Source organism: Passer montanus, unplaced genomic scaffold, assembly GCF_014805655.1.
Source record: "Passer montanus isolate IOZ18808 unplaced genomic scaffold, ASM1480565v1 scaffold83, whole genome shotgun sequence".
NCBI classification, from domain to species: domain Eukaryota; kingdom Metazoa; phylum Chordata; class Aves; order Passeriformes; family Passeridae; genus Passer; species Passer montanus.
Window position 1 is genome coordinate 2371300 of NW_024373590.1, and position 72089 is coordinate 2443388.

The window sequence follows — 72089 nt, forward strand, 5'->3', positions numbered from 1 at the left end:
ATCTCCAGCCTGTGGTGCTGGTGAGCAGGCTTGCGAGTGCGGCTGATGGGTATTTTGCCATCTGGCGGCAATTCACAGGGGAAAGATCCCTGTCACCAACACTCACTGTCCCGGAGGAGCACAAGCGGAGTGTGCTTGTAGAAACTGCAAAATGGTTTCCAGAAGATTCACAGCAGCACAGAACCAACCCAACCCCTGCAGAGACCATTATCTGCTCACCTGCATCACTTGCATGTTTTTTGCATGCCTGTGATGGCACCCGAAATGAAAACACAGAAGCTCACCACATGTATTTCTAGAATGCTGTAGCTACTGTGGGATTTTGTGGGGGAAAAAAAAAAAATTAAGGAAGAAGGAGAGAAGGAAAGGGAAAGGGAAAGAAGACCCCCATCCCCAAAGCCCAAACTTAAAGTATTGACCCTTCTGTTGCCTTCCTTCCTCAGAGGTGCTGTCAATGCCATGTGTGAAAGGGCCTCCTCCCCAGTCTATGGCCTCCTGCTCCCAGCATGTGCCCAGGTTCCCCTCTGTAAGGCATTCTGTACTGCTGCGGCTGGCCTTGTCATGGGGAGGGATGGGGTAAGATTCAGCACTCGCATCTCCACAGGGATCTGAGATTTGCTGTGGTGGGATGCTGTTGGGGTTTTATTACCAATATTACCAATGGGACTGCCTTGGTCTGTCTGGCCTCGGCTGCTGACCAAATAGTGGCACCTGTGGTCGTTTCTTCCCGGAGATGCTATTCAGTACCTGTGGTCGCAGCTGGGCACGTCTGGAGACAAGTCCAGGCATGCCCCGAGCTCCAGAGCTTGCGGGCTGGAGCTTGCTGTTGAGGAGGTCACTCTTCAGGCCTTCCTGAGCTGGAGAAACCCTTAAGGCAAGGTGAAGAAAGGAGCGGGTCCTGATGGAGAGTTTTTAATTCAGAGTTTTTACTTTGGTGGCACAGCCTCTGAATCTTGCAACAATCCACTGATCTCTCCCACCAGAACTCTCCACCAGACCCCCAACCTATTGGCTGCTTGCCCTTTTACCTGGGGAGAGGGGCAGGGGAGGGAACACAGGGACCACCAACCAGGCACAGGGGGAGGGCGTCTCAGGTAAGAGGGACACCTGGGTGGGCCAATGGCCCCCCAGGGGGTGGAGAGCATCCTTTGAACCTGACAACTGCTCAATGCTTTCCTTGGAATTTCTGGGTTGATAGACAGTGCCCAGCAGGGGTCAAAAGTGGGGAAAAGGAGAGGTGATTGACAACCCACCTGGGGAAGGAAATTTCAGGGAGAAACCAAGGGAACTAAGGCAAGCCATGGCATCACACCACAACAGATGTCTCTCTCAGAGAAGGGACATCAGGTACAAGGTTTCACTGGAAATGGTCCTGGTGTTCCCCTGCTGTGTAATACATGTTTGTGTCATGGAGCAGCAGGGAGGAGTGATGTCACGTCTGGTACCAGAGTGAGCCAGGGAGAAGGATGGGGTGGCTTCCTGTAAGAACTACAGGTCCCAGTGCCAACAGCTCGGGCACTGCCAGTGCTGTGGCTGCTGCTCAGCGGGGTACAAGAGCAAAGATCCTCTGTGCTCTCCCCACAGAAAGCTGCCATTGGGCAAAAACGCTTTGTAGTGAGGAATTCCAAATAACATCATGGCTCAGGGGAAGCAGATACCTGCTTCCAAAGGGGAAGGCTCTTCCCCAGCTCAAGGAATTTTTTTGGGTGGGATGAGGTGGGACTGGTCTGTGTGGATTGTGGGAGAGGAGTCCTAGGGCTTCTTCCTTTCCCAGCTCTGTGGAGAAAGAAATCCCAGAAAGATCTCTTTAGCTTCCAGACTTTCTTCTTTTCAACTTCAAGAAGGGAAAATCATCATGTGTAGGAGCTTTGTAGTCTACTTTTGATGGCCCAGATCACTGGTGATGAACATTGGTGAGCATACACTTGCCAGCTCTAGCACAGATTCAGTTGGTTTGTATGGAATACCTCTCAAGTGATATCAGCAGATGATATCACAGATATCTGTACAAGTCTGTACTGCCTTTGAAAACCCCGGCTCCCTTTTGTTGACCCTTTGACCTGTCTCCCGCTTCCAGGTCTACTTGTGTGCTTAGTAAATGTCTTCAATAAACCAAAGGCTCCCTTTTGTTGACCCTTTGACCTTTGTCTCCCGCTTCCAGGTCTACTTGTGTGCTTAGTAAATGTCTTCAATAAACCAAAGATGTTCTTTCAGCACTGATGCCTACTTGTGAGAGCACATACACCAATGAGTGACTGGAGGTAAAGAGCTCTTTACATAGTGGTCCCACTCCTGGGACACAGCCAAGGATTCTGTGGAGGTCTGGGCCATGGAGTCCTCATGAAGAACTGGTTAATTTGCTCTTCCCTCTTCTGGAGGCACTGGTTGTACATGAGCTTCCTCCTGGCTCATGCTCGAGTGTCTGTGCTCTGAACCTGAACCACATGGACATGGGGTATGAGACCCAAATCATGAAAGCTCTAGTGAGTGAAAACCAACAGCAAATTAACATGAAAATATGTCCCTATGTAAATCAGAGGGAACTGAGGCCAAGGGCCTCACACATGTGCAACTGAAAGCAAGTGCAATGAGAGGCAGGGCTACATCCTCCTATGTATCTCACAGAATGACAGCATGGGTTAGATTGGAAGAGACCATGGTAGGCTAGCAGCTCCAGCCTCCCTGCTCAAACAGGGTCATCCTCAAGCACACTGTAAAGGATTAAGTCCAGATGGATCTTGATTCTCTCTTGGGGGAAGACTCAGTGTTCGCTTCCTGAGCAATATTATCCCAACTACAAGCCGAAAATAGAAGGAACACATCCTTCAGTTATAGAAAATTTGAAATTTCCTTGGTTTTTATTCTTATTTTTATCTTAAACACAGCTCTGAAATATTTTATGGACATATTCCTCATACTATGAGACTACTGAATGGCTTTCATAATGGGAATTTAAAAATATCCTTCTGAGAACCCTTAAAAGTTATATATCACTAATTCTCTATCTTCTTAATTTTTCAGAAATGTTCAGTGTAAAATATGATACATATTCCTGTTGGAATCAAACCAACAGGATCTGTTAGCAAGCATCTTTGGCAGTGTTATTTCAAATGGTGGTCTCTCTGAATGCTCAAGGAAGGATGACCTGGAGGAAGGCAGCTGACTGGAGGACACTGTTCGTGCTCCTTGGTCAAGGATTTGTGTCAACATGATCTTGTTGGCAGACGAATGTTCTTAAGGTTGAAACTGCTACTATCCAGAAAGAATATGAGGAATGTTTCCTCCATGGGAGAACCTTCATTATCTGAAAAGGTAATATGTGTTTTCTTATGCAAAAGTGAGATATTGAACATGCCAGACACAGAAGATTTACATGTAGAAGAATATTCCTCACTGGGTAGTCAGAAAGCTGTTTGCAGCCTTCTAGAGTATGAATGATCTGTGTGCATGGTCTGTGAACACATGAGGTCAAAGCAAGATATGTGAGCATACAGAGATTTGATAATCAACTGCTATGTGCCTTGCTTAAATTTCTTTATCAAAGAGGATCCTGAATGACATGGATTTCTCTTCTTGAAACTAGAGCTGAAGAAGACTTGTCAAGAAAAGCAGACTTCATATTTGCTATAAAGAATTACTGCTATTCACAGGATCCAGTTTCTTTCAGTCTTTCTGACAAAAGATACATTTACGCGTACTGCAGATTGAAGCCTACAGAGAAGCAATTGAGGTCTTGGAAGTCTGATCAAATATTGTGCTAGGGACTGCGAAAGAAAAATCATTCTTCTATAGAAACTTGCTTTTGTGGATAGAGAAGGGACAGGTAGCTGGTAGATGCTCACAATAATGTATAGGAAAGAATGATGTTTCTTGGTAACAGGCACATCACCCAAAACAGTTCTCCTCACCCACACTGAGTCAATAAACCATGGAAAAGAGAGGAAATCTGATTTCCTAGATGCAATTAATTCTTTCTCCAATGTGTAAAAAGATGCAAATGTTTTCTTTTTCTTTGGCACAAGACACTTTCATTTCTCTGAATGAGTTTGCTTTGATACTTTGCTCTTCCTGACGTAAGCTTCCATTTTCTCTCCTGGAGGCTGGTTATGTTGCCAAGAGAGGGCAGCAAACAAGCACAGAAACTGCATGACTGGCCCTATATTAGGTCACATAGGAATATAAGGAATCATTAGAGTAGGAGATCTCTGCCTTACTATAATTACTGTCTGCTGCACTTAACTTGCTGTTAGTTTGTTCTTACTGTGAAAGCAAACCTCTGAATTGCACGTTTTTCTTTCTGTTTTCTTTCAAATAAAATAAAGAAGCCCAAACTTTGGTGAAACATTTGAAAATAAGTCCTGTGCCATGGAGAGCATGAGCACACACTGCTCAGGGGATGTTGTGTAGAAGGCATGAATCCCACACCTGCCTTTTCATAGTTTTGCAGAGGATTAAATGTGTGTAACAAAATGTACAGCTACACTATATCATTGTTTCCGTGTGTAATACATATAATTTTTCATGCTGTCAGCTCCCTACTGCAGGCCTCATTACACATGACACATGCTCTGGTCTCCAATGGGCAGCACTTGAATCATTCAAGTTCATAATTCTTTTAATATCCAGAGCCAACTTCTTCATGTGTACTGCTACACAAACAGATCACCACATAGCCTTAAGGACATGCTTTTAATGGTATTTATTGAACTGATCTGGGCTGAACCTGCTTTATTAAAAAACAAAGTAACCTGATTGGTTTCAGTACAGGTAATTATTTTTACCCCAAAAGGGCCTGCAGTGTTTTGGCCCCTGTCTCTGGAGGCAGTTAGTTCTACTGCCCATATTTTTGAGATTACATTAAAATGTAACATTCACAGCAGATTTTCACTTAATGAGAAAAATGTAAAGTCCTACACATAAAATTGAGGTAGAAAGGGAAGGTCATGTGGGCTTTGTGTTAATGCAGGACAAGCTGCTGTTGCTCTCTGAGGTTCTGCTCTTCTAAGGTCAAACATCATTGCTGGCTCTTTACCCATTAATTGGAAAACACCTGAAGCTCTACTGATAAAATGAAACTAATATGTAAGGACTGGAGCACACTGTTCTAGCACAAGGCTAGAGCTGTGGGAAAACACAAAGCAGTCAATGAATCCTGCCACCTGTTCTGTACTTAGATTTGAACACATTAATACCAGCTTAACCTTGTGTACAAAAAAAGAAAAGCCTTGGGTCAGACCAAGATCTAGTTGTGGAAGACCTTGGCAGGCTTCTCAGAGCAAGAGGTGCTGAGAGAGCATCAACCCCACAGGAAGGTATCCAGACAATTCCAGATACAGAAGGCCTCCTGTCAGAAACTTCTCTGGCTGGTGAAGGGGAAAAACAGTGATCCCACCAGTGACCCTGCTGATTTCTCCTCAGCCAGGATATTGTGCATGAACCTGCATTTTAAGGGGAAAGAGATTGAAAGAGAAGGGGGAAAGGACTGGGAATGGGAGTGGTGGTGTTACGGCAGGCGAACACTCTTCCTTTTGTAGGTACCACCACTCATACGTACATGACCTGATACTGCCTTGCTTGTCCTCTGTAACCTGTGCAAGAGCACTGGAGTCCCGATGAATTTAAAGGCCAATTCAGTCATACGAATTCCCTGGAGGGTGTGAGCCTTGGCTACACTTGTAATGCCACATCTAAATTGGTTTGGCAGCTGCTGAAAGTGGCAGCTATAACTTCTTCTGCTTCACTGTCCTCTATGGGATTTGCTCAGGTCTGCGAGCAACCTTAGTAGAATTAAAAACCACAGCTCCTCCAATGTCTTTGCACAAAGGGAGAAGACTCTTGTAATGCAAACAATAATTAATGAAATAAACAGGAATGATATAGTGATAGAAAGGCTGACAATTTGGTTTCTGCAGGTGGTGCACCTTTTATCAACACCCTCTGAGCTGAGCATGGGCTTAATAGTGTTGTGATCACTGTCTGAATGTCTCTGATTTCATTCAAGTGAGTCCACAGATCATATTGGGGATGGATAAGCTTACACCCTGCTATCTCTATGCCAACATCTTCAACACAATACCTCCCTTTACATCACACAAACTACAAGAACAGCTCTGCTTCCCTGGATGGACTTTCCTACTGGTGGTGGCTGATGGGTCTTTTTGGTAAGTGCTTGTCCCTCTTGCAGGCCAGAGAGCTCAGCATTGAGTTCACCAGTGGAACAGTCTGGGAAATATAAATATCAATTTTTCTTTCAGCATTTTTGCTTTCTTTCATTTCTGCATGTCTTTCATCCAGTCAAACAAACTGGCTATTTAAAGAAATGCAAATTCCTGTTTCCACAAAAACATTTTTATCACAGAATTACAGAATAACAGAATAAGCTGATTTGGAAGGGACCCACAAGAATCATCAAATCCAACTCCTGGCCCTGCATAGCACCATTCCCAAGTACTACACCATGTGCCTGAGAGTGTTGTCCAACACCTCTTGAGGTCCGTCAGGCTGGTGCTGTGACCACTTCCCTGGGGAGCCTGTTCCAGTGACCAACCACCCTCTGGGTGAAAAACTTTTCCTAATATACAACCTAAACCTACCCTGATACAAATTCAGACCATTCCCTTGGGTCCTGTCACTGTCACCACAGAGCAGAGATCAGTGCCTGCCCCTCCTCTTCCTCTCATGAGGAAGTTGTGAGGCAGTGAGGTCTCCCCTCAGTCTCCTCTTCTCCAGGCTGAACAGACCAAGGGACCTCAGCCACTCCTCACATGGCTTCACCCCAAGGCCCTGCACCTTCCTTGTTACCCTCCTCTGGACACTCTCTAACAGCTCAATGTCTTTTATTGCAGTGACCAAAACCATACACACTATGCAAGGTGAGGTTGCCCCAGTGAAGGGCAGAGTGGGATTATGTGTGTGTCCTTCCTGTAATAGTAGTAACTCCAGAGATACTGCTCTCAGCAGAGAGCTAATGTCTTCAGTATGGGTCTGGGAGACTCCAAGCCAATTAAAAAACTATGGGGCTTCTCTGCTGCGTTTCAGAAATTTGCAACAATAATGAGACTATGGGTGCTTGCTCTAAGTTTGTGATTCTACATGCTGACGATGATGCAGATGGAGCCATCAACATTCAGAATCTGCTGCAGAGTAAATTTTGTGCCAAATCTGGAATAATCTTTGCAGTGACACCTTGTAATGAAGCTGTCTTGGAAAACTCAGGTAATATTGTGAATGGCTCAGCATGGACTATTATGCTATCAACAAAATTTTATGAATTAATCCTGTTAGGTGTTTAAGTCCTTCACCTCCCTTGTCAATGCTTTTAACCATATAAATTAGAACTCTTTTGAGGCCATTAAGCAGCCTGCTTACCCAGAAATATTTTTGTTTTGCAGGCTGTTAATGTACTGTAAGAGGATAGCCCTGACCTTGCGAAACAAGGGGAGAAAATTTTCCATGACTACATACAGGCAACAGTGAGAGATACAGGGGAGGAAAGGATGAAACAGAAACTATAGCATTTGTCATGGTGGAAAACTGTTAAAGCAGACCATGTTTAGAATAAAGCAGAAGTGATATTCATTGCTATTCATTTATGAAGGAAGGCAAACCCTTCACTTGAGAAAACTAATGGTAAAATTCTCTGTTAAATCTTATTAATTAAGTACTGCTGAATGCTTGCCATTTACAAAGGCATGCCTGTCACTGTGTCTGCTAAGAGGCACAAGTTGCTGCCAAACTGAAACCTTAGCTATGTTTGGCTTTATCTTGTGGGCTCTGGCTGACATGTATTGTTTTCCATTAACAAAGTACAGCTTTTCACATCTTGTAGCTGATACTGAAAAACATTAATATAAGAGGAACTCTTGTCATCAAAATAAAATAAATGCATTATAAAAGGCATTCTATGAAATATCTTCTGCTTTGAGAAACAGGCCTTTGAAGGATATTTTGGTTTTGTTACGTTTGAAGGTTTTTTTATATAAAAAAGCATTTGCTGATGTGTTTTCTTATATCAAGAAACGTTTTCTGGGATCATTCTGACTAAACATTTTCTGGGATCATTCTTTGGCACATTTTTTACAGGAAAATATTAGACAACAATTATGTTGTAGACAATAGTGAGAGAGACTGTATTCATCTGCAATGCAAGTGTTTTGATCTGAGCTGCAAAAGAGAAACAATATCCATTTGAAAGACTTTTTTTTTTTTGCATTTCATGTATTATAGTTCTCAAGCATATTTCAACAGATTTAAGACAGTTCTTCAGTGTTTTTTTTCTCCTTGTGTACTTGATAGGACTGCGAGCAGTGAGTCAGTAAGCCAGCTTGCATTAGGTATCACCATAGTTTTGTATTGGTTATATGAAATGTAATTACTAAAACAGCACTAGAAACCTTTGCTTTTTCTGGTAGCAATTAAATTAAACATAATTATTTATTATTTTCTGAATACTGAAAATTGGTTGTTCCAAATTTAAGGACAGCTAGCTCTGAGCAACAATTAGTTCCTTGCTGAGAAGGCAGTAAGAGGGGCCTTAGTGTCTGGATCAGCATCTATAATATTGCTTATGTTGTTCAGCACCATGCTGGTAGGAGGTAGCTGGTGTGCTATCTGTGACAGTTCTTGCATGTGGTGTGATTTTCCATACAATGCTTTGTGCTCTGACTGTTCCTTTTTTTACAAATGAGGAGAGTAACTGCTGTGTATCTCTCTCTCAAGAATTTAGGCCAAGGATCATTTATGTACACACCATGTGCTTTAGCTACAAGCAGGCTGTACCCTTGTGCTGCAGAAAAATAAGTTTGAGGAGTCAAGGGACTGCTGGGTGTCCACAGTCCTTGCAAAGTACCCTCAGTGCAGCCACTCTTGGTGCCTGGGATGGCAGAAAGACCAGAGCAGAGTGAGAGGGTTTCTCAGTTAACTCACCCCCATTGTCCCCAGGGCTGTGAGTGTGGTATCTGTCAACAACAGGCAGCTGCCTGCAGCAGTGCAGGGCCACTGTAAGCAGGGTGGGGCTGGGCCTCTGCTCTTCTCTGCTCCCTTTGCCACTGGGGTGGCCAGAGCCACCTAAGCTCCTTGAGGAGAGCTACAAGCACTGTGAGCAAGGGTGAAGTTTCAGCTGTGGGAGGCTTTTGGCATTCCTCTGCCAGTGCTGATTCATTGAAGTGCTGTCTACAGTATTTATAACATTTTTTATTTTTTCCCCACAGTGTAAACGTACTTTTTTTCCTGTGATATTTAAAATGGTGGATAAAAGAAAACATGTCTATAGCATACAGTCTATAAATTACACTAATAGAGGGATTATGTGAAGAAAACAAGGAAAAGAAAATGGGAATATATCTAAGAGAAATAGGGGTAGATGCAGCCTGTCCTGAAATCTTATGCAGACAAATGTTTACAAAAGGAAAAACAGGCTTGGACCAAACCTCAGCAACCCAGAGACTCCTGTTCTTGGGCTCCTGATCTGTTGCATTGTTGTTGCTAGATATTTCTTCCACGTTTATAAAATCATTCCTTCTATGTGATCCCAGAAGGTACCAGTTGCTTTTCTGGTGAGAGGTTCATACTTGCAGGAGGTATCCTACTGTATAGCTCTCAGCCAACCTTTTACAGTTAAAGTTCTCAGGTCATTTACACTTCAATGTTATTCCCTTTCAATAGCTAGTTCAGAAAAAAGTGTTCCCACAAGTGTTACTGTCTACTCATACCGCTGCATAGTGCCTTCAGAAGCCACACAGGCAGCTATATTGAACACTAAGAGCCTGCAAATAAAAATTACCATCCCATTTCAATGCTGAGGTGTGTTCCTTGTCACTACTTACCACTGCCCATCTGCCTACCACACTTACCAGGATGCTTAGTGTGCTGACCTGCTGGCTGACTACCGCTGCAACTCCAGCCAAATGAAGTTCCTGTTAATTCTCTGAGGCTGTACTCACTGCAGACTGCAGCTCTGCTGTATCTCTCCCAGGCAGCTGCCTTCATGCTACGTGCAGATTTTCCTGAGCACTGCAGCAGAATGCAGCACTCAAAAGGGTATGCAGGGATACTCTGAGAGAAGTCTAAGAAATGAGCATTTCATCCAGCTGTGACCTGATCTTGCTCTTGCAGTCATTGATGCCAGTGCTGTAAAAGCAAGATGAGCAACCCTCCCCTGTGTTTGGAATGGTAAAAGAAAAAAGAGTTCCAGAGTTTTGACTACAAATCAAATATATGGAATTGCGTCTAAAGCTGAATTACTGCTCTGCAGGAAAAGCTGAAGAAAACCGTTGCCATGACTATTGCATTTGCAAAGGAGATTCTGCAAATGCATCTCAGAGTACTCTGCAACCAGCAGTCTCTGCATTGTTTCCTCTTTCTGGAGGTTCCAAATTCGACCTTGATAACACCTGTCCCCTTTGTATCCCGGTGGGAGTGAAAAAAGGGTCAGAGATGGGGAGAGACCTTGGGGATGCTGAGCATCATGTGGACTTGAGTGAAAGGATACTGGCCTGGGTGGCACAGGCAAGGCATGATGGTCACCTGGTGTAACAGCAGTGTTTGAAGCAGGTGCTTAATTAATGCCTGTAAATCCAAAGTGCCCAAACAGATGAGGAAAGGTATTGGTGAGGCCAAAAGGGCTGGGCAAACAAGGTAACACACTGGAAAAATGCTCTCTGCATCAGCCTCAGCCCCCTCTCCCCAAAGCAACTTAGGTGTTCAGAGATGTTTCCATGCTTTGCTATGCTCAGCTTTTAAATTAAGAAATGATGTTTATGTTACAGAAGGCTACATGTATTTTATTTAAAAGTCTTGTAGGCATTGTACAACAGAAAGCAGAGCTAACACACTCCCTATGTGTAACAGTTTATTCGGCTTTCTTTGCAGCTGAATATTTGTGATTTTAAATTTTTCTTCATTCTGCCTGAAGGCCTATAAGGATTTCTGCATAAATTCTGAGACATATCAACTTGAATAAACCTTTTTCTGGGGTTTTTTTCTCTTAAAAGTAGAATCCTATTGCAAAATTTCTGGCTTTCGTTTTACATGTTTCTCTATCAACTTCACATGTGGATAACATGAAGTCTTGCAGCTGCCACCTCACCCCGCACTGTATTTATCCCTTAGAGAAAGGGCAAACTAAAAGCAGCCTCTCTTCCATCTCAGAAAACCATTAATCTCATCTGGTGTAACCATTAAATGGGAGGGAAAAAAGCAAAACCCAAAGCAGGGATAAGGCAGCTTCTCCTCTGATTTCGGTGCTGGGGACGGTCTGCCTGCACTCCCTGGCTGATAATCAGAGTTCAGGGGTACCCAGCGTACCAAGGACAGTACCTGTGTACCCAAGGTACCAGTGGCATATATTCAAGAGATTTATTATTCTTAAATAAGCTAAGGCAATCTGTGGAGAACAATTTTAATGAGGTCAGCACAGTTAGCATTAAAAGCTAAGCAAACTTCGCTACTCTGCTCTGACTGAATCTTCTGAGGCATGCTTGCAAGAAGCCCCAGTAAAATGCATCCAGCTTGCAGAAGAAAATGGAACAGATGCTTATACCCTGCAGCAGTGGAACTGGCAGTCTAGATAAGGAAGAAATTGGCTACGTGAGTGTCTCTTGTAGACGAATGCTGAAATATGAAAACCTATTGTCAAATACAAGTGCTAAGAGCTTCTGGACTTCCCTCAAGCAGGCTGGTTGTCTGGACAGGAGAATGTGGGACAATGCCAAGGGGATGGCCAGGATCAACAACAGCTCTGCAAAGAGAAGAACTACTGCTGAAATGAGACTAGTCTTATCAGAAAATCACCAGACAGGCAGAGACTCTGCACAAGGGAACTGAAACCCAGTAGCTGAACCCTATGACATGTAAAAAAAACACCTCTCCCTCCTAATGTAGACTTAAGCCAGATTTGGAAATAGTTTTTGTATTAGTCCATGCCTTGTCTTTCTTCAGGGTCAAGCTAGAGCCAGCAGTCAGAGATAGACAAATTAAAGAGTCCCTAGTCATTATTTAGTAGGAAGCTACCTCCAGAGAATTCTTCACTAAAAGGCCACACGCTTGACTCTGACCAGCTGCTTATGGAAATGGTTAGAAGGCAGAAAATGAGAGTAGAACTTTCCAAAGCATGTAAGCATGTGACAGCGTGCATGCATACTCACACACACACCCACGTGGCCAGAAACCACTGGGAATGGGATTCTTTCTGACAGACAGAATTGTTTCAGGACATATGGCAGTGTAAAAGGTCATGGCTAGTCTGAAGAGCTCAATATCTCTGCGGACTTCCAGTGACAGTTACAGCTGCAGCTGACTGGAATGTAGGGATGCTTACAGCCCTTGCATCTGAAGCCAAGGACTGAAATACTACCCGCCTGCTCCCAGCCACTCAGCAGCTTCTGTGAGATCTGCAGCGTGTGGCGTGCTGCAATCCAGACTGTTGCCTAGCACTCATACTCTGTTTTGTTTGCTCTCTCTGATTGTTCTGGCTGGGGCTTAAGATAAATGGAGTATTCATACAATTACCCCTGGGCACCCCTTTCTACTTCCATCTATTTGAGAAAAAGTAGCTTTACCACATGGATGTTTACTTCCAATTTTTTTGAACTCCCTGAACTCTTTAGAACTTTCTGTTCACCCAGAGTGCTTGCTAGCTGATCAGCTCTGTTGTTTTGCTCTGCAATTAATTAGCAGAGAGGTCTGTGCAAATGCCTGGGAATTGAATACACATACTTCTAAGTATCATGATTAGCCTAGTAGGTTTCATTGTAAGTGAAATATTTGTTCTATACTTGGAAAGCAGAGGATGTAATGTATTTTTTATTCCACCCACTGTGGAAATCTTGCAAATTCAATAGCTAAAATTCTGTTTATCAACACTGTTGGGCCCATCTTTTCTTTGGCCTGGGAGCTAAGAAAGGAAAATAACAGTGGAATAATTCATGTAGCTTCAAAAAAGGGCAGCAAGGGAGACTGTGAGCAGTCTGTTCTGGAAGTTTCACATATATAATATACCAGAATGGGTACCGACTGAGGGACGCTGGAGGCTTCTAGTGTCAGAATGTTATAACCTGAAGTTTAACAGAGCATAAGGATTAGTCAAACCAATCAACTGTAAACAAAATCAAAGTACATTCCCAATATGATAGATCACACCATGGTAGAGCACTGGTCAATCCCAGCATGACTAGCAAAATGAACACAACTGGCTTTACCAAATAATGGCACAGTTAAATACCATGAGCTAAGCCAGCTAATTTGTAAAGCTAAGCTATTTTTTGTGCCTTTTTAAAAAAATCTCTATCTTAGAAAGTTGTCAGCTTTAAACAACTGTTCTCATGAATCTGAGACTATCTTATATTTTGCAAATGTTGCTTTGGTAGTGAAATTTACTCTGGTAGTTGATTTTGCTGCATTTAAATCTTACCTGGAAAATCCACAAGTCTTGCAGCTCAAGACCTGCTATGGAGCCTAGCTGAGTTTCTACCAGAATACCATACTGAAGAGGCAATATATGGTCATGCACTGGCTAGCAGGAATGTCTTAGGTTATATGAATTCATATGTGCAGGGAATGCATGCCAGGGATTGCCAGGACAGGGAGAAAATTTTGTCATCTGGAAGAGAAATTCAGTTTTCACAGGCTTTGCAAATACTGCCTTAAAAGCTAGGTGCACCATTGCTGCTGATTTTAAAAATATGAATGTTGAATATCTGAAAATTGCAATCTCTGTCAATGTACTTTCAACATCTTGAAATAACACCAGGGCAATGGACAGAGGAAAGGAAATTTGCAGCTTGCACATCAAACACCAAAATAATGTGGAAAGCTATAGCTTAGTTAGAATGTATAAAACCTCTGAATTCCTTTAAAATCGCCTTACTTAGAATCCTTGTATCATGTGGAATAGCATCTGTGTCCTGTAGCATATTTCCATTACTAAACTACTGTGTGTATTTCAGGGAAGTTAATCTATAAATTATTTATATTATATGAAAAAATATACATAGAGGCATACAGCTATACAAATGTATAATTTAATAGCTATAAAATTAATATTATCTGTAAAACTTTGTACATATTGTAAACAAACTTAGATCATTATCTTCTTATTTCCCTGTTTTCATAATACAGAAGAAATTAGAGAGCCAAATACTATTATGGATGGTTGGGACAAAACCTTGACCCCCCTGGAAACAAAATGTCATCCTTACATACCAGGGTGAATAGGCAGAAATGCTTATTTCCTCATAAGAAAAGAGGTACCTCCTGAGACCAGACCTCTCTGTCTCAGCCTGTGTCCACAGGCAGATTGCAGACAGTTTTTGCTGTCAGCTGTGAGTTAAATGCTGAGGGACAAGGAAAGCTCACAGCTTGCAGGGGGTCAGCAAACATGCCAGAACTTTTCAGATCCTGCTGACTCACATCTCTGGCCATCTCATAATTTCTTACGATTTTAACACCAATCTGCACAAGTCTGTTTGCTTATATAACAACTAATAATTCAGCTCCCAGAATTTTATGGTAAGGGTAGTAGAAAGAAGAGTTTCCAGTTAAAGGAAGAAACTTTGTCATCTAGCTTGTCCAGAGAGCACTTCTATGTGAAGGGTTGGGGTTTTAGACCAGAAGCTGAACATCTAGATTATTGATGTCACCTAATGTTGAGCAAAAACAGTTTAGGACACTAAGCCTACATATGCAACCGCCTCACGTGTACAATCTCCCCTATCTGAGAGTGTGTCTAAGGCACATGGTGCTTGCCTTCCTGAGGGAGAGAGGGGTATTTTGTCATGCAGCACACATAGACACTGCTCAGCCTTAGCCAAGGTGAGGAAGGTTCCTTCAGCCCTCATGCTGGCCCTGGCCCAGGGGTATAGGTTTGCATCCCTGGCCAGCAAATGCAGGGGTCTCCTCCCAGTGTCTGAGGCCCTGGCAACAGACATTTTTAGCACAGGTGTCTCTGCCCTCACAAAGCACTTCTGCTTTACATGAAAGTACATAAATATTCATGGTTTAGAGCAAGTTTCAGTGATTACACGTAGCATGAGTGGTGGTATCTGTGATACCACGGGGGCTGCCCAGAGGTGTGGGCAACTGACAGCCAGGAGGGAGCTTTAATAAGGTATGTTTTGCAGCAGTTGACAGCAGTGTGACCTCCCTCCCTTGTTGCCTAGTAGTCAAGGTATTTCAGAGAACACCTAGGATTCAGGCTATGCTTGAACAGGTGTTTGAATTGATTACATAATTTAGCCTTAGCTCACACGCAGGCAGTTGCATAAATGCTTTACGCATCTGTCTGCTCAGCTTGCCATTTGCTCTAGCTCCCCTTTTTGGAAGCCAACTTGATATAATATCCTATTTGCCTTCCTGACCTGACTCTCAGCCTGGTCTGTGTAGGCAACTGGGTGCCAGTTTAGGGAAGACACAGATTGCAGACATAACACAGAGCAGCTAGAGTGCTTGTCCACCTTGCAAAATGTAACGCAGATTTTTCTGAGTTAGCTTGGGGCCTGACAGAAGTATCATTATGCTGGGGATACCAAATGTTGCATGAACAAAAGTGGGATAAAGAATTTGAAGAAATCACTGTATTAATGCATATATATGCCTTCTAGTGCCAAAGCTAACAACTGAGATGTGGATTAGATTAGATTTCTCTTTGCTGTATTGCTGAGAATAGTCTGCCTTGAATATGAAGAAACCTCTGCACCTGGTGTCATAGGGATAAGGAAGTGAAGGGCTGAAACTGAATACAGCACTTTACAACCACATCTCTTGCTGAAGTCAGAATCTGACTTTCAAAATATTATCAATGGCAATCTTGAAAACCCTTCAGTGGTTCATACCAAGCACTGTCAAGATCTGCCTAGTGACCTGTGACTTTTTCTTTATGGTATTACCATTTGTAGACAAAATTAATATCAATTCTTCAATCTAGAATGAATGATGCAAATCCAACAGTAAAGCACTGGTGTATGAGATACAGTGCTACAGAGCTGTGACCCAGACACTGAGGGGACAACTGCTCCACACAAAACCAGAGGTGTCTGCAAGGTGGGTAGCACTTTAGTCCCTTGTGTATGTGACAAATCCCTGCTGCTGCCTACTGTGAACAGCTGTGAGGACAAGAATATCCTGAGGTGAGAACGAAGTAATCACAACACTATTATTTCACTTAACACCATTCTCCATTCACAGCTTTCAAAACCAGAGTGTTTTGAGAAGGGAAACTGCAAAACAGAACAAGCATCAAGACTGACTGGCTCTTTTCAATGGTATGCATTGTGTTTGTGGCACCACCAAAGAGCCCAGCCTGGCATCAACACCCTCTTCCCCATGGGCATGGGGCCATTTTTCCTACATCTGGCATGGGGCCAAAGAGAGGGGGAGGTAAGACAAATGAAATTGTCACTGGCACTGTGCCCATGACAGACTGACTAGCTATGAATTATTGAAGTTGAAACCTTAAAGCATGGATTGGTATCTCTTGTTTTTCATGGTGCTTCTGGTACACTGGGTCAAAATATTTGCTTTTTACCTGTAGGAAGCAGGGCTTAGATTCATTCTGGGAGCCAGACAATAACTGCAGTAGGGAAGTGCAGGTGGGGGCCATGCCATGCTGGCTCTCGGTGCCCCCAGAACCAGGTGCTGCCAAGCAAGTGCTTCCTCCATAAAGCAGTATCAAAGTGTGAAATTCATAGAACAGCAGTCAGGAGGCAGCCACATTGTCAGACCTCCTTAAGTCCACTTACATCATGAGAATGGCCTTCTTAAAATATAAATGATTCTTGAAGTTGTATGTGTAATGAGATATGAAAGAGAAAAGTGGCATCAGGACACTTTGAGAAGTATAACTCCTGTAAAATTTTCTTGAATAATTAATTTCTCTGCTTAATTCATAGATGACTACACCTAGTTACTCTAAGGTAGATTTCAGAAATATCAAGGCAGACTTATTATTTGCCACAGGAGTAAGATAGTTTTATATAAAGAAGAAGCCCAGTGGGCTGATAGGCAGTGTCTAAAATTCCCAACAGTGTGCCTTGTGGTTGCATGCAAGGATTTATCTTCTGCCATGGTCCAGCCATTACATCTCTGCAGAAGCCATTCCTGTTCCCTTGTGGCCTACTTGCACAGAACTGTTCCCTACAGCACAGAACTGTTCCCTGTAATACCTTATTTACACGTGCTATGATTTACACAGCCCACCATGACTATCAATTACCTCCTGCAACTTTCAAATTATTTTTTCTGGCTTGGCAGAGCCTCCCTACCAGCATATTATTTTTTTTGCTAAGTATGCCCTTTCATCTGTTCATTTTGTTTCCAATTGCTGTTGACTACACCTGGCAACTCTCTTCAAATAAATCCTCCATTCCACTGGCATTTCTTGAAAATGTTCTCTTTTCTTCTTTCTCCCACTTCCTTTTAATTTAATATTTTTACACAGTTAGTTCTTTTAATGTATCTCCACAAATCAATACCACCACTTCCTTAAAAATTTTAATGGCTTTACTCTAATTTTCCATCAGTTTCTTATGGTCTTTCTTCTTCTGAGTCTTGCAGACAAAACAACCAGCAGTCTGTGCATCATATTGCCAGCACCGTGTACAAAGGGACAAAGAGCCACCCAGACTCTGATGCATTGCTTTTGTACATAAAATTACAAATTGAATTGTTCTCTCTCTCCTTTTTAAAGTGCTTACAAGCCTTCTCTGTTTTTTTCTGCATGTGGCTCATTTCTGAGGCTTCCAGGTAACATACTTGGTTGTGACAGAATTTGCATTTTTTTAAAGTGTTTTCTCTCTATTATGATAAGAACACAACAAATGCCACATCCTAAGCCTGCAGCAAGCCATGTGCAATCTCAATCGAGAAAAACAAACTTTGCACCAGACAGCAACATTGTCTAGATCCTCCTCTGTGCTGCAAAAAATCGGACTTTTTTTTTTTTTTTTTTTTTTTTGAGAATTATGTACAGAATCACAGAATCATAGTTAGAGATGGAAGTGATCTCTGGAGACCATCCAGAGCAGGGTCATCTCCAGCAGGTTACACAGGAATGCATCCAGGTGGGTTTGGAATGTCTCCAGAGCAGGAGACTCCACAACCTCTCTGGGCAGCCTGTTCCAGAGCTCTGCCACCCTCAGTGTAAAGTTCTTCTTTACGCTGAAGTGGAATTTCTTGGGTTGTAGTTTATGGCTATTACTCCTCTTACTAATGCTGGGCACTACTGAAAAGAACCTGGCACCATCCTCTTGGCACCCGATTTTGAGATATTTGTATGCCTTAATGAGACCCCTCTCAGTCTTCTGAGACCTCCACAAGCCCAGCTCCCGCAGTCTCTCCTCGTACGGGAGGTGCTCCTGATCCCAGGTCACCACTGGTGTGGTCTCCGCCGACCCGCTCCCGCAGCTCCGTGTCTCCCTTGCGCTGCGGAGCAACGACGGGACCCAGCAGTGCCCGTATACAGCACAGACGTGTCCGCACAAAGCCCACGGCGTGTCTATGAAGAGCATTCCCAAAGTACCTCTGAGGGATCCCGTGGGACTCTGAGGGATCCCGTGGGACTCTGAGGGATCCCGTGGGACTCTGAGGGACTCTGAGGGACCTCGGCGCCCCCCGCACGCCCGGGCCCCGCGCTGCTGCTCCCGGCGCCCCCTAGCGGCAGGCTGGGCCCGCGCGGCGCCCTCGAGCGGCGGCGTAGTCCCGCCCCCGCCCTGGCGGCGGGGCCCGGCTGTCATGGAGGCGCCGGACGGAGCGCGGGCAGCGGCGGTGGCGGGCGCGTCCCTCTGAGGGCGGCGGCGGCAGCGGGAGACGGCCCGGACCGCCCCGGGAAGGTAGCGCGCGGCCTGGCGGGCCTTTCCGGCCGGCTCCGAGCACGGCGGCCGCGGGGGTTTGTTGTCGTGTGGGAAAGGAGGGAGGGGGATGGGGCCGCCGGGCTCTGGGCGCAGCGGGTCCGGTCGTGAGGCGGGCCGAGGGCTCGGGCTCTCCCCGCCGTCCGGGGCTTGGCCGGAATGCGGCCGGCGCCTTCCCCGCCAGGCTGCCTTGGAGGTGCGTGTCTGCGGGTCTTCTGGCGGGAGCCGGGGGCTCTGCACTTGGGATACGCCCCGAAAGGAGTCGGGGGTGCAGCTGACGGAGGAATGAGGGAGAAGAGGAATCGTTCTGTGTCTGGTATGGATAACGCGCTGGTAGGATCAGCCCCCTCCTCCCCGTAGCTTTCCTCAGGGGCCACCGCGCGGCCCGAGGGAGTTCCAAGGAATGCAGCTGGACACCGGCGCGCCACAACAGCGACTTGTTTGGGTGTAGCTGTGGGAAAATACAATGCGGTTGCTTGTTTGCGAAGTAGGAGGTGAAAACATCGAGAATTCTCCTTTTGCAGATTTGTGATAAGCATAGCCTGCGCTTCGTCAGGACCCTGTTTGGAGTCTCCATGTTGGCCTGTCTGGGTGAAACTGATCTGAGAAGAAGCTGGAGACATTCTGTTTGGGCTGAGCACTTCCAGTAAACTCTTGGCTGAAAAATTCAGGTGTGTGTCCATCAGGAAGCGGAGAGGTACAGGCTAAATGGATCTAAAGACAGCAGTCTTCAACGCAGCTCGTGATGGCAAGCTGCGGCTCCTGTCCAAGCTACTGGCAAGCAAAACAAGGGAAGAGGTGGCCCAACTGATGTCAGAAAAAACCAATGGTGCCACACCTCTTCTGATGGCAGCCCGTTATGGTCACCTCGACATGGTGGAGTACTTGTTGGACCATTGCTCTGCCTCGATAGAGGTTGGTGGCTCCGTGAATTTTGATGGTGAGACCATCGAGGGAGCTCCGCCGTTGTGGGCAGCATCAGCCGCCGGCCACTTGAAGGTTGTTCAGTGTCTGTTGGATCACGGTGCGTCTGTCAACAACACAACGCTGACAAATTCAACGCCTCTTAGAGCTGCCTGTTTTGATGGTCACCTGGAAATAGTCAAATACCTTGTGGAGCACAAAGCAGACCTGGAAGTATCAAACCGTCACGGGCATACGTGCTTGATGATCTCATGTTACAAAGGCCACAAAGAAATAGCTCAGTATTTGCTTGAAAAGGGAGCTGATGTGAACAGAAAAAGTGTTAAAGGTAAGTTAGTTTTTTCACTTTCACTGCGGTAAATCGAGGTAAAGTTACTAATTTACTTCTTAAAGAGCCTGACATAAAAAAAAAAGTCTTCTGTTCTCATAAACTCTAATATATAGTGTGTTTATAGCTATGTTTTTACTTTTTAAAGTAAAAACATAGCTATAAACACACTATATATTAGAGTTTATAACTGGTTTGTAACATGGATTATATAATTTTTGTTTAAATTGATACATTTTAATCTTAAATCGCTAATTCTTAAAAGACTTAGTCATATGAAGTGTCACATTTACGCATGTGTTAAAAGCTAATGAACTTGCTGAGAACCACTCTTTGTGGTAGGTTGGTCTAGCAACATACTCAAAAACATGAGCATATGTTCTTGGTTTTCATAGTAATTCTTAACAAATCGAGTATGCTGTACATAAAACTGATCTGTGCCAGTAAGGTTGGTCTAAGGAAATACGCATAAAGGAGAAAAATTACTTTCTGCATTGAAAAATTAGTAACCACTTTGCTCTTCACCCACTCTCTGCAAATTACTGAGTAATTTTGTACCTTTTTCAGTGTTAGTAAGCAAAAATATATATTAGAATTGAAGAAATGAAGATGCAGGTGACTCTGATCTCAGCAGAAGGACTTCCAGTTGCTCACGGATCTCAAACCCTTTTGCCCCTGTTTACAATTGCTCTGGTGTTACCATGCAAAGTAAAGATTTCTGGCTTTTTTTCCTGTGATCATAATTAGTTGAACATATATATTTTCTATTACATGTCAGACTTGTATTTAGTTGTGATATTAGCCTGAAAAGCACACCAGTTACTGCAGTTTACAGCTAATATTTTATCTCACTGAGCCAGGATTATGTTTCAGCAGGTTTTGGTTTTTTTAATATATATCAATATATATAAAAACTAATCTGCTAGCAGTTCTTTTTGTAGCATAATATTCTACTGCCTTTTTCAGGGTAATTGCGTTTGTAACTGTACACTGTACCTGTCAGTTATTTGTGTTAAAATATCCTTTGTGTCTAGATTGTTGTATGATATTGGTAAATACCAAATGTGAGAGTAATCTTTAGAAAAGCTGCTTGGTTAAATATGCCTTTTCTCAGCAAATCATGCAAATATGTGGGTTTAGCGTAAAGAAAGCTAAACTACAGATTTGTCATGGAGGTGGGCAGAGCAAAATAAATCTTCCTTTGTAAGGGTTTGAGGTTGCTTATGAATCATCATGGACTTTTGGTAGGATAAAAATGTCATTTTTCTAAATAACATTCTGGGAATAGCAAGCTAAATATAAAGTGTGTAAGCAACTGAGAACTTAGAGTTTAGTTTTAAACCTATCCCTTTATATGATAGGTATGAACCAAGCAATGCTCTTAAATATTACATTTAATAGGGAAAAAGATGTAATTCTATAGCTCCTTTTCTCCCTCATTTTGTGTTGGTGGAGTAGGCTTTACCTTACTCATCCTTTTTATTCACTTGATTAGTGAATTAACATTATTTATCTTTGTTTAAATGACTGAGGATTTTCTCAGTGCTGTCAATTTTCTTAATTCCTTTCTACTTCCTTTAGTTTCTGTCTGACTTGCGTCTAGGCACACAAGCAAAGGTTTTTAAAGTAGATAAATGATCCTTAATTAAAGAAGTTGGATTGGATATGGTTGAGCTCATTAAAACTCATTTTATACTTCAAACTGTCATGTGTACAACTGCATGAGTGTACGTAATAGCTATCTGTTGGTAATGTGTGGAAATCCCCTCTGGTAGGACAGGAGCATACTTTTTGGTATCTTTAAGTCTTATCTCTGAAGTTACTGAATAAGCACTGGTGAGGTCAAGCAAGCAAGCCAGAAAGTGCTATAAACCCTGAAAGTCATCTCTGAAAAGGCAGAAGAACTGAGGAAAATTGGTAGCCGTTAGTATTGTAACAGTGGCTGAGATTCACCAGATAACCTCCTCAGTTTTGTTTTGCAAAAATACTATTGATTTTAAAATTAGTCCAAGAGTATTAATTCTACATTGTCACCCTCCCCCTCAAAGAATCTTGTGTATACTTTGTTTCTACTCCTCCCTGCTATGTACTAAATAGCTGACAGTGTCCTGTGCTTGTAGCAGGAAGATAACCGAGCATCTGAGTGTTCTGCTCCTGAGTAGTAGGAATTGCTGCCCTTGTATGTGAGTACTATTTAGACAGGCCCCCTTCCTGGGCCATGTATAGAGAAGCCTATTCTTCCCTGAAAGACGTAAAGAAATGTTGCATTTAAAATTGCAATGCTCCCTATAAGAGCAGAACTATGTAACTTCAGTGGAGTTGCTGCTCTGGGAGATTTCTGTAGATCCTTTTTCAGAGCACACAAGCTCTTAGAGCTTGTGTGAGGGTGGGGGGTAGAATTACTTGACCTATGTCTTGTCGTTTTCCACTGGATTTCATACTGCAAAATGTAACTTAATGCACATATTAAACTTCCTGAATGTGTAGATATGAAAATGTTTCAAAGTGTTGACAGTTCCAAGGAAAAATCTGAATACTTTGATAGGAAAAAAATAGGTACATTCATATGCATCTAAATGTATGAAAGAGTAGGTGAAAACATGTCGTAAAATCTTGTTTCTAAAGTGCAGAATCCCACAGCTGTGTTTTGGACTGTGGAAATTCAGAGTTCAGAGGTTCTTGGAAAAGTTATGAAAGTATGGAAGTACAGCCAGGAAATTAAGATGTTCATAAAGACTTCAGAGTGTGTCAGGTAAGATGCTACATGAGGTGAATGAGGTGAAGTGTAGGTCTGGCAGCGTTGCATGGTACATGGTGCTGAAGAAGGATGTTTGTGTAGATGAGTCCTCAACTGTGAAAGATAGCCAACAGTTCTGAATTTAAAATACTAGCCTTTGATGTATTTGTTTCTACTGTTTTGCAGATCTGAACTTTCTCACAGTTTCCCTGAACTTCTGTGTAGGATTTAGGCAGCAGAACTGTAAACAAAGGATATTAAAAAAAGTCTTTGAGTTTATGTGAACAGTGTAAGTGATGGGGACAAACTGATAGATGGAGGAAGAAGGGTGGATGGGTTTTATTATTTCATAATTGAGGAAAACAGCAAAGATATCTGTAGATAGGAAGCAGCCTAAGCCGTACTTACAAAGTGAATTAATTTACCATTGTCTCTGGTTTGTAGCTTTCACCAGTGTTCTGCTGTCATGGTTTAACGCCAGCCAGCAGCTAAGCCCCAGGCAGCCACGTAAGACCAGGAACAGAATACTCGTGGCTTGAGATATAGACAGTTTAATAGGGAAAACAAAAGCAGTGTACACAAGCAAAGCAAAACGAGGAATTAATTCACCACTTCCCATGGGCAGGCAGGTATTCAGCCATCTCCACAAGAGCAGGGCCCCATCTTGTGTAACACTTACCTGAGAAGATAAACACCATCACTCCAAATGGTCCACCTTTTCTCTTCCTTCCCCTCAGCTTTATCTCCTGAGCACGATGTCACATGGTGTGTAAATCACTTTGGTCATTGGGGTCAGCTGTCTCAGCTGCATTATCTCCCAATCTCCCATGCACCACCAACTTCCTCACCACCATGGAAGTACAAACAGCAGAAAAGGCCTTGGCTCTGTGTAAGCCCTGCTGAGCAACAACAAAAACATCTCTGTATTATCAACCCTGTGTTCAGCACAAATCCAAAACACAGCCCCATACCAGCCACTGAGAAGAAAATTAACTCTACCCCAGCTGAAACCAGCAGAACAACTCCTCATTTAAGAAGCTGCAAATTAAAAGTAAAGTTTAATGAGTTTTCACTTGTAGTTAATGATCTCTTAGATGGCAAGTTTTTATGCTGTTCCTAAAAGTAGGAAGAGTGTGGATAGTATTAGAGTAGCAGAAACACAATTTTTTTCAGAAGGTGGAACCCTAGAACTAAAACCTCAAATGAAGCACAGTTTTGTCTCTGTGCCAGATGAGGAGCATTTTCTGTGTCGCTGCATGCCGTTTTCTGTTCTGCTGTATTATGAAGCCTGCCAGTGATTAATTGTTAGAGTGGTGCTGCCTTAATATTATCTTCAGAATAGACCACTGCATTCTCAAAGACAGTGTTTTGCTGATGTGTACAGTGTTCATTTGGTGATGTGTAGGCAGAGAAGTGCTTACTATCTTAATACAAGTGTCAGTTGTTTTAAGGATTCCAGATTTGGGCTCTTTGGGGTTTTTTTTTTTTTTTCATTTAAGGGGTAATATTTAATGTAAGTTCCCCAATAGAAATATAGAAATATAGATCATTCAGACTGATTGTAAAGAAATATTATACTTCTGCTTCAATTCCAGACAGGACAATTAACATCTTGCATTTTGAAAATTTGCAGTGCACATTTTAATAGTTTGTGTTATACTTTATTCTCCTCTGCCAGATTTGCAGAAAGGAGGGGGAAAAAAAGGCATTATTGCAGCAATTAGTGAGTTAGATTATAGATAAAACATGCATGTGCTGGTAGCCAGGATGGGCCAAATGCAAGGGAATTGTAACCTTTTTTCAAAATACATGCTTGAGAGGCAGGTGTTTTACCTGAACATAGCTGGTAAGTCTTTCCATTGCTCAGTGGCCTGGTATGTGGTCTCTCTCTTCAAAGTGCTTTCTATGGTTTTGTTTGTGGTTTTCACCAGCTCTGCCTGCCTTCTGTAGTTAACAGACTCATTAGCTAGCCTAAAGACTGGTTTTTCTCCTCCAGAGTACTAGAAAATCAGAATTTTGTTTCTAAGAAATGCTGGACTAGGCGTTCTCTTAGTTGTCTCTTGAGATATGCACAGCAGTGTTTGAATACATTAAAAAAAAAGAATACTGTGATTCTTCAATTTCACTGGTAAAGTATTGAATATTTTTGTAAAATAATGTGGTAAACAAGGTTTGCTGACTTTGTTTTCTTATTTTGGGAAGTATAGAAGCACACAAACTTAATGCTATTTTTCATTGTTGTTAGTGAGGGGTACTGGAAGGTGTAACACTGTTGTTAGTAAGTTGTTACTGGAAGGTGTAACACTCAAACCTGCTGGTAAGGAAAAAAAAGCTTTTACAGATGTGGCAGACCCAGAAGTAGGGGAATTATGGAGAGTTACGCTTTTTCCTTTATGACAAGTGTGGTCTAGTATGTGTTAAAAATAATTATAATAATTTCTTGTGCTGTAAACGTTAAGGAGTCTTGACAGGTTTGTTTTCTTCTGAGGTTGTTTGTCTTCCCTGCTTGCCAAGGTTCATAGAATCATTGAGGGGACTGGGAGGGGTTAAAAAAGCCTTGGGTTTTTTTAATGGAGGTCCTTGGGTTTTATTTCTGCTTCTTGTTGTTGCTCTTTTTTGTTATTTTTTAAAATTTCTCTGTGAATAAGCACTTGCTATAAAAGTATGCTGTGTCTTTTTTTTTGGGGGGGAGGTGTGGGGGGCTGCTTTTTTTCCTTTTCTTGTAGGTGTTACATGGTACAGGTCTCTGAAACTTGTAGATGTTTTGTATGTGACTGTGTGTGGAAACTGAACTTCGGGAGGAATGTCTAAGTTAAATAAGGAAGATAAAGATACTATTTAAGTTTAATTCTAACTAAAAAGCTTTTGTTTAAATTGACTCATTGACAGCATGCTGTTATTTATGTAATAATTGATAATCTTGATAATACAAGTTCTCTTGAAGTATTTTAGTGAGCAAGACAGCAGTCATTCCCTTTCATCATTTGGAAATCAGATTAAAATAAATAGTTGAGATTAGCAGTTTGCATTTTTTAGTTAGTTTCTTGAAGGAAAGACATTTAGTTTTTATTCACTATGCATACTGAGCATCAGGATGTATAACAGTTTTCTTATGCACTGTCTATGTTTGTGTCTATCTGGCAGTACTTTTCTTTTAAATCAGTAAAGGCTCTTGGAAGACTGAATTACTGCAAGTGTTGTCGTAGAAAAAGAAATTAATATTGCATAAAAAATTCACTTTGTAAAAGTGATCGATATATTTTTAAGGCTGCAAAAATATATACAGGTGGTTAATGTGCACACTGGTCAGTAATTTAAATTAAATACTTTTATTTCTTTTGTTTTTAATGAACTTGGATAGAAATTCAGATTGGTGTTGAGTTTTAATGTAAGTTTTACAATGTGGAAATTTGATAGAGCATTTTGGAAGTATTAGGAAGTGGATGCACTTAATTGGTTGCAAATCAAGTCAAATCACTTTCTGTGTCATGCCTTCATTTTCTTCCATTCCCTCGTAACAAGCTGTCGGTCTATTTTGGGAATTACTTGCTTCTGACATAGAAAAGCCTGTCCTCCTTATGAATTTGAATACCCACCGCGGCTCCAGTAAGCTTTTGGAAACACTGGGTAGTTAGTTTTGTGATACATGAAGTGTTTCTGAAATGTTCATAACTCCTTTTAAAGGAGTCCTGTTAACGAAAGAGTGAAGTGTGAAGATACAATGCCAACTAGCCATACCTTTTCCTGTACCTTGTATCTGCAAGATGTAGAAGGACTGGGCTTGGGGTTATTCTGTTTCTTTTTGCTATTCTTAATGGGGTAGTTACTAGGTAATATGTGTAGTAAAGTTTTGTACAGATAGAAGCAGTTTGTAAGCACTATTAGCAATACAATATAATGACACTTAATATTTAGCAGAGAAGTATCAGGACTCCAGGAATCATCTGCAGTCTTTTCTGTCTGTGCAAGGAGAAGCCTTTTATGTTGTGGTAACAATAGCTATCTTTGATCTGTGATTAAATTCCTGCTGGTCATTTTACAATTTAAAATTGATTAAAAAAATTAGATAAAACGTACTTTACAATAATCATTCCCATCTTAAAAAAATTACTTTAATTTGACCAAACCCATCACGTGTCTCTTCAAAAATTACTCGCCAAAGAGAATGACTTTCAAATTACTTTTGCTTTTTTTTTGCCTTTTTCCTTCTTAATACAGCAGTAGGTATAGCATTGTTTTTTAGTTTGTTACTGAATAGATAGTGTTACAAAAATTGAATTAATTTTGGCATTGTGTTCAAGCTCTATTTATCCCTATAGATGATATGGTCACTATAGTGACACTAGAGACAATGTAATATTTTGAAATGGATAAGTTAATTCACAGAATAGTGGGTGATTTGCTGTGTTTATTTGAACTGCTCAATTCCTGGTCAGTTTGTGGCCAATGTATACCCTTTGATTTACGCATTAAGGCCCCTCTCATGTTTTCTTTCAAATTCTTCCTCTAATGTAGCAGTTGATACTTGCTAGGTATAGAAGGCTGGCAGTGTTATTTCTTAAGGCTGGGGTTTATGTTTGGGTTTTTTTTTTTAAGTTGGCAACTCTCAACTATCTTTTTACTCGGCATTTTTCTATGGAAACTCGTGTTTCTTACAAAGTATTCTTCCCACTGCTGTATCTGTACCATCCAATCAAACTTCAGTGAGGTGCAGGCACTGCATAAAAATTAGTGGTGATGGCCTCACATTATTAGTTTATACATGGCATATTTAAGCTGTGGTTATTTTCATTCTAAGGGCTATTGCAGTATAAACAACTGGAAAATTACACTACTTCTGATAAGCTGTTAAACTGAAATCAGTAATTGTAATACCAATAAAAAACCCTAAATTGTTACATTTGGAGCATCCAATTGGAAAGAGCAGTGAAATTCCTTGGAGTCTTAAGCATATTTCCACATGTTCTACATAGCTGCATACAGATTGCTGGATTTAGTTTACATGGACAGTGGCCAAGCTTATTTTGTGTGGATTTTTTTCAGTCATAGTGTGTATGTCTGTTGATTGATAAAATAGCATCCAAAGCAGTGTTATGTGGTGATGGATCTGCAGTATGTAATATGCATAGTATGTAATATGCACTGTTGCAGTTGTCAAAAGTAGCAAAATTTATGTTAATAGTTGTGAAACAATAGTAAGAACTTAGATGTTACTGATATCTTTTGGCTTATTTGTTTTTAATATGTTTTTATATTACTGTTTTTAAAATATATTAAAAATATTTATTTGAAGGTAGAAACAGCTGCCAGTTGCTGAGCTCTGCTGTGAAGGATAGTGTATGGAGTTGAGTACACCCTGAAACAGCTGTGTTAACTGCTGGCTCAGCCAACATCCATGTGCATCTGGTTTTGCCTTTATAAATACAGAACTGAAGATGGTCTGAGGGACCAGCCATTCTTTAGTTCTGAATTAACTGCTGTAGTTTCATTTTAATTAGACTTTCAGCAGCATAGAAATAAAAATAAGTGTATGTGTTTTGGTAAGTTTGTATATAGGTCTGCATTTGACATCTTCCTCTCTTAGGAATGTCAAGGTTTTGTCCTTTCTCAGATGGCATATTCACATTTTTCTAGTCTGTGATGTCACATACAGACAGAGAGAATTATAATTGATAAGCTATGACTGCCAAATTAGCCATCTTTCAATCTACCTAAATTTGCTTAAATCTCTGCTCATGCATTGAAAATTTTGTTAATCTAGGTAGAGATTGTAGTGTGACCAGACTTATAACTTACTTAGTGCTGTTAATGTAAAAATTTCTTGCGGTATTAGAAAGAAATTGGAAAATCACTTTCATTTGTTTGAACTGGATTTAACTTTACAAATCTTGATCTAACAGATAGTTTAATGTGCCTTTCTGTTGGGATATCTTCCTCAGTTTACTTATTAGTAAATGATTGTAAAATCACTGGCTACTATTCAGAAATGTTTCAGGAAAAGACAATTTTGAAAGTTTAGTTCACTGTCAATAAATGAAGCAATCTAGCATTTTAATGCTTTTTTTCCTTAAAATATTTGAATTTTGCTCTTAAAATATGATTCAGGAGACAAAATATGTTCATACCCCTGATATAATTGCAAAAACCTCAGTCATAAGCTTTAGAAAATAACTTTTTACTCGTGTCTTATGTTAATTGATTAGTGTGTCAGCTAAATTTGATAGCCCCTTCACTGCAATCCTTTGAGCTGAGTCCTTCAGACAGTTCTGCACCCAGTACACCATGACCCTACTCATCCCACACTTGGATAACTTGTCCAGAAGGATGTTGTGGGGTCAATATAAAAGCTAAAAAAGGCAAAACTCACTAAAAGGTAAAAATCCCACATCCACTATCTTTCCTTCATCTGATGGATGGGTGACCTTATTCTAGAAGCATATCAAATTAGTTAACACAGGACTTTTTCCTTTCAACCAAAGTTGATAGTACCTAATGATTGCATTGTCTTTTAAATGCCTTACAGTAGCATTCAGTATAATGTTCTCCATAATTTTTCCAAGTGTTGAGGTGAGACTAACAGGTCTGTAGGTTCCTGGGTAATCCCCCTTTCCATTCTTATAAAATGAAATAACATTGGTTAGCTCCTATTCAGTAAGGACCTCCCCAGACTCCCAAGACATTTGGTAGCTGATGGAGAGGAGTAGTGCCATAACAAACATCAGCTTCTTCAGTACTCAGGTAAATCCCATCAGATCGCATGGACTTGTGAACTGTGAACTGCTACAGCTAGTTCCTGAGAAGTGCCTAAACAAATGGGAAGTCACTATTCCTGAGGTCATCCTCTAAATCCGGGGCAGATGGCAGTTTTTCTGTGTTATTAAAGACTGATGCAAAGGAAAGCATTGAGTGTCTCCACACTTCTTCACCCTTAGTAGTCAGATGACCATCTTCAATAAGTATCAGTCTGGTATTTTCTTTAGACCTCCTCTTGCTACTAGTGTACTTTAAAAACCCTTCTTGTTGTCTGACACATACTGGTCAGTTTCAAATCTAATTGAGCTTTGGCCTTTTGCATCTTGTCCAATGCATATATGAACCACAACTCTGTCAAATCCCTGCAAAACCTGACCTTGTTTCCAGACAGCATGCAATTTCTTTTTCCTCCTGAGCTCCAAGAGTTTTCTGTCCAATCAAGCTGGTCTCCTGTTTGCTTGATTTTGATACAATCAATTGCCGACTCCTGTGCTTTTATGTAGTGAAGAATTCATTTTAATTCTGGTTTGGGTCTTTTTCTTAAACCTGTTTAATTTTTTCATATAAAAACATCAAACATTTTGGTTTTTATAACTGCCTGGCAGCCTTGCTTTCATAGTATGTAGATGGGGAAACAAAAGCTATTTTAAAACCATTAATATTTGGGGGTTTTTAACTTTTTATTTTTTTAACTATTAGCATGGTGAGATTTGGACTGTAATTTGATATGAATTGTGTAATTGTGTTTGATCTCTTGCAGGAAATACAGCACTACATGACTGTGCAGAATCTGGAAGTTTGGAGATCATGAAGATGCTTCTCAAGTATTGTGCTAAAATGGAAAAGGACGGTTACGGAATGACTCCCCTTCTGTCAGCCAGTGTGACAGGCCACACAAATATAGTGGACTTTCTGACACAGCATGTACAGACTAGTAAGGCTGAGCGCATAAATGCCCTGGAACTTCTAGGAGCAACATTTGTGGACAAAAAGAGAGATCTGCTTGGTGCTTTGAAATACTGGAAAAGAGCTATGGAAATGAGATACAGTGATAGGACTAATATCCTCAGCAAACCTGTGCCACAAACACTAATTATGGCTTATGATTATGCTAAAGAGGTAAACAGCTCAGAAGAGCTAGAAAATCTTATTGCAGACCCAGATGAAATGAGAATGCAAGCATTATTAATTAGAGAACGTATTCTTGGCCCTTCACACCCAGACACATCCTACTATATTAGATACAGAGGTGCTGTGTATGCAGACTCCGGAAACTTCAAGCGTTGCATCAATTTATGGAAGTATGCTTTGGACATGCAGCAGAGCAATCTTGACCCTCTAAGCCCTATGACAGCCAGCAGTTTGCTGTCATTTGCTGAACTTTTCTCCTTCATGCTTCAGGATAGGGCAAAAGGCTTGCTAGGCACTACTGTCACTTTTGATGATCTAATGGGTATACTGTGCAAAAGCGTTCTTGAAATAGAACGGGCCATGAAACAAACCCAGTGTCTTCCTGATCCAGTACAGCTGAACAAAGCTCTTTCTATCATTTTGCATTTAATTTGCTTGTTGGAGAAAGTACCTTGCAGCTCAGAACAGGAACATTTTAAGAAACAAACTATTTACAAGTTTCTTAAGCTTCAGCCTAGAGGAAAGAATAACTTCAGTCCACTTCACCTTGCTGTTGACAATAATACTACGTGTGTTGGTCGCTACCCAGTTTGTAAATTCCCCTCTCTACAAGTTACTGCTATCCTGGTGGAATGTGGTGCTGATGTAAATGTCAGAGACTCCGATAACAACAGTCCATTACACATTGCTGCACTGAACAACCATCCAGACATCATGAATCTTCTTATCAAGTCAGGTTCACATTTCGATGCCACAAACTCATGTAAACAAACAGCTAGTGATTTGCTGGATGAGAAGGAAATAGCAAAGAATTTAATCCAGCCCATAAATCATACTACTTTGCAGTGTCTTGCTGCTCGTGTAATAGTGAATCATAACATATCCTATGCAGGGCATATCCCTGAAAAATTAGAGAACTTCGTTTTGCTCCATAGATGATAGTGTGGCGTTCCAGAGTACTGTTTTTGAAGCACGACATGGTGATATTTTCCTTGAGCACTGTTGTGATACACCAGCGTTCCTTTAGCTTGCTCCATTTTGCTCTCATTGCCTAGTGTTGTTAGCATCAGATCTGCAGAGTTGGTTACCCAGTATTTAATATGAATATGCCATATAATATATTTTGTGGATTATTTAGAAATGTAATGCCATATTTAGACTTTAAATTGTCTGCCAAAGGCTTGTCTTTTCTGGTCTTATTTGCCTGTTGGGTGTTTGGGACTGAGTTGAGTATTTTCCACTGATGTCTTTTTACTGTAACTGTTATGTGGATTTTATACAGTTGGAAGGTCATCTTTTTTGGTTTTGCTTGAGTGTTTCTACTCCTACTCTCTTCTTTTTCTATGGACTCATTGCTAAACTGTGCAAGTTGTATGAACTTGTTAACATTTGCAACTACCATAAGTGCTTTTATCTTCTCTATGCACTGGCTTAAACATGACTGTTGTGTGTGAGCATATTTCTATGCAGCACTTGGCCAATTTCAACTTAAATGCCAATCTTGTTTTGCAGTTTGTTTAGAGCTCTCTTAAGAATGCTGTCTTCATAGCATGATGAATTTTGGAGTTATTTATCAGCTCTCCAAACTTGGGTTTGACTTTTTTGACTGCTGTAACTGAGGTTGCTTTCATTTCGATCCTCTGGAGTTTTTTCCTAAACTGGGGAAAAGAAATTCTTGCTTTTTCTGATTGTAGTCCACTTGAATTTTAAATCTCAAAATTGTTTTGTTGCATCATGCAGCTGGGGGAAGAGTCCTCACGGTGTACAACTGACACCTTCCCCTCTGCACTGTCTTGCTTGTGCCGGTTATGTGGCTAGATGTGAAATTTGCTCAAAGTTTAACCTCAAACCTTAATGATACACTTCTATGAGAAATAGATCAAATATATGCTCTGCTTTAAAATCTGCAAATCAGCTTTAGCTTACAAAAGAAAACTAAAGCATGTTGATGGCATGATGTTTATCAGTCCAGATCTAGACATCATATAGTATAGTAAGTGGCTGTCTGCCAGGGTATTGAAAGTTCTATAGCAGTGTCCTTTTTTTCTTCATTTTAAGTATCTTTATAAATACTTGCATGGATTTTTCATCTCTACTATGTCAGTTGTACTTAACAAAAGCAGTTCTGTTGTGTATATAGCTCCTATTAAAGTATCTATTTTTTATAATATTTGCACAACAGCTTAGCTTTTGCGACAGAAAGGGCTCTTTTGACTTGATAAGAAGTCTATAAATGAAGATCATAAATGTGAGTGCGATTCAGGTAATTAATATAATTCAGCACTTTACTGTTGATTAGTAGTAGGATTTATTATGGCACATTAGCCCTAAAAATGTCTTAAAGTGAAATTAATTTCCGTTGGGTAGGATACAGTTTACTTGCAAATTTAGTCGTCTAGCATTTTGGATATTTTTGGCTTAATGTTTCATCTCAGTTGTGGGTGGTAAGTGTACCTATGGGGTTCTTGCTCCAGAAATCCAACAACTGATTTTATGCCTTTGTCAGAGATGAGAGATATTTAGAATCCAAATTGGTTAGGTTAGGAGGGTCTTTGTAATATTTTAATTTTTAAGTTGATGTTAGAACACTTTTGTCATTTGTGGTTGAACTTGAGGAAGAACATGTCTTGGGAGCACATAAGAATAGCCCTTCCTTGTTTTTGTTCTGTTTCGGCATTCCTGCCAATGTATGGCAGTGTACAGGTGCCTACTAGCTTAGCCATTTTTGCAAAAATTATGGGGATGTTTTTAAGCAAAGATATGTTGAAAGCAGTGCTGTTTGTGTATTGTCACTACCAGACTTGCTGTTTTGAAGCAATTTTCTCTGGTTTGTCCCTTGCCGTGTCTATGTTGTATACTATTACGAGAATCATAGAATCATTTAGGTTGGAAAAGATCCTTAAGATCATTGAGTCCAACCCTTAATCCAGCACTGCCAAGTCCAGCACTAAACCATGTCCTTAAGTGCCACATCTACGTGTGTTTCAAATACCTCCAGCCATGGTGATTCAACTGCTTCCTTTGGGCAGCCTGGTACATTGGTTAACCACTCTTTCCATTAAGGAGTTTTTCCTAAGTATCCAATCTGTATCTCCCCTAATTCAGCTTGAGGCCATTTCTCCTTATTGTATCACTTGTTACCTGGGAGAAGAGGCCAACCCCTGCCTTGTGAAGTAATTGTAGAGAGTCGTAAGCTCTCCACTGAACCTCCTTCTCTCCAGGCTGAACAACCCCAGCTCCCTCAGCTGATCCTCATCTTGGATATTGTGATCCAAACCCTTCTCCAGCTCCACTGCCCTTCCCTGGACATGCTCCGACGCCTCAGTATCTTTTATGTAATGAGGGACCCAAAACAGAACACAGCACTTGAGGCATGGCTTCACTGGTGCCCAGTACAGGGGATAATCACTGCCTTCATCCTGCTGGCCACACTATTGCCACACAGGTCAGGATGCAGGTTTTTCTAGCATCACACAAGACTAAACTCTAGTCAGTTGACTGAATTGCTGTGATTTGTAATGCTTAGGATGCATGCCACTCAGCTTTTCATTCGTGAGGATGTGTAGTTTGGTTTTCAAATTTATACATTTTAATGCTTTTCTGCTGCTCTGTAGATGGGGATAATCAGCAAATGATACCATGCTAGAATTATACATAAAGTCATAAAAGTAATTCTTTTTGTATAAGTCACAGAGAAAAGGATTTGCAGAGTTTTTTACTTTGGAATCTGTCCTGCTCTTTAGTAGTTTTAGTTTCAATTTCTGTTTCTATAACTGACAATTATCATGTTTAAAATTGGTTGGTCATTCAGCCTGGGGAAGAGAACGCTACAGGGAGACCTTGTATAGGACCTTCCAGTACCTAAAGGAGGCTATGAAAGAGCTGGAGAGAGACTTTTTACAAAGTCGTGCAGTGAAAGGACAAGGGGGAATAACTTTAAACTGAAAAGGGTGAGATTTAGCTTAGATATAAGGAAGAAATTGTTTACTATGAATATGGTGAGGCACTGGCGAAGGTTGTCCAGAGGAGTTGTGGATGCCCCATTACTGGAAGTGTTGAAGGCCAGACTGGATGGGGCTCTGGTCCAGTGCAAGGTGTCTCTCTGTGCATGGCAGAGAGGTTGGAACTAGGTGATCTTTAAGGTCCCTTCCAACCCAAATCATTCTATGATTTATGATTATTAGTCCAGAAATACAATGTAAAATTTTTTAATTGTTAGCAATTTTTTAAATGGAAAGCATTCCCAAAAGTGAAAGCATATCACTATTAGTTCTATGTAAATCTAGTGAATATTGCTACAAGAAAGGTTTACTGTGTTAGCTGCTCTTTAGAAACAAACCAGGCTATTAGTACAAGCTGATTTATTGCACGAATTTCTGTGTAAATATCTACTGATGTGCATCAGTCCGAAGGATTTATTACCTCCACGCTGAATTTAATTTTTCATGGTGATGAAGCTCTCTGCTGAAGAGAGCTTATCTGCCTGGTAACTTATACTTAGGTGTCCTGGCAGATGAGTTCATGCATTTTTGGCCACTTTGCATTTAGACCTATGTGTTTACACTACTCTGTTTTATTTATCTTAATTTTAATTTTGTAATATTTTTAACTAATTCTTTTACTATTTTTCTTCCTATTTGGCCTTTTTTTCTGATAAAACACACTGCTTCTGAGCTGCTGACACAGAAAAATGCTGAGAACACTGCAGAAATAATTATATGCCCTGAAGTAATGAAATAAGTATTAAATAGCTTACAGGTATCACTCCCTTAGAGACAAAGGAACTGATACCTCCTTGTTTGTTGAGACCCCTAAGCTGCATGTTTTGGGGAAAGGGATAAATGCATAGAGCAGCTTTTCTTCTGATAGTTGTGGGTGTCAACTGAAGTACTTCAACAAGGAAGATGAAAAATATTCTTATTTTAAAAATCTAAAATTATGTTCCTATTTTTGTATTACTTAGGCTGGTAACAAGATTCCAGCTCTCTGCAGTGTCTCTGTTGTATTTATTAGGTGCAGTGTAAAGACATTTTCTGAAATGCAAGGCAACATTTTGGCTATTTTCCATATATACTTCACAACACTCCCTGGATAGGAAATAGACTTGTATTGTTCCTAAGTCCACAAAGAGCTGTCTTTTAACAACTGTATTGCAACTGGTTAAAATTAACCTCTTTCTATTTTTACAAACACTACTTTAAAGAAAGTAATGCAGTGCTATAGCAAAATCCTTAAAGGAGGATTTGTAATTAGATGAAAACCTTTTGAGGAAAAGTGTGCCTCAGTTTTATATCATCTGCAAGGTGACTGTGGCGGGATATGGCTGCTCTTGAAATAGCTTTGAAATGCTTTGAAATATAGAGTGGAATGACTGTTATACTCTAAAACGTTGAGAAGCATGAAAAAGTATACTAAACACTAATTGTACCTTCTGTGACTAAAATGATACCAACTGGTATTTAACACTTCAAAGTAATTTTGGTAATTTTGATGAGAGACATACTAGACTGCTCATATTTCTTGCTTTTGAGTGTAAAAGTAACTGTTGAGCCCTCAGTGAGGGCAGAGTGAAAAGCTGTTGTTGGTTTGGTTTTAAATAATGTTGTATTTGTGTTCCATTCTATTGCAAAGACTTCCTATGCAGGGCTAGCTCCGTGTATGGAAATATTGCAGTTTCTTTTTTACGTGAAGTAATTTAGCTTTAACAGTAATGTAAAAAAGGAATAACAAGCATATTTCTCTGCTCCTTCTCTCTTTAGGCTCCAAATACAGATTACATTAAAAATATGTTTTGGAGAACACCTGTCCGAGTGTATATATGTGTTTTCTCTAGGGTATGCAGTGCCGGTTGGTAAACTACTTTTCCTCTTGAGTAGCTAAATCTGAATGCTGCAGCTTCAATCTTCCTGTCATTAAGAATTGTACCTTAAACAAAAAGTCATATTTCAAGCTCTTTCTTTCTGTGAAATTATGGTCTGGTAAAGCCTTTAAATTTCGTTGGTGGGTAATATAAAGAAAAGGCTTAAACTGAATGATACAGGAGAAATTATTTTCCCACTTTCTAGAAAAAGCAGTTAGTGATATTGTTAACCAGGGGAAACAGTACTTCCAGTTTGTAACCTAAAAGTAGATTGCAATGCTTTGTAAGAAGTAAGCAGCAGACAGTTTTCAAGAAAGCTGGACAAATTCATTTTCTTCTTCAAGCTTTTGAGGGGTCTTCCATATTGCATTAACAATTTGAAAAGAAGAGGAATAGAACATTTCAAGGATGAGAGAAGCAGAAGATCCTTATTAGAGGCAGCTGGAGAACTGAAGACTTTGAAGAACATTGCCACTGTAATTTCAAAATACCTTTGGAGTTAGGCACAGTAGTCACAATCCTATCCTATAAGGAAGTGTACATTTCAGAGAGCTGGAACTTTAGATTAGGACTAATCAGTAACAATAGGATCAAAAAAGATGAGGCTCTGGATGAGGAAATCTGCTCCAGAACTTTCCCGGAGGATAATAATCACATGGATGGCTTTAGTGAATTGAATGTATATTCTCTTAATTAGGAAAGGGAAAAACTGGAAAGGATAATTTACATCATTATTCATCCTTCTTCAGTTGAAGATGATGAAAGATGTCTGCTGTTATGTAAACTGTGTAATCATCTAAAAATGGCTTCTTGGCCATAGCAAGTGTTGGCTGGTGCTTGAAGACCAAAACTCATCATACAAAATAGTGCAGAAAAAGAGACAAAGTGTGAGGTGTGTTGCTCTGGCAAAGGCAATACTTTTGTTTGTTTTGCACATAATATCCAGAGGGCCAAATGCCATCCACATTGAACAGCAGAAGGCCCTTCTCCTGCTCTCCAAAGTCTTACCCTGGAGTTGATCTCCAGCGTTCAGAAAAATTGAAAGGAGGTTATACTCAGAAGTTATGGATAACAGTTTTGAGCTATGCACACAGGGGAAAAAAAGAATTGCTTTCTGATTCATCTAAATGTCTCTCAGAAGCCATTGAGTGTGAGGCGTGAGGCAATGCAAATTATGAAAATGGCAACCACATCTCCTGTGAGATCATAAAACATGATCGTGACACATGACCTGGATTCCTCTCTGAAGTTCAAAGGGTTGCTTCTATCATAGCTCCTGAAGATTTATCAAGTCATTAGTTCCTTACTAAAAATTCTCCTTAGAAGGTCATTTGGAATTCCCATCTATCAGTAATTAGAAACCCAATTCCCATTTGAAATACATGTTTTCCTAGCTTTGTAAATGTGATCTTTTCATAGTTTCAGTACTTGTCGGTCCTTCAGAGAGAGTTGTCCTCTCTCAGCCTTTATGTGGTTAGGCTAAATCAACCAACCAAAAGAACGCCCAAGATGTAAGAATGAGCAAAAAACAGAATAATCTAAAATTGTGTAAGCTGACAGAATGGTTCCGTTTTCCCTTTTCCCCTCTCTTGATTGTACATTACCAAAAAAACTCCAGAATCCACTGTTCACTAAATACTTTTTGCTGCTGAACCTGCAATTTAAATTGCGAATGCATTCCTTTTTACAATGGGAGGGATTTTTTTTTACAATAAACAGCTGATTGCTTTTGCTTCAGATTCTGTAGCTTGTAGTGTCCTCTTCTAATATTTTAGGTGCCTGGATGTTGCTTTGTTCCATTCACACACAGCATTATCCTAACTGGAATGTGAGGCAAAATATTCAGTGAATGAGCCAGGCTTGGATTACTTTTTGTTTCTATCCCATAGTTTCAAAATAGCGAACTTGCCTTTTTCTCCTTTCTTTTTCCATGTGTGGCTACCAGGCATTTTATTGGCTGGCCTCTACTTTTTATTGACTAGCCTGTAAGATGGGGGTCCTCCTGGGATGACTGTGCTCTTTCTGGTTTTCTGGCTAAGAGAAGCACATCATCTCCTGCTTTATCATGCTTTAGTTTCCCATAATGCACGAAATGGAAACTTCAGGGAGTTAAAAACCAAAAGAAACAAACAAAAAACCCCTAAAAGAAAACACAACAAAAACCCAACCAAAACATAAGCCCAAACAACCAAAAAACAACAAACAAAAAATTGCCAACAAAACCCTCAAAACCAAACCCAAAAACAGGACCTGCTGTAAATTAACAAAATGCTGTATGAGGCAGATTCCCCGTGGAGGGCTTACTTCCAGTCCCACCTGGCGGTAACCTTAGGGCCAGACAGCAGACAGTTCTGTGAGAGGGCTGGTCCATGCAGGCTGTACCCACCACAGCGCTCCTGTGCAGATCAGGGGTGTGCTTTTCAAGAGAGTCTCCCCATTTTCCATCCTTCACTTGTTTGGGTTTGTGTCACTGAATTGTGCTAGTGCACAGCCTGTGTTAATTTTGAATGCACCTGAGCTTAAAGAAGTGTTCCAAAAGCTAACCTAACAGGCTTTGACCACTAGTGGCTGTCCAGTTCATGGGAGCAGACTTTTAAGTTGTTCTGAAATAACTTCTACATCTTCTCCCATTCCTCTTCTACGGAATGTCACAGACTTTTGATCCTTGGCTTCATCTCCTCCATTCTACAGATCTCCTTTCTAATACAAGTGTAACTGTAGTTTTCAGTTTCTCTTCTGATGTTAAACATAAGTTGACACATACACTGGCCTGTTTTTCCTCTTGCTTGTAGGTGGTTACTGCCTATCTTGCATAGCATCACATAACCCATGTTCTGCTTTGAGCTGGGTCATGAAAATGAGATAATGTAGTTGTATGCTGAAGGTGGATCTACCACATCATTAACTGCTGGAAAATGAGTCAGCTGTGCCACATGTAATGCTGATACTAGTCCTGACAGCATGACTGACCTTAGTACAAAGTGCTGTTTATGTGTTGTAAAGAAATATTTGCTCTATTATACAAAGGCAGAAACTAAGGTACAGACTCAGTGACCTCTTAAAATGACCACAGGAAGCTGTAGCAAGAAACAGAGCTCAGATCATCTGCCTCCATGGACTTTAATTTTGAGCTTCTTTGCTCCAGGTAGGTTTGACATCGGTAATTTCATAAATGAAGATTATATAAAAAACAAAACAAAACCACCAAGAATTTCTTAGGGAGATCAGGCCAATGTTATTGCACAGTTTTAATGTATGCGTCTATCCTTCCTCTTCCTAGTTTTTCAACATACTAGGCCAGTTTAATAAACTCAACAGAAATAGAGCAGCCTATGTGTGTCTGTAACTTCCTTGAGAACACCAGAGTGAGCAGATGGCAGAGTCCATACTAACCGTTCCCACTGAAGGAGAGGATTTGGCAGGAGCTTGACTCTTATTAGGTGTGAGAGAATCCACTCAGTAGTTACAATACTTAGGACCATGAAAAAGTCTTTAATCGCAGCCCAGGCTTTATTAGAGAGCAGCAGGTCTAGTCACTGTTCAGAAGGTGCCATACTTGCATTGCATCATATGCAGTCAGTGCACCTGTTCATCAAGGTGGTACCATCTGAGCATCAGATTATCCTGGTTTGTATAGTCAAATCTCCCTCATTAGGCAGCAGTGTCCTGAGTTTGCTGTGATGGCACAAAATGTAAATGAAAATTGGCCAAGCTGCACAAAAAATGAGAAACTCTAGGACTTTCTATGGCTGTATACTGACTATATTACTATACATGCCAAAATGGTTTGAAGTTAATTCTGTTGAGTAGTTATTATTGCCGATGGGGGAAACCATGACTCCCAGTTTATCTATAAGAGTTTTGACCTTGTTGGCATCATGATTTTTATTGACCTTGGTACAAGTAATGAGTAAGACCAGACTGTGATCTTCCTTTTTCAATATCCTTAATTTCAATTCTCAGGTCTGGAATCTGTTGTATTAGAAAGCCCAAAGTGACATGAAATCTGTAAGAGGAAACATGTCTGGTGAGGTTCTATGCAAAAATGGATCTGGCACCTTTGCCCTATGATGTCAACTCTCTGCTGAGCCTCCAGTGGAAATTTTCCTGAGATCCCTGCTTCTGTCCATGCCTTGTCTTAATTTTTTGGCTATCATGAATTCTTCGTGCAGCAGTGTTTCTCCAGCTGTGGTGCCTTGCCCTTCTGCCCCCTGAAAGCTGCAGTGCATGGTGGCTGCCCTTGTCCTGGGCTGCCACTGAGAGCCAGCTGCTGAGCTAGTCAGCCCTTCTCTGACAGTGGTGTCTGGGAAAGTCCAGTGCAGGTGATATGCAATGGCAGCTATTTAAAAATAAAAAGCAAACCTAAATGCTCAGATTTTCCTCCATCCTTTGTGACCCTTTCTAAATGTGGCCATTGGTTCTTACCATCATCATCATCATGTTGTTCCCAGTTGCTCTGTCTTACCTCCCATTGTTCCCCTGCTGCCATTGTGGCTGAGTCAAGCCTGCATTGAAATGGGAAATGCTTGGGGAGATTTTGATGCTCCTATGCCTTAGGCAGCTTGTGCTGTTTCTAAGCTGTGTCAGTTGGAAAGATAAAGGCTGGAAGAAATGTGCAGGATTCAGCTTGCTTGTCCTTTTTTCACCTGATGAGGGTGCTTAGCCTCCTGTCATGGTTTTACCCCAGCCAGCAGCCAAGACGCAGGCAGCTGCTCACTCACTCCGCCACCAGTGGGATCAGGGAGAGAATTTATGGGTAAAAGCCAGAAAACAGGTTGAGATAAAGACAGGTTAATTGGGAAAGGAAAAGCCACACATGCAAGCAAAACAAAGCAGGGAATTCATTCACTGCTTCCCATGAGCAGGCAGGGGTTTAGCCATCTCCAGGAGAGCAGGGTCCTATCACATGCAATGGCAACTTGGGAGGACAAACACCATTACACCATCCACCCTCTTCCTCCTTCCCCCCAGCTTCATGTACTAGTCATATGGAATATCCCTTTGGTTAGTTTGGGTTACCTCTCCCAGGTGTGTCACTTCCCAATCTCTCATGCACTGCCAACTCCCTCACCAGAGTGGCAGTACAAAAAGCAGAAAAGGCCTTGGCTCTGTGTAAGCCCTGCTCAGCAATAACAAACGCAACTCTGCATTTTATCAACCCTGTGTTCAGCACAAGCTGTACCCCAGCTGAAACCAGCACACCTCCTCATTAATGTGAAATGCGGGCTCTGTTAATCACACTGCACTGTGGGTTTTGTTTCACATGATGTTACAGATACACTCTGCAGGTACTGCTGGTATAAACTGGTGAAGATTCCATAAGCTGATCTCATCCTGGAATTAGTACTAACTGGATTTCCTCACATGCAGAAGGTACTTGAAAAGCTTTGTGCCTGTTTAAATCCCTGTTCTGTTTCCTAACTTGCTGATTTTTTGCTCTTGAAAATCTGCCTTCAAAAAAGTGTCATTCTCTCAGTGTCTTTCCAGATCCCACTATTTTGTCCACCGGGTTCCTGCATTATGACTTTTTTCTCCTTCTCTGCCATAGAAATACGTGGTAGTATTAGGAATGTGACATTTAATGTGTTTCTTCTGAAAATGCTTATTGACTCTGCAAAAGTGGAAAGTGCATTAAATTGCCTCTTACAGGGTGTGCTGTCTGGTTCTGTCTTGCCACTAACAAGGCAAGTGTCGTTTACCTCAGAGGGTAAGTTCTGGTAGACTAAAAAAGTTTAAATTTGTGATAATGAAAATTTGTAAATTCCTACTATAGAAACATGTTTTAACATGTTTCTTCTTCATGTTTTTGAATTTAACTGTTTTCTTAGATCTAAAAAGGAGAAAATAAAAGGAAGCTGGACATACTTCTAGTAAATGATAAACCAAGGTGGAGCTGGAGAAGCAAGCAAATTCACTTCTGGCCCTGTTTGAAACAAGGATACTGGTAACTTAGATAATGAGACCTTCCTGTACTTAGAGGAAATAATGTTAAATGCACAGACCTGGCTGAAGGCTTCTTGGCAAAGTAGGCAAAAGAAAATGTAATCTTGCACTGACAGCGGATTGTGATTTGCAGCAGAAGAGGAAGAAAGGCCAGGAAGGGTCTTACAGAAGATGTAGTGGCCAGCTAGACTTTACCAGGCTATATATATAACTTAATGGTGCTGCAGAGGGATGTTGATCAACCCCTGCATTTACCGGCTCCTCATAGCACTCTTTGCTCTCCATCTTGCTTGATGGTCAAAGGTCTGAGGGATGAGGCTGACGAATGCACATCCTTGCTTTCTCTGGCAGCCAGCAGTGGTGCAACAGGGATAGCAGTGGCTGCTGCTAGGAGTCCCTTTCACTGACAAGGTCAATCAAGATGGCAGCTGTTCCTCTCCAGAATAGGGAAAAGTGAAGGATTTGATCCAGGCAGTCCCCTTCTTTGAATTGTGCTGTGATCTGGAGCTGGATAACATTGCCAGTTAAGGTATCTGAACATACTGCTCTAAAAGCAGTATGAAGTAAAGCTAGGGCAGTACCACTCTTTCCTAATAACCCTGCTTCAGTCTTTGGCTGTGTGATATTGATCTGATTCGGCAGAGAACAGCCAAGAAGAGACCTGAAAGAGACGGGCAGCTACTGCAAAGCCAGTCTGATTTAGCAGGGAATAGTAAATTTTATTTGGGGGGTGAGAAGGTGGGAACACTCAGTGAGAAAATGAAATATTGCTACTGTACTAATAGTGCAAGGCACTAGACATAGAACACTACAGAGAGAACAGGGTCTGTGCTCACATATTGTGAACTGTCAGTCTTGAAATCTGAAATATCAGCTCAATAATTTTAGTAAGGTTTGATCCCAGAAAAAGAAGCCTAAGTAGAAGTGTAGCTTTATGTCTTTTCTAAGCAGTTCCAATTTTGTAGTGTAGTCATAGAACCATTCTCTGACACGATGCTAAAAATTCCTTAAGTTTCCACTGTGATTGATGCAAATTGACTGCAGCGTCTTCTGTAAAACGATTTCTCAGCAATGAGCACTTTACCTTCTAGGCAAAGTTGTCTACACAGTCAACTGTTCAGCAATCTGCTCAGCAGAAAACATGCTTTTTAAAGTTGGAAATACTCTTTGAGACACAGAGACAGAAATGTTCTAAGCATTGTGTGAAAGCATTCAAAACCTAAGAAGTCCCTGACTCCTAAATAAGTTCTTGTTTAAAAGAGAAATTTCAGAAGGTGGGTAGAAATATAAAAATTTTTCTTTAATCTAGGAAATCTATTTATTCACAACTAAAACAACATTTGTTTTATCTGTAAAAGTAAGACCTCTAAAAGAAAAAGATTAAGTAATGTTCTGTATATATTTTATTATATGTTCTCTGGAAGATGGCTGGTGATGCTTCTTCCAAGAACTTACTTTTATTCAAAAATTTGCTTTCATACAGAAGTGGGATTTTTCATCAAGGGTATCAGAAAAACTTACAAATCAAACATTCCCCACAGTTTTTAATCTCTGTTTCTGTAGAGTACTTGAACCATGCACACTGCTGAAAGGTGTCTTGAAACTCTCAGACTTAGCACCTGAGATTGAGCACCTGTGTGATGAGCAACAGTGTGAAAGAAGGTCAGACATTCCAACCTTGTTAACCAGGCAAAGCCCTGCAAGAATGCCCGCATTGTGTCAGTCTGGGTGTGTATAGTTCACGGCATAAATATGCATGTGCATGTGTAGCAAAACACTGAGTTCTTAGGCATGCACTTACTTAAAGACAGAGACCTGTGAACCTTCTTTAATCATTAACTGTGCTTTTAACATGTGCCTTCGTTTGACCAAAGTGGCAAAGACAAAGCAGTGTGACTTGGTCTTGAGGCCCGTGAAGAGGTACTGAGTAGCAAAACTGAGGCATTAACAAAACCAGAAGTGTTAACGATCATTGGTTTATGGCTTGTGTGGCTTGATGGGATGCTGGCCATAGGAAGAACATGCCCTTGTAGGATGCACTGAGTCACAGAACACTAATTTTTGTCAATGCTACCATATTTTGTGTACTTAATGGCATATGATGCGACTGCATATACGGATAAGGAGACACTATTTTTTCTGGTTTGGCATGGTTAGAAAAATATGTGACAACCTAGTGTAGAAGGGAAAAGAAATCCAAAACTGCCTTGATTTCCTTTTGTGCTGTGAGCATTTTACAATCAATTGCAAGCCTCCACATGCACTTTTGCCCTGATGCCCGAGCAGGTGTCTCTTGGATCAAATCTGGCAGGTATTCACAGAACATCTCCATTGAGGTGGCTTATTGAATGAAAGAAGGAAGAGGTATTTTCCTTAAGATGTTTTTAAGAGGAACACCAACAGACTCAAGTTTTGTAGGATTTTTTTCCTTACAATCCTTTGTTGATAGTTGTCTTTTTTTCTCCAAATGGAGTTACTGCATATAGAAGAGAGCTGCAATAAAACAACTGTGTTTTACCTCAAAATGGTCATACTATCTGCAAAGTGGAAATGCTTTTCGCTTAAGTATCTTACTTGCAAAACTACTTAAGTAGGAACTTGTCTGGTTCTACACAGAAATGAAGATTAGAAATATCTTTGTCTTGCCTGCAGTGTCTGAGAGAGGTCAAAGTACATAAATTCATCATGCTCAGAGAGATGCTGCAATAGAGAGAGGGCATAATTCGGTTGGCATTTATCTCAGTATGTAATTATTATTGCCAAAATATGTCCCTTCTGTTTTGTGCTGCAGAACATGTTCTAGGAAGAGGCACCTCTGAAACAGTGCAAATTGCAAGTGGGAATTATCATCTGCAAGAAAGAACAGAGACAGCAGTTTGCAGAAGTAACAACTCTTCCTTTGCTCCCTCCCTAACTCCTGACCTGTGTGTTTCAAAATTAAGTTAAGAATGTTATTGTTTGTGGCTGTGATGCTAACATTAAGGAGTGAACCAATGTTTGTAGACAGCCTGAAGCTTTGGCATTTGGAAGCAGGTTGTGTTCCAGCCTTCTCTTCAGGATGACGATGGTGAAAACTCACAATTATACACAGCATTAATAGCTATGCAAATACCAGCTAAAGCTCTTAGAAAAGACAAAGAAATGTCAATACTATTAATAGTGTTACACTGACTCCCAAGACTTAAGTGAAGCTTAGAGGTTGCCATCACATTTCTAGTTTTTCCTGACTCCTGCTGCCTCCTCCCTGGCGCTGTGTGCATGCCCAACGCAATTGACACAGCAGTCTGCACTTGGCTCACATGCAATCCCTCTACAGTATTTCTTCAGACTTCCTTCAACTTGCACCATTTAAGATGAGCTGTGAGGGTAACATCTCCCTTGGAAGGGTAACACCTCCTGTGGAAGGATACCTGGGCTGCTTTCTTCTTCCCTTCTGGTGTAGAAGTCACTGGTTTGCTAGTGGCAATGTGTTCATGCAGCTAAAGTAGCCATATTGCTGCCCTTTGAGGCTGAGAGACTTCTCTGGGAAGAAGTCTGTTTTGTTAAGGGCTTGCCAGCACAGGAAGTTTATGCCATCAAAACACTCAGGCAAGCAAAGCACTACAATGTCAGGCTGCTGGAACTCTCCCTGTCTTTCAGGAATTCAAGGTATTTCTTAATGTTTCAAGGCACTCTGGAATCCAGTTCAGTTGTTTTTGTGAAATAAAGTATGGACAGCATTCAGAACTGTAATGATGTAGCCTAACTGCTGAAGGGCAGAGGAGGAAAGAAATGCAGTGCCTTAGCTGAAGGGAATCTCTCTGTCTTCCATCAATGGGATTTAGGCTTCATAAATCAAAAAGGGACCTTTGGGGCAGCTGTTGGAACAGGTCCCCTGGAAAGTTAAAAATTTCCCAAGTCAAAATGGGTGGAAAGCAGCTGAATTGTTTTTTTTTTTCTGACTATATTGCACCTTGTGTATGAGGTGTAAAATGGATACAGTAATAGCATCACCATGGACATGGGAATTGGAGGAAATATATCTACAGGAGTCTTCCTCTTCTCAGCCCCAAAGGGTGCTCTTATAAAGTGCACAGGATGAGACCATGTGATTACTTTTCTCCTTTCTTGTTCCTGGAAAGATTTTAAATCTTCTAAGTTCTGAATTATTTTCAGAATAAAGAAGGTGTTCTTGCATCTTATCAAGCTACAATATGTTTAAATAGGATTAAAGTGTTTATACAGATACAGGGGTTCACTGTATCTGTATAAACACTGTATCTGTATAAATACTGTATCTGCATGTGTATGCAGCTGTGCAAACTGAAATTTTGCCAGGCATGTTAAGCCATTTGATATTACAAAAAAATTTCCAAGGGGTGCAGGGGACTTTTTATTAAGTTAACAGTAGTTGTGTTTTCAAACATGTATTTTTTTAATGTTTCAAAACCTCTCAAAAATCTGTTTGCAATGTGCTTTGGCAAATACCCAGGTTTGATGGTCTTATACTTTTTAGCCAACTTTCATTATCATTAAACTGTTGGAAGCTCACAAATCAGGGTGGTTTTGGGACAGTGTATTTTAGAGAATCACAGCCCATCAAACCAGACAGATATCTAAGTTCCTGCAGAACAGACAGACAGATACATGAGTTCCTGCTCAACTTCTTCCTGGGAGTAGCTTCACTGCTGTCAAGGAGATTTGAGATTTGCTTCATCTGTGACTGTCAGCCGAATGCTAAGCATGCATAATGCACTGCATTTTTTCTAGCTGCTAGTGCTGTTAGTCTTTCACATCATCCAGCCCAGGATGTCTCTTACCCAACCTCTGTCTGAAAGCATGACCAACTATGAGTCCAAGTCAAGTTGCCTCAGTACTTTATCTGGTTGGGTCTTGAAAATCTTAGTAGTGTTTCTCATAGAATCATCTCGCCTCTCTGCTGCTTATTTGGAGAAAAGGAATTCTGTTTGCAAGTCAGATCAGTGTATGGGGTATTTCTGCTTTTTGTCTTGGCTGGCTCAATGCAGCCTCTGCAAAGTAAGCTCCATGAACATATAATCTCTAAACTCTATGCATTATTTGAGAGAATAGAATCAAAGAATAGAATGGGTTGGGTTGGAAGGGACCTTAAAGATCATCTAGTTCCAAACTCCCTGCTGTGGGCAGGGATGCCACCCCTATGCCCATGCCATATCATCTATTTGGACTTGTGCCTTTCTTTTGCTAATATTAATTTACTAGATCAGCAAACTGCAGGTTTCCTTCCTCCACATTTTCTAATTTTCCATAGTGCTCTCATTTCTCTTTTATGCTTCCCTGTTGCTGACTAGCCACCAGCTGTATTCCAGGTACCTTGTCCTCACCACTCTGATTCTACACTTCTCCCAGCATCTTCTAGTCCCTGTTTCTAAACTTCTATGTAATTTTAACATGTGGATAGACAAGGGTGTGTATAATTATGCAGAAGAGCAAAGTTAACAGAAAAATATGATGACAAAGTCAAACAATTAAAAATTCAGTAAGGACTGGCAGTAGTCTCATTCTCTATTCCCACATGCACATGGCTGATCAAACTGCTGGTAATTATATGATCAAGTTATTTTATTCCCAAAACCCTTCCTTGTTCCTTGGACAGGATGTAATTCTGTGTGTGAGTCAGGGCTGTGCATTGAAGGAAGCTGTTTGCTGAGAGGAGCTGAGACATTTCTACCAAAAGTGCCCTGCAGTTGCAGGAAAAGCAAGTGGACAGCTCTGTGTTTAGGGAGACTGACCCCTGCCCTGGCCACTTGGATGACTCAGGTCCAGGATGTTGGTGATGCAAAGCAAGTGACTTCCACGTGAATTCTCAAAGGCATTTCACACTTTCCAGGTGCTTACCTACTTGATACCTGGTGTTGGAAACTCTCTCTCACTTCACAGATATAACAGAAGTAAATAGAAAAAATTTGCTTTAAATGTATAAAGAAATATGTTTTCTGTTAAAAATTTTCTGTGTTCTTAGAAAATTGTCTCCCTCATATTTTAAATATGAGGTCAAAAGCTTAAAAGAAAGTGCAGCATAGCTAGTTTAAGACAGCATTAGGGTATATTTCTCAAGCTCTAAATTAAAAGGCCACAATCAGATATGATAGGCATGCTAATGCAAATGATAGATTCTCTATTAATTTTCATTTTGTTAGGCTTGGGACTTTTCTTGTGGGTGACAAGCTGAGGTGAAGACGCAATGTGAGCATGGGTATCAGTGACTCTTAAGTTCCCATCTTTTTGGTGTCATTCACTCTGTTATTACAGATACTTGAAGCCTTATTACATAAATCTATTACTCTTTTAGTATTTAGTAACACTTCTGCTAATTTTGGAGTTGAGTGTAAGGAGAAATAAGCCGATATACTTGGACTCTTTGTCTACCCCAGAGCTTGCACTGTCTGCCCTGGACCTCCAACCTCCACTCACAGCCCTTGAGTGCCCCGTGTAACCTCCAGCACGGAATGTGAAGCATGACCTTTTCAGGACAGAGCCCTTCCACTGCTCAGCGGGACTCCAATGCTCAGCCCCTGTCGTGGGTGTGTGGGGTGATCTGACAGTGCAGGGCAACTTGCTGGTGGAAAGCACCCTCGCTCAGATACTGCCCCACGTCCTTGTTCATGTGCAGCTGGCTGGTGCATTTTGATAGGAAGTGTGCGATATACCTTCAGCTTTCACCAGGGATGGGTGAATAAGAAAATAATGTATCAGCTGCCATGTGTCTGAGAAAGGCAGTGCTTTTTTATTGACTCTTGCTTCTGCAGTCAGTCTGACGACTTGTACGTTGAAGTGTGATTTAACCAGCACTGGTGTGAGATGAGTCAGAGAGGATTACACATATGTTGCACGACTTCCTTACAGAAAAGTGTTAACCAGCTGGAGTACAACATCAAGCCTGTCATTTCAGGACGGAAATTTCAAGCATGCAAGAAACAGGTGTTCCCACAAAATTTTGGACCCTTCAGGAAAGGCTGCTCTTTAAATATACAAGTGAATGCATTTGTTTTGGTGGCAGGTCACTAAGCAACCTGCACTGCACCAAGAAAACACAATCTCAGCAGTGCTTCTCAGTACAGTTGGCATCTTTGGCATTGAATCATCATACCATGAATTAGCACTGACAGTAGCTACAGGGCCTTGTCCACAGCAAACTACTGGGGGCAGATACCCAGCTACACCAGTGGTTTCAAGTACAAATTAAAAAGCATGTATGCTGCTTAGAGTAAAATAGTGGTTGGTGTTTAAATCTTACACAGTATTGCCAGTTCTTCTAGGTAGTATGAAAGTAGACTAATAGTTACAAAAGTCCATAATCAAATGTGGTGCTTTGAGCATAAAGATTATTCTTTAATAAGCCTAAAGATTATTCTTGAACACTGTCAAAGAATGAATTTTTGTTGCAAAAACTGGAGGCAACTAAATAAGCTGAAAGAGTGTTGGAGAGGAAAAAAAGGATAAAATCTTTTGGAGGTTGGGGGTATGTGAAATACAGTAGTGCATACTTCTGTGACTGAAACCCAAACAAACTAGATGGCCCCACCCAGTTGTTCCTCAGAAAACTCGTCATCCTCACCTGTCATACCTAACCATGGCAGTCAGTCACATGAAATTTAGTTTAGTGAAGCAAACAAGTGGGTTATTTGTCATTGAGAATAGGCATCTTTTTTCAACTTCTTGTTGGGCTTTATGTGGCATGTCCCCTAAAATAAAAATCTCCAAAGCCTCTGCCCTAGACAGTAGAGAGGTCTGTCTGTAGATTGGGACAGAGGATATAGTTACAGCTAGCCTATATCTTACAAACACCTTTATGATCAGTGAAATGTGTAGCTAGCTAATCTATAGCACAGCTTAGTGCCAGACCATAGGAGGAGACACAGGAATTCTTTGCTGTCCATAGAGGAGCCACCTTCTTGGGAAACCAGCAGCTATGGAGTGCCCTGGCATGCTGTAATGCAGACCAGGGCATGCTCTTACTTTTGTTGATACAAAACCAGTCAATGCTTCTAAAAAGCAAAGTAGTGTGAAGTGTGAGCTCTGCGTAATACAAGTTTCTAGCTTTCCTTTGCTGATGCAAGTAAGCTGCCTCAGGGTCTGATCTTGTTCGAGGTTATATGAGAGATGGAGGGAGTAAACTATAACACTGAAAATTATCCTAGGAAGCCAGGTGACAAAGCACTACACATCCAGTAAATAGTACTTACACAGGAAAATGAACTGGTATGAATAGGAAATCTGTGTGTTGGGACTGATGGTATGCCCAGTCATGGCCTCATGGTTTTCTTTTGTAACAGGAGGAGTGGCTTGTATGTAATCACTCATGCTGAATTTACTATTTCACTTCCTCTATGTTACCACCTCAGTGTTGCCATAGCATTTTAGCATGTCTTCATGTACGAAAATGGAATTTGCTACAGCACAGAGACATTTAAATGGGAAAGATTTGCTTGATCTTCTCTGCTCCCTGTGGATGTGTTTAACTGATGTGAAATGAGTGTGATGCTAATCCTGTCCAAAGGCTTATGAGGAAGCAATCCCAGTTTCATTTTCAAAGCAATGTTTCATTTTAAAAGGAAGTTAAAATCAGACATTAACTGGAAATGACACTGCAGTTTTATAAGACTCCAGAAGGATGAATTTGTTAGACAGCTGTTTATCTTGCATTCACTGCATTTCAATATTGTTTTAAGATCAGTTCCTAAAATGTATTTCTCACTGCTCACTTTGTCTTCTAGCATCACAGTGACAACTTGATGAGACGGACTAACATTTTTGGGATAATACAAGGGATCAAAGATTATTTCAAACTTCTTCTGACAGTGCAGCTGCTTGATTATGTCACCTGCCTCTCCCTCCTACCATGATTATATTTATATGAGGTCTCTGGTTTATGGCTCTATACATTTGTTAATATCAAATATCTTAATATTGCCAACAGCCCACTTGACTCTACTCTCCGTGGGTTGTGCTGCAGATCATTTGTCTGGTCATGACTGAATCGATACTCATCCTCAGGAGAAGAGAAATGCAACGAACTGCAACAAATACAGAACCAGAGAGGTTTTAGCTTTGTCCCCTTCTCTTTTCCCTGTCTCTCTCCCCTTTTTAAATTTCCTTTAAAAGGATTTGGGAACCATGGTTAGGGAAGAAGCAGACCCCGCCCCCCACCCCTGCTCTTGCTCTGGGACAGGGACACACTGCTTATAACATGACATGTAAAGGAAACTTATGTCCCAGGCTTTGTAGCACTACAGACTGCTGGCCAAGCAGCAGCAGTGACTGAAGTGATTTAATGGGAGTTCTGGATGCCTCCTGCCAGCCACCTGCTCAGGAGACAGGTCTGGTGGAGATGGCTTTGGTAGCAGACTTTTGATTTTAGGCCAGGCTTAAAAGAAGCTAAGGCCTATCAGAAGCTAACTGATATGTGAAAACAGAAGAAATATTGCTAGGACTTGTTGTTACACTTTTACCAATGAAGCTTTAGAATACAGCCACTAAAGTGTGAGATAACAGCAGCTCAGTGCATGGTACTACCAAGTATGGCACTGCTTAGTCGACTTTTAGAAATTGCCGCAAAGAAACTGTTAGTTGGGTTGTTCTTTGTTTTACTATTTGACATCACAGTAACCCGAAAGAATTACCTTAAATTAAGCAATTAATGTGTTTAGGGGCCTCAGAATAAACAAATTAAATTGAGACTGAGGGCTACTTATTAAAAGGTGTTTGTTTACCTACACTGGTCCAGTGTGAAAAAAAGTGCCCACTTCAGAAGAGCCGAGTGTTGGAAACTCTCCAGGAAAATGTATGCTTCTGCTGTGTTGAAGAGCAGAATGCACTTGCTGAAAGTCAGATCAAACGACTGGAGCTCCTGCACTGTCTAAAAAAGGGGATGCTAAAGCTGTGGCTGTAGCTGCACCATCACTGGGAAGAGACCAGTAAGGTCTCACTGTAAGCAGGGCCAGTGGTGGCCCTAGCCTAGCTGTGCTATTTTGCCTGCTTTTTGCTGCAACTTTTCCACAGGACTGAAGTGACTAAAAGTACCAGTAGGTCTAGAGAGGGATTAGATGGTTAAACTGGCATTTCAAAGAAACACTGCATAGCCTGCATGCACCTGAACTCCTCAACTTGGCGGGGCGGGGGGGAGCAATCTGTTGATTTCCAGATTGCCTGATAAGGAAAGGACTGCTTTATATTTGCCCATTGTGCTCCTGCTGTATGCAATTATTGCTGGTTGATGTCTGACTGAAATGCGGGACCAGACTGATCTCGTGCTAGTGAGCTGTTCCTGTTTTGCTTCATCTTGTCTTGTATTGCTGAGTGCAGGCTGCCATTCTGCAGCTCTGCCTTTTGCACCCAGGATCCCGAGTCTGCCAGCTGGGTGTCCTTCTCCTGTCAGCAGAGATCTGTCAGGGTCTGACCTGTGTTTCTCTACATACTGCTCACTTAAATGTCTAAGAATGGGCTTTTTCACCCTATGTTTCTTTTTGGAAAACCAGGACCAGCAAAATCCCTGCCTGGGCTTGTGCACTGTGTTCCTGCTGTACCTCTTGGAACACAGTTGGCAGCTGTCTGGGCTGGCACTGAAAAGTGCCGATAGCATCTGTGGATAATGAGCCTGAGAAGAGCAGTTAATGAAGATCTTGTTTCAGAAACTGTGCTTCTTTCAACCCTAGAATAGCCAGAGACATGTAGTACATGAGCACAGTGTTCATTGCACAGTGCTATTTTTGTCCCTCTCCCTTTTAACACCTTTCAACAGCTTGCTGTGTGGAACCCCTACCCCATCTTGGTCTGGAAGGGCGCAGCAGTGGTCTCCAAAGCAGAGGGGTATGAACCCTAGGTGGTGCGTGAGACAATCCGCTAGGGCACAGGAAGAAAATATCTTTTGTACCATTAATAAACAAGATAAAATTATAGTTTTAAAGCATTTTAAATAAAAAAAATAAATTTTTGGTTTCTATTTTTATGTAGGTTTTAAAATCCATGTACTATTTAGCTCAAAGGTTTGTTTTTACTCAGAGGGTTGAGCAACCAAAACAATTTGGAGGCCACAGGCTTTTTAAGAAATCTCATAAAGCGGACACCTGCAGACTCTTCTGTTCCACAAAGATCTAGTCTGGTTTTCCTCTTCAAATCATTCAGCCCCACCAGGGCTGTCATTTTCCTGATTGTCATCTACACAGGTATTTCAAGACTTCCTGCCATATAATTTTCAGTCCCGCCTGGAGTCTGTATAAATGGTGGTGTAATCACCAGTTTGGCTGGGATAATTAGCTGCATGTCACCAGCAGAGCAGGAAGTCAAACCAACCAATCTGTCAAACTTATGAGGGCCTGCAAAAGCCTGGGTGGAGACATGTGATAATTCTGCACAGAAAGAGTAACTAAATTTCAAGTACCAATTTGCCAGCTGGAGATTTGCTGGGAAATCAAAATCTTTGTTAGAAAATTATACTGACAGCTAGTGGTAAACCAATACAGTGCTAGAGCAGACCGGGTGTGCTGTTTGTCCTCAGCCACAGGCTTGGGAAGGATTCATTCTCTCCTTCTCATTTTGTGCAATGCAGATCACCTTTCTTTTACATGCTGCTTGTGGCTGCCTTAAGGCCTTTGTGACAGTGGCTGTAGCTTGCTGAGAGGCCAGTGAGATTGATCTCACCTCCTTAGGCGGACAGTGATCTTGGGTGGAAGGTTTAGACCCTACAGCAGTTCTCCCCTGGTGAGTGCAGCTCAGTGTAGCCACTGACACTTAACAAGGTTGGGCTTGTACAGAAGGAGGTTAGTAACTAAATTCAGAATGACCTACTTAGACTATGTGTATTGAGTTAGTAGCTACTGATGAAATTCAGTGTAAGAGCTACCAGGCAGTAAGAAAAGAAGTGTACGGTCACCTTCATCTGTACTCTTTCAGAGCAAGAAAGTTAATGGGTAAAGGTTTGGAAACTGATGTATCTGAACCATGTATGTTAAATTTGAAGTTGATAAATGCAGGGATTATGCCTGCCTTTAAAAATCTGACTGTAAAAGTACAGGAGAAAATCATCCTCTACTGGTAACAATAAAAAAGTTCTCCCCTGCCCCACATTTCAAAGTGTTTGCCAACTCATGTACCACAGGGAATCATGAAGGAGAAATCTGTGAGGAAATAGAGGGGGGTTAATGTGCTCTCCTTAGTAATGTGTGTGTGGGTTTTTCTGAGTATCATTTGGCATTTTATGCATTTTAACATGATGGCAGTCACACTGTGACATAAGCACATCTCCTTGAAAGGCAATGCAAAATTTGGGTTTTGTTCTCAGAAGTTTCTTCTCCAACCTTTGAGAACAGAAACTTAGATGTGGGTGTTTTGTGTGGTTGGCAAGGGCTGATATGAAGAGAGGAACTGTGGCCCAAGTAGTATACCATGTCTTAATCCCCTAAGAGCTTTGCAGTTGAAGACTTTGATTGATTTTGTGAAGTGGATTAATAGCTGATAAGACCCTGCAGAACAGAGGTGATTTAAAGTGATGGGAGCATCTCCACATGTGAACCCTGAATGATGCAGAGTCCTGCTAGAAGGTTAGTTGCTGTAAAAAATATGAAAGTATGCAAACTGAAAAATAACAGGGTGTGTGAAAAATAATAAGGTGTGTGAATATGGAAGGGTTTTATGTAGCAAGTAACAATGTGATCAATGCATTGACACTGGTTGATTTCAAGAGGAAAGAAACTCTACTACTGTGTGTTTCTAAGCTGTTGAAATCAACAGCTTCTGGTATGGATAGAGCCTGGTTCTCACCCTGCACATGTTCTTGGACTAGCAGTTTATGCACTTCAGAGTACTTCAAAGGCTGAGGCCTGCTATAAATATTTAGGACATCCCAAACAAAAACCAATAGCCTCATCAAATTATTTAAACTATCATTAGCAGGCAGAAAATTATTTGTAATCAAAGATTTGTGCTCTCCCTAGTCTATTCCCAGCCTCTTGGTTCTTATCTATAACATCTAAGTTAACTAGAAAGATCTCTTAAAGTGAAGCTGGCTGTCTCTGTGCCTTTGCTACTGTGTGCCTTTGCTACTCTTGAAAAAATATTCTTTCCTGAGGAAATAACCAGCCATTCTTTTTATGTAGCCAGCATTTGATAGGGCTGTCTTTGAAGGGAGGTCGCTGTGGGGAACTTTGGTCATTCCTTCCTAATCTCAGACATAACCATCTCCCAAGGGGAGGGGCACTGGAGCAGCAGGCAGGCAGAACACAGCAGCTGTTCTTGGTGATCCAGACCTCTTTGTTGGTCTGGGGGTAAAACTGCTGAACTCAACCCTTTTTTTCTCATTTTTCATCAAGTCTGTGGTGAAGCCAGTAAATGCCAGATGCGTCACTGTGGCCATGGATTTACCATGAACTAAAAGCCACTCCTTGCCCCTACACTAGTGCCAGGCAGTGCAATGTGTATAAGGTGCATCACAGGATGTGTGGACACAGCTTTGCCCTGAACTGAGACCATGCTGCACCTTATCCCAGTCTTCTGAATTGAAATTCTAGAGGAGCTCAAACAGAAATACATATTTAGGGCCATATATATAATACTGAGCACAGAACTATTCAAGGCACTTATTTTAATCTTTGCAACTTGAGTGTAATATCTTCTTAAATCAAAAGCAGTGTGCCCAGCAGGTTGAGTGAGGGCCCACCTGGAGCTCTGCATCCAGTTCTGAGGTCTCCATCACAAGAAATACATGGATTTGTTGGAGCAAGATGGGGGGAGGACCATGAAAGGATGGAGTACCTCTCTTTGGAAGACAAGCTGAGAGAGTTGGGAATTGTTCAGCCTGAAGAGGAGAAGGCTCCAGGGAGACATGATTCCATCAGTACTTAAAGTGGACCTACAAGAGAGCTGGAGAAGGTCTTTTTATCACAGCATGTAGTGACAGGACAAGGGATGATGGCTTTAAACTGAAAGAGGAAATATTTAGAGTGGATACTAGAATTCTTTACTGCTAGTGTGATGGAGCAGGTTGTCCAGAGGTGCTATAGATGGCCCATCACTGGAAGTGTCCAAGGCCAGGTTGGAGGGAGATCTGAGCAATCTTGTCTAGTAAAAGGTGTCCCTGCCCATGGCAGGAGGGCTGCAACTAAGTGAGATCTAAGGTTCTTGCAACCCAAACCATTCTGTGATTCTGTGTGCTTCTGTGATTCTGTGTGATTCTGTGATTCTGGGACCTTCTTTCCCTATGACGCACACTCTTCTCCATGACTAGATTGCATTTTAGAGGAGGTGATTTAAATGCATCTTTCCATATGCTGAATAACAAGTGAATGGTGGTATCTATCCCAGAGTAAACCTCAGTAGGTTTGGGGGCTTTTTTGGTTTGTGTCAATATCTTTTTTCTAAAGTCACAGGTCTGAAGAAAATAATTCACACAGCAGTTAAATGCAGCTATTATGGATTTATTTCCAACAGGGAATGTAAGAGGAGACTGAAAGCTGAAAAACTTCCCAGGAGCACAAAATCTTGATAATTTATTGACAGAGAAATTTCAAAGAACATCCAGAAGCTTCTGGTTTATATTTCTTCTTCCCTAAATATTTCCCAAAAAAATTGGAGGATTTTAATTGAGTTGGAATCTTGACTGTATTTATCACCAGTCTTTTGTGGAACCTGTCGTCCTAGGGCCTAGGGCAAATGATTTAAGTCACAAAACACGCCCAAGAGATTCACTTTCATGTTACTACTAGGCAAAGAAACAGAGAAAACAGAAACAGTCCACTGACAAGACAACACAGGAAACCTGTAGCAGAAGGAGAAAGGAGGCTCGGGGTCTTAGGCAGTGTGCTGTAAACCATGCTTGACCAAAACATAATATTTCTGCTTTTTATTACTTCAAAGCCCTTTTACAGGAAAAGATGATTTATAATATAGGAACTAATGACTAAAGTATGCATGTACATTTCCAAGGGCAAAAATAATTCTCTAACCTTCTGCAAATGTGGTGCTTTTGTGAGGCAAGGTCACTGCACAGTTTCTTCTGCTGTGCTTAAAAATATCTCACAGTTATCAAGTAAACATATTGCCAGGTCCCAGAATGAGCCTCTTGAGTGCTCTTGACATCACAAATAAAGTTGCCTCTAAACAAAAAACAAGTAAGTAATGTCATGTTGACCCTTCTGAATATTAAAATCTTGCATTTTCCCCATCTCTCTCATTGAAATTACCATAATTTTATTTCAGCAGTTTTCAGAGAGATGTCCTCTGTGTAAGATCTATTCTAACAAGGCCCCTAGTGAAGCTACCTCTATGAGAAACCACAAATGGCCCTAGCCTTCTTATGAGCCCCCACAATGCTCTGTGCCACCCTTCTCAGCCCACTGAACTAATTGCTTACCTTTGTGACTAGCATTTTTCTACCCTGGAGTTACATCATGCAGAAAAACACCACTTCAAGTGGCATGACTGTACTATTCCTTTGCAAACAGTACATCTATGTTTAATTTCAGAGTGAAATTTAATGTTAGTGCTTAAAGCAGGCTAGTTCTTATCCAAAGTGAAACTTTCTCAAAGTGGAAGGTCAACAGCTTTATCAGAGCCATCTCCAAAATGCTTTTCCTAATGAAAAGGGAGAAATTTTCCTACCTAAAAGTCAATTGCACTTTGGATAAAAAGAAATATTTCATGTCACCTGCCTGTCCACGAGATATTAATAATCTGTGTAGCATGCAAAATACTCCTGAACATAGAATTGCATGTTATTGTGCCTAATTTCTTAACTAGCATGATTATACTTGTAGGGAGGGGGTAAGGTACAGTTAATACACACACATGCAAGAGCTATTCCAGCAGGTACTGCTGGGACTTGCTACGTTATGTTTTGATTAATTTAACTCTTCCCTATCCACTGTTCCTCTCTCAGAGATGGCTGAAACTCAAAAGAGAATCTCTTTAAACTAACCAGAGATAAAAAGCCAGCTTGAGAAGGTCATTCCTTCAAAGTGCCATATTTTTGTGTATTTGTTGTGGTGCCACAGGCACTAGCAAGAGCGCTCCCAAGGGATATTGCCCCTGGGATACAGCCGGAGCAGTGGTGTGTTGCTGTGACAGTATTGTCACCCTCAGAGCACTGGTACAGGTGGCAGTGTTCTGTCCTGCAGAAGAGAGTCTGGGCCTTCTGTGAGGATCAAAGCTTCCTCCAGCCATGGTCAGTGATGTCGCCACACCATCCTGTGCTCAAGAAAGCCATTTAAAAGTCTTCTTGTCCCTTTTAAACTCAAACTTCTAAAGCAAGGGATGCAAGTCTGGAAGTGTCTTGTTTCCTCCCAGCTCTCCCACTAGGGTCGAGTCAGGGACATTTCTATACCTGTTGTTGCTTTATAGTTGATTTTTCCTCTGGTTCCTCATCACCTGAAGCCAGTCTATGTTATATGTGTTTCAGCAGTTTTTGCTGGGAGAGGAGACTGACTGTCTCCTCTGTTTTGCCACCCTCTGTTTTGCTGTCCAGGGGACAGATGAGGTGTTGAATCCATATGGTGGCTTTGACCTATGTCATTCACGGGATACAGAGTCCTGGGTGCATGTAGTCTCTCTTTTCTGATCATGGTCTGAACGAAGCACTCATCTCAGCTGTATGGAATGGGAAATCTGAGCTGTGGTACACTCATACTGAGGGTATGTGGGTATAGCAGAGAACATATCTAGACAGACAGATATGCATGCACACGTACATGGCAGCATTTCATCTGTGTGGAAGAAAAAAAACCCTTTAGCATTAGGAAAGTCACTGAACATGCAAAAGGTGAATTTACCTTTGTGTGTAACATCACTTGTGCTAGGAGCTGCAGCTCAGAAAGGTTGCTTGTGCTGCTGGAAGCTGCCACAAAGAGTGACTTACCACAAGAAAGATACTTTATTTTTCACAAAGGGGCTTGTAAGCAAGGAGACAAAAAAAAGGTTATAAAGTTTAGAAAGGAGCAGGTTTCACTCTATCGTTTCACATAATAGCATGGCAAGAGATTCTTCCTGGCAAGCCGTGGTAAAGGACTTCAATAAAAAAAAAAACTCAGGCCATGATTTAAATGTAACATTTTTGTTCATAAATTAATCCCAAATGACAAAACTGTGCATGCGTTAGAGAGGAAAAAAGAAATGGAATAATAGGTGGATGGAGGAAAGAGACTGGTATCAAACATGTTTTTTTCTTATTCCTTTTAATTGTCCAAACCAGTGTCAAAAACCTAAATAATCAAAACTGAGAAGAATCTCAGTAATAGGGTCCAGAACTGAATAAGCATAACTTGCACTGTGACTGTCCCAGGATTATTTAAGATAACTTGAGGAACAGATGTTAAGGAGCACCAGTGAGGAGCATGAATGTTAAATGGCTCTGTCTCCTGTGCTGGATGTGGCAGTGCCAGGCCACAACTTCCACCTCCACACCACTGCTTGAGTCCTGCTGCAATTAACACTAATCACTGCTTTGTCCCTTTCAAAGTATAGCTGGGGACATATGTGAAGTCACTTAGTTCCTAATGAGGGGTAGTTTAATGACTGGTCAATTTAAGCCCCAGTGGAGCACTTGCTTTTCCTGTCACATGCTGTCACCAGCATGGTGACCTGGGCAGAAAGGCTGCTCACTGAGCAGGGGAGAGCTCACTTGGGCTCTGAGCACCTCTCCACCACCCCTAGTCAGCGCAGAGCTAGAAGGAGCAGAGGTTGCCCCTGCTGTGTTATTGTTGCTCTCTGCCCTTCCTGTAATGGAGTAGGACCTCACAGTCCCCTCCATCGATCTGTTGGCATCACTCCTCACAGCCACTTGTCACCTCTCCCGCAGTGCCTGGCTGGGCAGCACAGCTCATCCTGATATGGAAGTGGCAGGGCAGCAGCAGCCAGTCCTGTGGGGCTGGCATGCAGAGGAACCCGCTGGTGGTGGGTGAGGAGACAAAGCTGTCTCTGTTCCCTGCCCCGGGAGCCTGCCATGCTCTGTGCAGAGCTGTTGCTGATGGCTGGGTGCCAGAGAGTGACAGTGACACTGGGGAAGGGACAATGGGTCCAAGGGCAGCATGGAGTACCAGGCTTGCAGAGCTGGCTTTGAGGAGCATCTCTTCTCTCACTTAAGCTGACTGGGTCTAAAAACACACTGGAGCAGAAACAAATACAGACCCAGCACTTTGTTCACACCCACATTATCAAGAAAGTGTTCATCCAGAGGGACCTTGACAGGCTTGAGGAGCAGCCCCTTGTGTCAATACAGGCTAGGGGATGAAGGGTTTGAGAGCAGAGAAGGATTTGTGGGTACCGGTGCATATAAAGCTGAGCATGTCTCAGAAATGTACACTGACAGCCCAAAAGACCAGCCATATACTGAACTGCATCAAAAGCAATGTGAGAAGCAGGTGGAGGGAAGTAGTTTTGCCCCTCTGCTCCTCTCTGGTGAGACCCCACCTGGAGTGCTGTGTCCAGTCCTGGGGTCCCCAGCACAGAAAGGATGTGGTCCTTCTACAGTGAGTTCAGAGGAGGGACACAAAGATGATCTGGGGACTGGAACACCTCTCCTAAGAGGAAAGGCTGACAGAGTTGGGTTTTTCTGTGTAGAGAAGAAAAGAGAAGGCTCTGGGGACACATTACAGCACTTTCCCGTACATAAAGGAGGCCTTTTTCTTATGAAAGCTGGAGAGGTGTGTTTCACAAGGGCATGAAGTGATAGAACAAGGGGACCTGGCTTTTAACTGAAAGAGGGTAGATTTGGATTAGCTATTAGGAAGCAATTATTACTGTGAGGGTGGTGAGGGGAACAGGTTTCCCAGAGAAGCTGTGGATGCCCTATCCCTGGAAGTGTTCCAGACCACGTGGGACAGGGCTTGGAGCAACCTGGTCTAGTGGGAGGTGTCCCTGACCATGACAGGTGAGTTGCAGCTAGATGATCTTTATGGTCCCTTCCTACCCAAACCATTCTGTTATTCAGGTTGAAGATTTAAGAGCTAATTTTTTCTGGGTGCTATTCAATTCATGATTTTGAAGTGCATAGATGGACTTGTTTCTACCACTGGTGCCTACACAGCAGCTTCCTTTTGCTGATGCATGTAGCACCCTGATGTGGACACTACAGCCATATCACACAAATCATCCCATCAGCTTGCACTGGATTTGTGTCTGGTCAAAGCTCACTTTTCCATGGCTGGCAGTGACTGTGCCAATCTCATGAGCAAACTGACAGGCTGGGGAAGTTTGGCTTGATACAGCCTGTGAAAAAACCCAGCCAGCAGTGGACCTCTGCCTGAGCTGCTGATATCCCTTTCCTTTAGCTCTCCTTAGTCAATTTAAAGCATTAGAAACAAATTTATAAATTGCAAAAGTGTCTCATAAGATACTCAGTTACTATGCTGAAATAGCAAGAGCAGGCTGTAGTAGCTATTTGATCAAGCAGTGGAAGCATCCATATCAGTGGTTTGGCCATTAAGAGCTCAGCTGAATTTCTGGTCAGGTGCAGGACAGTGTGTTCTTCTTCCTGGGATAGTGGCTGATTGCTGCAGATGATTCCAGCTTTCCCAGATTGCTAAGCTGCTGTTGTAGACCACATGATGCTACAACGCTTCTCACGACCTGTGATAGCAGAGGTGAAGTTCTGCATGGAATGCAGCAATGACACAGCAATGACACAGCTGGTGCTTGGTGGGGAATCTGAGTGCCTGGGACTCATGTGGGTGCGTGTCAGGGGCCTGAGATGCCCCTCGCACTGGGCAGGTAGTGCTGGCATGTGGATGGAGGGCAGCTAATGCTGCACTTGTTTACTGCATGCATGCTGCTATTTCCAACGCTGTGACTCCATCTGTGTTCCTTAGGGAGATTAAGGCTGCCCTTATTTCTGTGAATCCTCAGCTGAGATCATCCACAGCTTTAGTATCTGTGCTTTAGTAGGGCTGAATCCATCTTGCAAACAGGTTTATAATCAGTGCTGCCATGATGATGATGGTGATGATCTATGGCAAGGGCACCCGAGGATATGCTGGGCACTAACATTGACAAAGCCATGTTTCTTCCCCAACCCCTTTGTAGAGCAGAAGAATGCACTAGACAGTTGTTTCCTCTCCAGGCACTCATCAATGGGACCTCTGCCTATCCATCCTAGAGGAGAAATTCCAGGAGGATTCACACAGTGATAATAGCTGTGCTCTCTGCTAGCAGCCCTGGCTTGTTTGGCACTTCCAGTCGAGGTTCCTCTGTGTGGTGGGATTGAACACCCATGCAGAAGGCTTGGTGGCCTCCTTGGTGGTGCTGTCACAGGGGTGACACATGACATGGAAGCAGATCGTGCTAATCCAGCTGGAAAGTCAAATATAGATGGAAAAACTTCTATTTACTTTTGTAAGCAGAGAGGATGGCCTTCAGGAGGCTTCAGTAAATGGGGCTGCAATACCTGAGATCATGTGTGAAGAGCTGTTCAGTGTGTGATGGCCATGTCAGCCCATGGAACCACCTGGATCTGGCTGTTGGTGCTTCTCATTGTGCTCAGAGCATAGCATCTGCCTGGGGTACCAGGCACATGTGGAAAGGGATCCTGTGGAAAGTACTGCAGGTGTTCCTTTGTTAACACTCACAATAAAGGCAGCATGTGTCTCTGCTCTTTTCCACTAGCCTTTAATAGGGCATTTTCCTTGCACTTCAAAACCATAATATGCAATACTCTGATAGTACTGTCCCCTATACTTTCAAATAAATGTGTTTATAGAATATGAAATGTTTAATCTACACATTCTTTTCTCATTGTACTCCACTTCTTTTTCCTCTTGTAGAAACCTTTCAAAACATGTATTTAGGTCTAGCATTAGGTGTTGAGTATTCAAAGGGTAAAAGCAGGTACTGTGTCAGCTTGACCCAGGATGATGACTCTTCTGCTGCTGAGTTGTGCATTATGATGGAAGGACAGGCTGAAAGTGAATTAAAACACATCTGTGTTTTTTGGTTTTTCATTAAGTGAGTTTTTTTGTCATTCTAGAACCAAAAATTTAAGACTTTAAATTTTTACTTGAAATGTCATTTTTGGCAAACAGTTTTAGTACTACACTTTGGCAGACCTCCTGTGCCTTTTGCAAAAGAGCAAAACTAGCATAATCCTGTGTGTTTGGAGAAGTACACTTGCTAACCCAGATTGCTTTTGACCTAGATGGCAAGCTCCTGCCTGCCTGTCTGGCTTGGTTTTTAACAAGTCATCTCCCACAGTTTGGGCAGCTGCCGTAACCCCCTTTCTCCAGAAAGACATTAGGAACTTAGGTGAAATCTAGGTCAGCCAAATCAGGGGGAGAAAAAAATCAAAACTTGTATCTGAATAAAAATGTAGAAACACTGCATTTGAAAAGGAAATTTCTCTGTTTAAGAAGTCTCTGTTGTGACAGTTCTGTTAAAGCAGGACTGGCATTATTTCCCAAATTTTCAAGTTGTTCAAATTTATTTATCTGTTCATTGATATTTTACTAAGCAGTTTGCCAAATGTTATGCCATCCAGGGCCGGTAAGTGTTGCTTGTGTCTATAAAACTTTATTTTCCCTTTTCCAGTGGATCACATTTTGAGATATCAAGAAGAGAAGTTGTTTGTGGAGAGTCACAAAGGTACTTTCTTTGATTACTTCTGGGATTTTTTTTAATTGCCCTACACAGATTACACTTGAAAATATGGGAAAATAATGGAAAAAATAATTATCCATTAGTATTTTATTTAGTTTTCCTAGTATTAAAAAGTAGTCCCATCAGATCTTCACATAGGCCATGTTTGGTTTTTGCCCTGAGTGTTGTTCTGTAAATAATAATGCTACTCTTATAAAACCAGAGGACAAGTCTTCTGTCCATCGAGTATGTTTCAGTGATGCTAAAACAGAAAACAATGAAGATTTCAATGGACTCACTGATTCAGCATCTTAACATAATTTAACCAACAGGATATGACAAGAAGATGCAGCTGACTTCTTTCAGTGTGTAACATCTTTAGGCTTGCAGCTGATTTGTGTAAACAGTTATTTATTCAACAATCTCTTATACACAGGAGACTTCCTGTGAACTACGTAATTTGAGGCAGAAAAAACACAGTGAGCAAAACTATTACTGGAAGAGCCTAGAGCATGAAAGGAAAACAATAGGTGCTTTTCTCATCTCTGATCACCAGCAGCAACATGTGTTGAGAATATTCATCACAGAAGTTTGGTCCCAAGGCTATAGCTGCAAATTCAGTTGCTTCTCCCCTGCTGCCTTCAAGCTTAGTGCCTCCCAACCACTAATTCAGCATGAAGTATACACAGAAACTGACAGGTGATTGGGAAAAGCAGCTATGACAAATGACTGCACATTCCTGAGCAGTGGAGAAAGAGCTTGAAAGCAATGGAGGGAGGAAAAGGGGAAGAGGAAACAAGAAAGTATCAGAAAAAGAAAACAGTCTGAGGAGTCAATAGCAAAGATTGACAAGACTGGGAGTATGGCACTCCCATAAGGGGCAAAGTAGCTAGTTACAGAAAAATGAGGTGCGTTGTCTCCTCCTCTCTGGAGGAGACCTTTATTTTTCCTTTAAGTGCATACATTCATTTGATATCTGGGAATAAAAATGTTTCTCTGTCTTTTTATGATACAAATCCTGTAATTTTTGTAAAGGGAATAAATCAGAATATATGTATTAATAATTGGTAGCATCATCACTACATTTCCTGCAAAATGAGCTTTAGATTTTGCAGTACCACAATCACGTTCACAAAAATTACCTCTAATCTAGAGTACAGCTACCAGATGGGAAACAAAAAGCTCACAAATAAACCCACCAAATGAAAGGGTGCAGGAGGCAATCTCCACCTCTTCACTGGAATGTCCTTGTAAAAAGGGCTGGTACTGGGGGTGCATCTCCACACCTCCCACCCCACCACAGCATCATGAGCAGGTACATTCCCAAGGGATACAGCAAGCCTTGTAGATACAGTGCCCTGTAGATACAGTGTCTTGTAGAAAGACAGCACGATAACTTTAAAAAATGCATTAGTGAGAATGGCTACAGGTTTAATATTCATTGGTTTGTAATAACAAATTACAGGGGATGCTGCCTGTCTTCACTCTGACACCTTACAGCACCAAGCAGCACACTGCACTCTGGTGATGCTCAGCTCAGTTCAGTTCAGCTCAGCTCAGCTCAGGCTCTGCTGCAGTGTAACAGCAGCTGAAGTGGTTTTACAGGTTCCTGACCCTGTCTCACACACAGCTGAGGCAATGATTTTTCTTCAAGGACTTGTGTGCTTGCTTCTAGTGACTCCTCTCTGCCTGCAGTCTGTCCTACAAGTGTGTGCTCTGCAGAAGCCTGTGGTTTCAGCCCAGATACAATACCTTTGGGGAAGTGACCCGACTGCTTCTGTTTTGGCTTATTTGTTTTTTAGTCTTCTACTCCTACCCATATCCTGTGTATTTGCTCCTAGCTTGTTAAGAGGATCTGTTTCTTCTCGCTCCTACACAACTTTAAAGATTAACTTTTTATGGGACATTCCAAATAATAAGAAATCCCCACAATGTCTGCATGTGCTGACTTCTATTTTAGAGTTGTGCTATCAAAATCATCCTAGCTACATGTCAGCACAGAGTTGTGCATTTCTTGGGACTTGTAAGTTAGGCTGTGTTTAAAGGGAAGACATGCTGTGTATTTTGCCAGTAGCATATTATCCTGGGGGTTTGCCCATAACATTTTCTGGTTTTCTCCTAAGGGCCTCTTTCACTACACTGGCAACTGTTCTTTTGAATAAGACAAGCATTAAGACACAAAAACTTAAGTTCATGTCATATCCCACTTTGTCTTCTCTTACATGCCCTGTGGGAAATCCTTCTGGCATAAGTGGCTGGCACTGCACCCAGCTTGTATCAACCTGTAAAATGATGACATTTAATTGAATAAAAGGTGAGCTGGTATAGAAATGTGTGAGTAGACAGAAAGAGGTTCACCATACAGATATTCATGGAACAATCACTTACAGTCAGCAATTGTCTTTATGTGAACTTCACAGTAACAAAATAAAAAATGTTTTGTCATGCTAATGCTGTGGCAAGGTCACGTGGAAAGAATACTAAAGAAGATACTAGTGCATTGGTGAGTTTTGAGAACAGCCTGCAGATTTTCTGTCAGTATTTGGCCCCTGGCCATTGTATTTATTTTATTGATCTAGTTTTGAAATTATGATCTTCTGATGGCAGTGGTAGATAAGCAATTAGCACAGAGCAAACTACTTATTCTGCAGTAGTGCTCAGAGGCACAGAGTGTATCACCATTTTTTCCATAGAGTCTCTGTGTTTAATTGATATTCCCTAAAGCTGGCAGGCTCTAGTGCTTGCCTTTTCCTTTTTGATCACCCTTTCATTTAATTCTTTGATTTTTCCACTGTAATCCCCCAGAACTGCTAAAGAGGAGGAGGAAGTATTCTCTGCCCATAGCTTGCCTGTTTCTGCCATAGTCTCTTGTGTTTAATCAAATGTGTGATTGAGGTGTGAAACTGTGATACTCATAACTTGATATTTTCTTATGTCAGAAGTGTCCTAAGTGAAAAAGAGGTTGGTTTCATGGAGACCATCATTACATTTTATGCTTCTTCAGGAAGAACAGTCTGAGTTTCACCTTTCAAACCCTCTCCATGCCATAAGAGATGCTTGTGCAGTTTGCCCTGATGGTGTGGCCCAGGTGTGCAGCCACATGTGGGCAAGGGATTGAAGGCAGATCAACTGCATTGCAGAGGTCTGTTATAAGCAGTGTGTTTCCCTAATCAGATTCTGTTTTACCACAGTGTTGGAAACTGTTTTGTGCTGCTCAACATCTTTTTCACTGTGTCTCATAGATGCTGGGGAAGCAAGGACAGTTCCCATGCTGCATCAATGCACAAAACAAGCTCAATTAGGCAGTCTGCTTCTAGCTACTGCCTCCAAACTCCTGCTTTGGGGCAGGTTATTTCTGTGCCTTGAAAGGGGCAGCTGTGTCATGATGCCCTTGCTCTGCTTCTGACTGGAGGAGCTGGATTGCCAGCCACATTTGGAGACAACAGCACAGACAGAGCCTGATTTGGGCTCATAAGTCTCTTTTCGGCACCATAAGGAGTGCAGAGAGCTGCCAAGTTCCCTGTTAGGGAAAAATCAGTGGATGAGAGGTAAAATAATTTCAGGTCACTGTTCTGTCTCAGACTCTAACAAAATCTTCTGCTTTGATTCACAATCCATGCTCTGTTTCTTTGTCTCCCGGTCAAAGACTCAGGCAAGACAGAATGATTGCTTTGATTTTTGTGGAAGCTCTTGTCAGACACCACATGGCTGTGTCCTAGTTGCCCCAAATCATTCTAGTTTCTGGCTGGTTGTGTGAGTTACCTGATGAGCTTTTCAGCAGTTCTGTACAGGGACCTGCATTTTGGCTGAATTGGCCTTGAAAAAATCCTCACTCATATAAATATTTTGACCTGCTGCTGGGCTATAGAAATCTATTCTTAGAGCAAATGATGCTATGGCAACTGTCCCTGCAATATGACACAGTAGCAAGAATTCTGTCTTCCTTTAATCTGTAGCTCCCAAAATACCTTCTGCACATCCCAAGCCACCTGGCTTTCCCCACCCTCTTCAGATCCAGGGAAGCAGCTCCTTCCCAATTTATTTTTCTAGTTCAGTCTGAGGCAAAACTGTCTTAAGCCAATTTAAGTAGATCTGAAATAACATACTCAGTCCCAGCTGTCATAACCTATATTGCAGGATATTCCCCTTACTTTTCTATGACACTTTCCCAGTTACTCTTATGATCTCGTTCCCCTCAGGACTTCCTAAATAATCCTGTGACATGGGCTCTATCATACCCTATATTCCTCTTTGTATCTCCCACAAAAGGTGAGTTGTCAACTTGAAAAAATCTGTTTGCACTTTTTCTTTCAATCAATATAACATGTTATTTATTAATTTATTTTCATTTATTACATGTTATTTATTCTATTTTACATACAGCCTTTTCTGTCAAGACTTACCTCTGTTTTATTTATTGATATATGTCAATTAAAACAACTAGATTTTTTGGAGCCCATAAATATCAAGAGCTTGCTTCAGTTAGAATGTTTCAGTTAGAATGTAGTTAGATGGGCTCATCCTTAAAGAGTTGAAAACCTGGTGTTATGAACATGCTCAGAACTAACCATTACACATTCAGGACTGTTAGCAACAGACTTAAAGAAAAATCTGAAATTGTTCACCTCTCCTGATCCACGCTTGTTACCTACTAATTTCCCAAGTACACTGTGGGCTTGTACATGGCATCCTGCTAGTAACTGGGAGCTGCAAGTGCTGTTTGCTTGAGTACTGAGCCACCTACAAATTTCACAACATTTGGTGAATAACTGGAGGATTTGTGTGTTCAGTACATCCCATATGCCGTGACTGTCTTCAAGTGGTAATACAGTGACAGCAACAATGAAAAGTTCTGCAGATAACAGATAAATACAGATAAATTCACCTCTGGTGTAACCGTACTGACCAATGACCTGCAGGAGGAAAAGTAGCACACAAGGCTGTGGAATGTAATGGGGTTCTTCTTGCTATCCTGCTCGGGCTGTCTTTGATCTGCTGCCCTGCCAGGATGCCACTCGTGTGTGTGTGTGTGTGTGTGTGTGTGTGTGTGCCACCGATTGTGCTGAGACCTGGCTGATAGTATCATTTACAGCTCTTCAGTGGAGTCCCATGGGCATTAGAAAAGTAAATTGTCGTGCTAAAATGTGGGCATGAACAAAAATACTTGCCCTGATTTCTCTGTCATTATAATAACAATTTCTAGCATAAATTATATTAACCTTCTTCCTCTCATTAAAAGTGTTTTAACCCTTTAGGGAGAAGGAACAGGGTAATAGACTGAGCATAACGTACCGTGTTTTAAATTGATCACTCTGCCTCAAATTCCTTCTTAAATTATTTTACTGAAAGCCCTTTAGGGGCACTATCCTTTTATGCAATGCAATGTACTGGTACTTTTGTATCAAGTTTTCCTTACTGGAATGTAAATCCTCTAAAATACACGCCGTTCACATAATGCCTGTTTCTTCCAGCTCTCCAGTTGTCCTCCTGCACCACGAGAGGATGGACCACCAAGCATTAGTGTGACAGGGGAAAGGTAGGGAAGGGTGCAGATGGCAGTGCAGAGCCCTTCTCTGCCCCAGCTGCAGAATGAAGGATCTGGAGTGGAGCAGTTTCACTCTCTGTTGGCACCTGTTAATTGGGGCACAGCTTTCAACTCAGTGCTGATGCCTCAGGTGAACTCACGGAGCCATCTGTCTCCCCAGCCTGCCATGCTGCCACCAGGCAGGTGCTGAATCATTCAGGCAGTGGGGAACGTCCCCAGGAGGAAAGGAAGCAATAGCCTAACACATTCACCGCAAGAATTTGGACCTTCAGCCCCAAAGACCAGCAGCCCATCTGCTAGGGCCTGAGCAAACCTCCTTGCTCCAACAGCTTTGGGGTTAATCAAATCACACCCTTTTTCTTTTTCCAAAAGACAAAACTACATCCCTGGCAGCAAACACCCTATTGCTTTACCATGGCCTAAGCCCATATTTTACCAAAATCCCCACGGACATGGGGAAGCTCTCCTGTGTGTGATGTGGCTGTGCTGTGCCTTGGCAGCTCTGACTCTGCAGCCAGAGCTTGTATTGTTGCAAAACTCTCTTCTGCTGTGCCTGCATAAGTAATTCTTTGTTGTGCATGTGGGTTTATATTTATTTATGTGTCTTTGTTTTTATGCGTGTGTTGTAGTCAGGGTTTTCTGAAGTTTCTAGGGGTGCAGGAGGGGGAAGAAGCATAAGCCCCACTGGGATTAACGCTGTCTGGCTGTGCACAGCTCTGCTTTGTGTGTTTTTCCAGCTCAGTCCTCCCCTCCCTCCTCTCACACCCACTGGCAGAAATGAGCTGCTGCAGCAGTGACTAATTGTACCAGGTCAATGGCAGGGCAGTGGCTCCCTCCCCTCCCCTGCAGCCCCTTTCCCTTCCCTCTCCACCTGAGGTGCTTTCTGGAAGAGACAGCCAAAGCTGCATGGCTTTGATGTTTTTTTGGATGGTGTCCTGCATGCCTTCCAGAGATGCAAGGAACCAGCTGCTTGGGCACTGGTGTCCTGAGCAACCTGCAGCACTTGGGTTTTGGTGAAGCATGTAAATGCCACAGGAGCAGTCTACATCACTGGCTCCCCAGGACTTGGGTTTAATCAGTCCTTGATGCTTTGCATCATGTCTTTTTGTTGTTACCATCTAGCATGCATTTAGCATGTGTTTTCAACCAGGTAATTATTTTCTCCTTAGGTGAAGTATGTACTCCAGCACCTGTCATTAGCAGCACCATGTGTTCAGTTTGTGCTGTAGGGCTTCAAGTGCTATATTTGGATGTCTTTGTCATAAAATACCTCAGGTGCTCTGTGGAGGCCTCAGACAGCCCTTTGATGAACTCCAGACATCCTCCTCATTGGCCCATTATCAAGTTGTTTACCAGTTGCACTCTCAATCACCTATTATATTAATTGCAACGTTCCAATAATTAGATTTCCTGTTTTTCAGGCCTATGTGCTATTTCAGCCTTCCACAACACACAGACCTGGAATGAGTGCTGCCAATTTGCATTCATACTAACCAAGTGCAAACAGAGCAAACTTCCTGAGAGCAGGGAAGGACGCTGATGTCTGCAAGGACACCAGGCACTGTGTGGCAGCTTCACCTTCCCTGCACAGACTTCCTCACTGAAGAGAAAAGTTTACCCACTAGCTCCACTTCAACCTGCAAGAACTGAGATTTCCCAAGCCACTAGTCAACTGCATCATGACTGGGAGCAGTGGTGGTTTCATCTCTTCTTTAGCATCTATTTTCTAAATCCAGTGTTGCTCAGTCTTTCTCACACAAGATCTCCTGCAAACTTCCCTTTTTTTCCCCTTTAATAAATCTTGCCATTCAAAATCAGTTGCTCTGTATGTGATTTGTCATAGAAAATATTTGCAGTACCATTTTACTTCTGCAGAAATGCATTTATTTCCAATAGGAATAATATGCAGTAAACACATTTTATTCCACTGCATCTGTCACATTGAAAAGATGTGTTTGGTTTAGGCATCATCCTCTCCTTCTATGAAAATGCATGAACTTATTCAGGTTATGAAAACATTGAAGGATCTGCTTGACTATTTAGTGCCAGACCACACCTGCATCCCAGACTTTCACCCCGCCTTCCTCACCCTCTCTGTTGCAAGGCTTCCCACACCTTCAGTGTTTATGCCAATGAAGTCAGTGTAGGAATCTTTTCTGCCAAATTAAGTCTTACTCATTAAGCAGCAATTTGTTGTTATATTTATCATAGGTTTCCTCACTAGGCAGACTCTACAATGTATCCCAGAAAGTACCTTTGGTTTCTGTGGGAGCTTTGTGTGGGTTGCTTATGAAATTCTACCTGTTGTGCATATTCTCCACTGAGGACCCAGCTGCAGCAGAGACGCTTCAGTGAAGCTTTTGACTCAGCTAGGACTGAAATTATTCCAGCTCTGGCAAATAAATAGCAGCATGGTAAGCTAGGTCTGGGAAATCCAACACAGCTGACTCTAGAAAACA

General features: G+C 41.6%; 1 protein-coding gene across 3 annotated transcripts; it reads left to right on the forward strand.

The window, feature by feature from the left end:
- Positions 1–18698: 18698 nt before the first annotated feature.
- FEM1C (fem-1 homolog C) lies at positions 18699–38309 on the forward strand. Of its 3 annotated transcripts, none has more exons than XM_039733125.1 (3): positions 18699–18821; positions 19364–20091; positions 30342–38309. In XM_039733125.1, the coding sequence occupies exons 2-3, from the start codon at positions 19548–19550 to the stop codon at positions 31649–31651; spliced, it is 1854 nt and encodes a 617-aa protein (XP_039589059.1). In that variant the 5' UTR covers positions 18699–18821; positions 19364–19547; the 3' UTR covers positions 31652–38309. The 3 variants fall into 3 exon arrangements, with proteins under 3 accessions (XP_039589059.1, XP_039589061.1, XP_039589060.1); XM_039733127.1 differs by having other exon boundaries at positions 18739–18877; XM_039733126.1 differs by lacking the exon at positions 18699–18821 and adding an exon at positions 18884–19155.
- Positions 38310–72089: the final 33780 nt, after the last annotated feature.

Excerpts from the sequence above, each read along its gene's own strand:
- FEM1C (XM_039733125.1), top strand. The coding sequence starts at position 19,548 with ATGGATCTAAAGACAGCAGTCTTCAACGCAGCTCGTGATGGCAAGCTG. Across the intron at positions 20,092-30,341 it reads GAACAGAAAAAGTGTTAAAG|GAAATACAGCACTACATGAC; the intron begins GTAAGTTAGTTT and ends GATCTCTTGCAG.